Raw genomic sequence first — 67,893 nt, 5'->3', positions numbered from 1 at the left:
TGGAAACCTCACATAAAACATGTCCAATCTAACTGTCACGAAGCATTTCAGTCATGAGTAAAGTAAAGCACATTCTGGATAGAAAATCACTCTACATTCTCTTGACCGGAAACATCACTGCCTGGTATGGAAACAGCACGGCACAGGACAAGAAGGCCCTACAGAGAGTGGTGCGCTCAGCCGAGCGTACCACGGTATTGCGCTACCTCCCCTGCAGGTTCTATACAACAAGAGGTGCAAATCCAGAGCCTGCAGAATAATGAAAGACCCCCACCACCCCAATAACAGCCTGTTCCAGCTGCTGAGGTCAGGCAGACGCCTGCGAACCCAGCTACTAGGACAGAGAGGCTTAGGCTCAGCTTCTTCCCCCAGGCCATCAGAGCCTTGAACAATGAACATTGAGTGCCACAGAACACTGAACTATCCACACACAAGCACACACGAGCACACACACGACACGCACGCTGTGCACGCTCACACACTAGCAGCCACTTTAACACGAGCGGGCACACACTCACGCCGCACACACGCACACTTATGGCCAAGAGGAAAGGCCACTTTAAATTAGTATAACAACAGGAACAGTGTATTGCACTACTAAAGCTACCTAGCATGTCCTATATGCTCTGTAAATACTATGTACAGATACCGAGATGTCACACCATGTTACCTGTTACCTGTTTATTGCACAATGTTTTTTTTTTATTGGATTCTATTATATGTTGTACCACTGTTTTTTTTATTGGATTCTATTATATGTTGTACCACTGTATTGCACATCGTCGCGGGCAAGACCACCCGCATTTCATTGTATACTTGTATGCCGTGACAATTAAAACTCTTGACTTGACTACTGTTCACTAGTTTTACCATATTTAAATTACTGTGCTGAAGTCTGGGGAAACAATTATAAGTCTACACTACAACCACTTTTTATACTCCAAAAAAGGGCCATAAGGATAGTTCACATTGCAGGTTATCGTGATCACACAAACATATTATTTTTAAAGTCAAAAACATTAAAGTTAAATGATCTTGTGGAATTTAAAACGGCACAATTAATGTATAAAGCAAAAAGTCATGCACTTCCAAGAAACATTCAAGAACTGTTCTTTGATAGGGAGGGGGGTTATAATCTGAGGGGAGAACTAAATTTAAAAGTGCTAAATGTACGCACTACCATGAGAAGACACTGCATATCGATATGTGGAGTGAAACTGTGGAACAGTCTAAATGTGGTGCTAAAGCAATGTCCAAACATGAGACAATTCAAACTGATGTATAAGGAAATGATGTTCACAAGGTACAGGGATGAGGAAGGGACTTGATATTCACGGGTGTTTACATTTTATTTGATTTCTTTCATGTTTTACATATATAGTTTTTGTTTTTTTGTTTTGCATATAATATATTTTTTTTTTATGTTTTAAAATAGTACACTCATTTGAGTAGTGGAAAATGGGTAGGATTAAATAAGTGTATACTTCTTCCTACTCCTTTTCGAACATGTAGATTGAGTTATGTTTTGCTTTTGTTATTGTTTGTTTGTATTCATTGCATGTTCGAAATAAAGATTTCAAATCAAATCAAATCAAAAGAACCACAATGAAGAAATCAACAAGAAGTGAATCAAAGAAAGACGACGTTCCCACTGATATGATCACCATTGCTAGGCTAATTGAAGAGCTCAGGCAATCCTTAATGGACGGTGTACAATCCTTAACCAACCAGGCAAATGACTTGACCAAAGAATTCAGAGTGTCAGCTACCTCTATCGAAACCAAACTCGACAAGCCTCTGGGCTGCGGTTGGTGAACATGCCGGGCGTCTGACCTCTGTGGAAGCCGGCTTGAATACTTGGACTGACACGGTGGACGTGATAGATGCTAGATGTTTGGCTCTAGAAGAAAGCAATGATAAACTAAAGGCTAAGCTAACCGACGTCGAATCCCGTATCCGTCGATCCAATATTCGCATAATAGGACTGGATGAGCCCGTGAATAGCGACCAACCCAATGTCTTGTTTGCAAAGGTACTGGTTGATATTCTGGGGGAGGTGATCCTCCCTATGACACCCGAATTGGACCAGTGTTACAGAGCTAATGCCAAAGCAACAAATAGCTCCAGGCCTAGAGCAGTTATTGCTAGCTTACGTCATTATGGAATAAAATAAATAATTATCGGGAGGCACGGAAGAGGAGGGGTAAGCTGGAATACGGAGGGAAACCAGTCCAAATCTTTGAAGACTACTGTCCTGAAGTCGTGGAGCAGCGTTCCCGCTACAGAGCCGTCATGCGCCCATACAATCTAGGTCTCAAGCCGTCCCTACAATACCCTGCGAGGCTGTTCATTACCAAAGACGGCGTGAGGATACCGATTTCCTCACCTGAGGAAGCCGCAACCTTCTTGAAGACCAAGGAGGATGAGGCCACGTACTAGGCGACAGTAGCCTGTTTTTGTGCAGTTAGCACTTCGTTATGGCTTAAACGCAGAGCGGCCTCATATAATTTCTATAACTTTGTTTTTATAAATAGGTTAACTATGTGACACTGGGTATCGCCTAGATACTTTATTTAAATGTTTCGCTACATCTGATATAAGGGGGGTTTGGTCGGTTTTATTTTGTATAACCATTGCATGATTTTTTATACGTCCCCTAAGGCTGGGGAGATAAACGATAGCTCTGTTTAAATGATCTATGACTTTTATGCATGTCACTTACGCCTCACCATGACTTGGCTTAATACCTCCGTGGGTCCGTGTAGCGTTTTTTTTTGGATTTATTCTGTGTGTGTGTACATATTTTTATTGGACTTCAAAGATCCATTAACGTTTCAGATACGTTCTGCTAACCACACACACGGCATACGTCATCATCTGAGGTTCATATGCTGTTGACCTACTAGGTCGATAAAAGAATAAGACGAACTGTTGTACAGCGCCTCTTCTGACACGGCGTCTAATTACACTATGACAATGCTGGAATATTCTGTAACCTCTACTCTATGTGAATCATAGGAAACAACAGACTTCACAGCGGAACATCGCCCTCCTCCGGCCTGGTGGATGCACTGCACACGTATTATAACCCCCCCCCCCTTCTTTTGCAATAATTCCAATTCTAGGCATTTTTTTCTTCTTCTTCTTGTTTAAACTTAGCCATGTTCTTATAAGGTTTAAGTGAATTTACTCTACTTTTTTAGGCATTTTATCTCTTTTTTTATTATATTTTTTTTAAATGGAGTGTGGCAAGCAGCCACTGAGAGAATCATCTACTTATGGTAGGTTTGAGAGTTTTAGACCCTATGGTAATATGCATAGGGTTGTTATGGTTGATATGCTCGATATGGGGATACTGGTATTTTGAAGGGGGGGGGGGGAATGGGGGATTGTGTGTTTTTTAGTTTTTTATGTTTGTTTTTATGCTCACGCTCGGATCTCAACAGGACCTTAACAGTTGGATATATATCTATTATGAAGTGCTACTCCAGACGAATTACACTCAGGCATACTGCAACCTGTTTAGACAATGGCTAATTTAAATATCTTGATTTGGAATACAGGGGTCTTAATATTCATCATAAACGCACAAGCATATTAACATGGATGAAAAGACAGGTTGATGTGGCTCTTTTAAGTGAAACGCATCTTTTAATGGCTGACAATGCAAAGCTGGCGGATAAAGTCTATCAAAACATAAGCTCCTCCTCCTTTGGCACCAAGGCCCGTGGTGTAGCTATAGTAGCTAAACGGAAGTTGAATATTAAATTATTAGACATATGGTCTGATGCAGAGTTACTATTGCCAAGATAGATTACTTTAACAGGAAAATTGCTTTGGTAGCGGCTTACGCCCCTAATGTTTATGACGCTAACTTCTATGCTTCACTCACTAGAGCGATGCTAGATCTCCCTGAGTATTCATTTATAATTGGTGCGGATTTTAATGCCATCTGGGATCCCTTGATTGATAGATCTAGTCACACCACAACCTATGACCAGAGACAGGCCTCTACGGCACTACAGGCCTGGTCCAAGGACACAGGAGTAATTGATTTGTGGCGATCGCTCAAGCCAACAGCGCAAGATTTTTCCTTTTTCTCAGCAAGACACAAAACCTTTTCTAGAATAGATTATGTTTTTGCATTACCTAAACTATTTGATAGCTTTGACGTTGAATTGGGGCCCATTGCATTCAGACCACAAGTATTTACTTCTAAAGGGTTCACTCAGTAGAATGACATCCCGAGCCCCAAGATGGCGCTTTAACTCGACACTGCTGAAGAACAATGAATTCAACCTGCAATTTAAAGATAAACTCATTGAATACCTGCAGTTTAATGCGGGATCGGTACAAGACCCCAGAATTTTATGGAACTCGGTTAAGGGTTTTATCAGGAGTAACACTACTATCTTTGCCTCCAACATCCACAAGAAACGTCTCTCCAAATTGGTAGAACTGGAAGGGCTTCACTCTTCGTTGTTCACCTCTTTACAACGCAACTACTCGTGTCGACTGGAGTTTCAAATTAAAATGTTGAAAAAGGAGATTAACTCCATTTTAAGACAACAATCTGAATTTCAAATACACAGAACAAGATAACATTATTACTTTCATGGCTCTAAACCTAGTCACCTACTAGCTATGAAGATACAGGCCAGTGAACAATTTGCGGATATCCCTGCCATCAAGGACCAACAGGGGATGGTTACCACCGACCCCAAAAAAATCAACGAGACTTTTCGTACGTTTTATTCTAACCTGTACGAGTCAGAAGTGATCTTCGATCATAATAAGCTGGATGAATTCCTTGATCAAATTAACTTACCACAACTCTCAGAGGAAGACGCTAAATGGTTAGATGCACCTATTACACTAAAGTGGTAAGGCCCCTGGCTGGGACGGTATTCCGCCCGAACTGTACCTCTCATGCTGGGATGTAATTGGACCCCTATTACTTGATATGATTTTACACTCAGTCAAAGAGGGAAACCTTTCCAGAGATGTCAATATGGCACTCATATCTGTCTTACTTAAGAAAGATAAGGACCCCACAGAATGTGGCAGTTATAGACCCTTAAGCCTCCTGGGAACCAATCTCAAGCTGTACGCTAAGGTACTAGCCATCCGACTTCAAAAGCATATGACATCTCTAGTTCACCCTGATCAGACAGGCTTCATAAGAGGCCGCCTGATCACGGATAATATTAGACGGTTACTGCATGTGATAGATGCCAGCAAGGATGCCGCGCCCCCTACGGCTGTCTTATCCTTAGATGCGATGAAGGCCTTTGACAGGTTGGAATGGTCTTATTTATGGGCAGTACTTAGAAGGATGGGGTTAGGTGAAGGGTTCATTCATATGATCAAAGTACTATATACAGGTCCATCGGCCATGATTTTAACAGGTAAACTCTGCTCTCCACTCTTCCCTGTGTCGCGCTCGTCTAGACAGGGTTGTCCTCTTAGTCCCGGACTATTTGCTCTATCCCTTGAACCTTTAGCACAGTACATAAGACAATCCCAGTCCATAGCACCGATCTCAATTAAGGGCACACAGCATCACATCAGCTTATATGCAGATGATGTAATCTTGTTCATGCAAAACCCTGCCACCTCCTTACCTAATCTTCTCAAAGTAATAGATGATTTTGGCAATCTATCAGGATTTAAGATAAACTGGCCAAAATCAGCCTTCCTTCCACTCAATGTGACTGCGAAGGCTACCATCCTCCCAGCAAATATACCCATGGTAGAACACTTTAAATGTCTTGGAATTGAAATATTCCCCACTATAAGCCAAACGGTGAAGTATAATTATTCCGGATTGCAAGACAGGATCACAGATGACTTCAGCAGGTGGTCAAAATAAAAAAACTCATTACAGGCCCGAGCGTCAATAGTTAAGATGAATGTTTTGCCCAGAATTAACTTCATTAGCTCCATGTTGTCGTTACCCCCCCCCCCCCCCCCCTGCTGGTTACTGGCAAAAACTACACTCTGCTGCATATACATTTATTTGGAAAAGCAAACGCCCACGATTAAAAAGATCCACTGCACAGAGAAATAAAACCGACAGGGGTTTAGCCTTTCCAGACTTCAAATATTACTTTAAAGCGTTCTCTTTAAGACCACTGATCACCTGGTTTGATTCTCAAGCAGCGGTATCCTGGAGACCATTAGAGGAGAACATAGTGGCACCACATAGACTGCAGGATATAGTGTACACCAACATATCAATTAAGCAATGCAACTTAAGATTTGGCCCTCTTATTACACATGTGATCCGGATATGGCGTGACACACAGAAAACGTGTACTAACCACCATCTATAAATAAGAGCAGCTTTGAAGGCTCACGGAGTCCCATTAGATGTTCCACTTGAGCACCACAGGTTTCACAAATTATTTTATGACAAGGAGACGTCGAGAGGCTTCGTCTCTGACTTTTATCGCCACTTACTTACGTCCTCATATAAGGTCCTTCCCCTAGACTCGGTTTGGAGGAAGGATATCCCAAACCTGGAAGTAGATTTTGATTGGGATGCAGTCTGGGGAAATGTTCGGCTATCATCACGCAACCCAGATCACCAACAGATTAATCTTTTTTTTTTTTTTTTTTTTATCTACTTTTTCTCCCATTTTCAATTTTTCTCCCATCCCAATTTCGTATTGTCCAATTCTACCCTCCCCTGTCTCGAACGCTGTTAGGCCATGCCTCCCACAAGCCGGCTGCAATGTGGACTAAGCCTTACATCACGTGTCCCCTCCGGTACTCTAGGAAGCAGCAGTCACATCTTTTCACCTGCACAGCGCGATCTCTCAGCGTCGGGGGTCTGCGTTTGGAGGGCACGCCGCCCCCGTCGCTTCCTGATTCTGCTGCGCAGGCGCACCAACCGACCTGTAGGAGTCGCTGTACACAACGTCCGATCCCCACCCATCAGCTTCTCACCCCCTAATACTGCCAATTGTATTAGTATGAACGACCAGCCAAGCTGATAGCAATGCGGAGAGCTGGGCTCGAACCCAGCATCTCCTGCATTGGTGGTGAGCGCCTTGCCCACTGCACCACCTAGCCGCCATCCAACAGATTCATCTTAACTTTGTTCATAGGACTTACCTGACCCCTAGACGATTGTACCTAATGGGTCTCAGACCTGACTCTCGATGCTCCTTGTGTTCAAACGATGCTATTGGTACATATATGCATATGTATTGGGAATGCCCTCCTGTTAATACTTTCTGGGAAAATATCACCACTCAATTATCAGAATTTTTATCTCTGACCATATCGACATTGCCTTCTGTACTGTTGTTGAATGATGTTTCTCAGTTATCGACCTCTGTACATGTAAAGAGACTCATTTTGGCGGGTCTTACGGCTGCCAAAAAGTTGATAGCATCACGCTGGATTCAACCGGATAGAATGTGCCGGAAGGTATGGATTCTCACCTATCTCGATGTGATTTATTCTAGAGATATGTACTGCACGAATTTTAGGTGTTAATGAAGCCAGCATAGCAGTCTGGGTAGCTGTGGTGGATAAGATAAAGGAACGCATATACATTTGGAATTTTCTGATGTTAAATGAAGTAGTGGATGTATAGCCCAAGTGGGGGTCCTGTGGGGGGGGGGGGGGAGAGAGCCCATGTATTGTATTTATTATTTTTTATGTCTTTTTGTCTACTTTCATTCTGATTTAATTACTGGACTGTCATTATTGTTATTATTATTTCTGTTATTGTCCTGGGATTTATCATTGATTATTACTGTTACTGTATTGTTTGTCTTGTTTCATGTAAAAAAAGGGAAAATAAAAAACATTTGTTAAAAAAAAAATAGATACTGGAGCCGATTGTTGTATCATAAGCGAAACTGTGTACAAAACACTGGAGCCAAAAAGGGTTCTACAGAGGCCAAAGAAGGTGCTGAGTGGTCCGGGGGGTGGATTGAACTGTTTAGGGCAGTTTATAACTCAGACCAGCTACAAGGGAAAAACATACACATGCAGGCTCTATGTCATTAGAGGGCAGAGTGTGAATAACCTACTCAGCAGGCCAGTAGCTGTAGCTATGGGGTTAGTAAAGCAAGTGGGCGAGGTCAACACCAGTGAACAGGAGTTTGGCCTACTGAAAACACAGCCTGTGAAGATAGCTCTAAAGGACAATACCAAGCCCTATGCAGTATGCACAGCACGCCGGGTCCCCTTACCGCTCCTGGGTGCAGTGAAAAAGGAGTTGGAGAGGATGGAAGCCAAGGACATCATTGAAGCCTCATGGTGCCAGTCCAGAAAAAGTCTGGAAAAGCATGCATCTGTGTGGACTTAAAGAAGCTTAATAAGGCTGTCAAAAGGGTGAGATTCATCTTGCCGACATCAGAGGGGGTGATAGCTCAGCTCAGCGGCTCCACAGTCTTCTCATCACTTGACGCAGCGTCAGGGTTCTGGCAGATCCCACTGTACAAAGACAGCCAGAGGTTGACCACCTTCATCATGCCTTACGGAAGGTACTGTTTTAAACAGAATTGCTCCACCTTCCGGCAAAATCCTCCCCCCTGACCAACCTTTCCATCACAGTCGAGAATGCAGCTGTGACCGCGTCCCCGGCCGCCAAGAACCTTGGTGTTGTCCTCGACGACCACTCGAACTTCTCTGCTCACATCGCAGCGACAACCAGAACCTGCAGATTCCTCCTGAGCAACGTCAGAAGGATCCACCCCTTCCTGACAAAAGAAGCCACCCAACTCCTCGTCCAATCAACAGTCATCTCCCGCCTCGACTACTGCAACGCACTGCTCACTGGCCTCCCGGCCACTGCCACCAAGCGTCTTCAACTCGTTCAAAACGCAGCGGCCCGCCTGATCTCAAACCTACCGAAGTCGGCCCATGTCACCCCACTTCTTAGGGACCTGCACTGGCTCCCCATTGCTGCACGTATCCGCTTCAAGGCCCTCGACCTAGCATACGTGCAGCAAAGGGAACCGCTCCCGCCTACCTCTGGTCAATGGTCTCTAACTACACACCCTCAAGACCCCTACGCTCTGCATCTTCTGGCCGCCTCAGACCTACTCCTATCCAAGCTCCGGAAGGGTCATCAAAGAGAAGCCGCCTATTCTCAGTCCTTGCCCCACAATGGTGGAATGAACTACCCACCCCAGTTAGGACAGCCGAATCCTGTCCAATCTTTCTCTGTCAACTAAAGACGCACTTCTTCAACCATTATCTGAAATAATGAAAAGAAAAATAATAAAATAAAGATCTAACCCTAACTAACCTTACTGTCATGCACTTGTCCTAATAAACTAACCTACACTGTAACACGCATGAATATTGTTACTCAGCTGATAGAGTTGTACCTTTCCTGATGACTTGTTGTACAGAACTTGTAAGTCGCTTTGGATAAAAGCGTCAGCTAAATGACTAAATGTAAATGTAAATGTAAACGTCTTCCCTTTGGGATAAGCAGCGCACCTGAGATATTTCAGAGGAAGATGGTGGAGACGCTGGAAGGGCTGGATGGCGTTGCCGTCTACATGGACGACATCATCATCCATGGCAGCAACACCAGCGAACATGATGAGCGGCTGCAGAAGGTTCTGGATCGGCTGGAGTCTGCAGGCCTGAAGCTGAACAATGAGAAGTGTGTGCTGAGAAAGGAGGAGCTGCACTTCCTGGGTCAGGTGATCAACAAAGATGGTGTACGACCCGACCCAGCCAAAGTGTCTGCAGTCAGCAAACTTGAACCACCAGAAAACGTGCAGGAACTAAAGAGAGCACTCGGCATGATCAACTACCTGGGGAAATATATTCCAGACCTCGCCACAGTGGGCCAGCCACTATATGCACTGTTAAAAGCAGACTCAGTGTGGATGTGGGGTCCGGCGCAACAAGCAGCCTTTGAGCGAGTTAAAGAGCTCCTCACAACGTCACCTACCCTGGTGTACTATGATGTTAACAGGAGCACAGTGGTCTCAGCAGACGCAAGCAGTTATGGGATAGGCGGTGTCCTGCTTCAGCTCCATGGCGAGGACTGGAGACCGGTAGCATACTGCTCAAGGTGACTGAGCGACGCTGAAACCAGGTACACTCAGATAGAGAAAGAGTGCCTGGTGAGTGTGTGGGCGTGTGAGAGGTTTCAGATGTATCTCTACGGCCTGCCAGCATTCAAACTGATTACGGATCACAAACCCCTCATCCCACTGATGAACTCCAGAGATCTCGACAATGTGCCACTCCACTGCCAGTGACTCCTCATGCGGTTGATGAGGTTCAACCCAGAGGCTGAGTATGCGCCGGGGAAAACCCTGGTAGTGGCAGACACACTGTCCAGGAGCCCACAGGAAGACAAGGGTGTTAGATTTCGACCATAATCAGCCAGTATCACCTCTTCCTCTGTGTTCGTGTAGTTTCTGTGTTGTGTTTATCTCTCTCTCCGAAGTCAACTTTCTCATACTGGCTGTACATCGATGTCATCCCCCTTATATGCAATCCGTAATCATAAGAATTTGACACTGGCAACGTGATACCTTTCTTGGAAAAACTTTGTTTATTCCATAAACAAAGCCTCGTAATCAGATGTAACCCCTTCTGTATTGTCCTTGAAAAGTCCTAATTCATTCGTCTCCACCGTCTCTCCTCTCATTCTCTCATTAGTCCGATGGTTCTGGGCCTTGTCGTAGCCAACCACCATTTTCCTGTTAGCCGAAGCTAATGATGATGTGTCATATTCCCTTCCCCCACCCAGCAAGGGTGGGGAATGATGAAAGTCTCTGATCCACGTCTGCTCGCGTCAGCTTCGTATCTAGATCTAACCTTACCTGGAAGAAACTCACATCATACCTTCTTCCCCCCTAACAACAGGCCCGCCCCCTCTCCTCGTTACTATGTGACGCGCTGTCTTTGACCACAGCTATTTGACCCAGATCACTATAGCAACAGCAATGTTAATATTATCCCCCCTCTGTGGTTACACTGCTATGTGACGCCAGCACTGCTGTAGACAATGACCTTGGCTGGTTATCTTTGGGCTTGAGAGCTCAGCTGATATATATACATTATATACACATTGAAAAACATAGACATCCTTCAAGGGGTTCAGTAGAGACACAGACGTTATGTAGTAGCTGTGATGAGCAGCATTCAAGCATCTGCGCAAAAGATAGACAGCATCCGCGCGGAGACGGCAGCAGACGAGCAGCTCCAAGAAGTGATCAGGTACATACAAGAGGGGTGGCCTGAACACCTAGCACATATAAACACCTGTGTTAGGGAGTACTTTCCCGTTAGGAACGAACTGTCTATGCATGATGGGGTAGTGACCAGAGGGAGTAGAATAGTGATACCAGGAAGATTGAGGTCAGAGATACTAGAACGCATACACAACATACATACATAACAAGTGCAGAGATAGGGCCAACACTTCGGTGTGGTGGCCTGGCATAGCCACACAGATCACACACAAAGTCGAGAACTGCATGTACTGTCGTGAGCAGAGTAGAGCACAGAACAGAGAGCCTCTCCTGTCAACACCTCTCCCAGACAGGCTGTGGAAGAGAATTGGCATAGATTTATGTGAACATGAGAGAGAGAGTTACCTAGTCATAGCTGACTACTACTCTAGATACCTGGAGATACTCCACATGCCTACCACGACTAGTGCACATGTGATCTTGAAGCTGAGAGCCACGTTTTCCCGGCACGGAATACCGGAGGAGGTTGCCAGTGACAACGGACCGCAGTTCAGCAGCGATGTCTTCAGAGGCTTTGCCTGTGACATGGACTTTAAGCACACAACCTTTAGTCCCCACAACCCACAAGGAAACGGTTATGCTGAATGTGCAGATCAAACGGCAAAGGGGATTCTGAGACAAAAGGACCCCCTACTTGCTTTAATGGTTTACCGTTCTTCTCCACACAGCAGTACGGGTGTCAGTCCGGCAGAGCTCCTAATGGGCAGGAAAATCAGGACGACGCTGCCCACTCTGGCCAAGAACCTGCAACCAAGGTGGCCGAACAAACATCACATCAGAGCTTGAGATGCTGCGGAGAAGAGCAAACAGGCCTTCTACAATAACAAGCGCCATGGCGTGAGAGAGGTCACACCACTGCAGCGAGGAGACCATGTTCTCACCAGACTGGACAATCAAAAGACCTGGGCCCTCATTCATCAACGTGTTCTACGCACAGATCTGTGCTTACCCTGTGCGTACGATCATTTCTAAGCAAAGAGTGGGATTCATCAATTTCGATTTGAACTTGACTCCGTGCTTACATCTACGCACAGGTCAGACCACACTTACCTGACGCCCAGTGGTAGAATATATTATTACAACAAGGAAATGAGCTTCTGTGCATAATAACACTGGCATGTTCTGTACGAACCGTAGTTCATTATAGTTCATTGTAAAATAGCAACAGTAGTGTAATTATGGTCAAAACCCTATAAATAGCATTTGGAATAATAGATCTTTCTCTCAGAATGAATGCAGCATGGTTCATATAGCGTTATCGGAATATACGGGGTGTAGGCTACTGACTGACTGCGCTCCGCGTAGCTTGATTGATTGATTGATTGAAAAGTGTATTAACAGATTGCAGAATGGGTACAGTACAGTACAGCTCAGTACATACAATTGTTAATTGGGGATGCAGACCAACTTTCGTCTTGTTTACATCAGGGTCCCCCATTTTCAATTCATCATAAATCATAAAGCTCAACTCGTTATTATTTTGCGCACAGACCGCCGAAACACGGGAACGTTTTGATTATATTTAAAAGGCTTTACGTTAAACGAAACAAGTGGAATTTCGAAGCTGTAAGCAGAATAAGTCATATGAATATAGTGTTCTTCCCCCTTTTTACTGTATAGGAAAGAATAGAAAACGCATTGCAATGACACCATGCAATGCAATGACACCATCATATAGTGGACAGACTATATGATGGGATTCAAGTTCGCGTTTTTGTTGCTCATAGGCATGCTGTCAGAGTATGATATCTTAATCAAACATTCTAGAACATTTGTCGTCACAGATCATGTCCTAATAGAACATAGGCTATGGCATGGATCGTGATATTGTGTGGACTGTTATTATTACTGTACACCGGTACCACCCATTGTGACAACAGCCTTGTGAGTCCCGCACACAAACATGATGGAATTCAAGTTCATGTATTGAAAGGCATGCCTACATCATACATGCAGTGAGATTCATTGTTCTTGTATATGCTCTCGTATTATATTGTTTATATAGGCTACCCAATACTGACATCAAAATAGATTGTAGTATGCCTCTAGAAATCATATGCAGCAGGTAGAAAATTGACGGGAGATCCATCGCGATTTGGAATAAAATTGAGGAGAACTTTAATCCCTGGGTATTAAGCAAACAACACGGGAAAAGGCAGTCATATTCCAGCGCGGTCTTTATTAGCCGACAACAAAATAGATGCCTCTAAAAATCATATAGCCAATCGAACACAACTAATAAAGGCATTCATATTACAGCACGGTTATAATGACACACAGCCAACGCCAAACAGTGGTCAACGAACGGTCTTTATTAGTATTTTGAGCTGTCCAGGCAGAATTGCAGCAATGGTCTTAGGGAGCCGTTGATATCTGACATCACCGTTTACAAATCCGCCTTTTATTTATCCCATAATACGCGATAGTGTCTTCTTGGTTCGACAGCAGTGAATTCTCCGTGGAGTTTCTCAGGGTTCCGCTCGGGTCAGTCCATTATTTCACATCCCATGGGGGGTGTTTCCTCATTTTCATGACCATATATGGATAATCATGCACGAGCATTGACGGTAGAACAAAGTGGTATCAACACGGAGGGGCATAGAGCCTGCGTACGCACCGTGTGATGAATCCCGACTTCCCTGTGCGTACACTAGTTCTACATTCCGTGCTTACGTGTGGAAATAGAAATGTTCTACGCACACTATTGATGAATGAGGGCCCTGGTCCACACCTGCAGTAGTGGCAGGTGAGAGTGTTACACAGAGGTCTTATCTCATCGAGACGGAGCAGGGTGCTCTGTACAGGCGTAACCGTCGACATCTCCAAGCGGTGCCCATAGCGGGGCCTCCAGCGAACGACGACAAATTCCAGGAATAATACACCAGACATTCAGATGAGCCCAGAACGTGGCTCGCCTGGTCCAACAAGGAACACTGATGGACTGATTCAAACCAGGTCTGGTAGACCTGTTAAACCTGTCCAGAGACTTGACCTGTGAGGGGACAGTTCAATAATAAAAAAATTCAAAAGTGTGTTGATATTGTTAAAAAAAAGGGGGAGATGTCATAGTTATTGATGTGTTGATATTGTTAAAGAAAATGATCTAAGTTATTGATATGTGTTGATATTGTTAAAGAAAAGATATCTAAGTTATTGATATGTGTTGATATTGTTAAAAGGAAAAAAAGGGAGATGTCATAGTATTGCTAACTACAAGGGGAGTTGTCATGGATATACGTTACGACATGTTTACGACAGTTACAGTAAGTGGGAGTGGCGCGAGAGGTAGTGATTGTAGGGATTGATGAACCACCGGGGGGAGTAACTGTACACTAGAGGGGGTTGGGTTTAGACATTTACAGGGGCCAGTTTCGAATTGCAGTCTCCCGTAGGTGCTCTTTGAGAGTGGTTTTGAAAGTGGGTAGTGAATGTGATTCACATTCCTTTACAGCTGTGGGTAGGGCGTTCCACATTGATGTGGCATAATTGCGAAACGTGTTTAGTCCCTTGTGTAGTGGCCACTTGTCGCTCCCCAATGAATCGACAAGCATCACGATGCACCCACTTAGATATTTCCTATACTCAGCAATAAAAGTTGTGGATGTTGATGAAGATGAATGTCCAAGCTGCAGCCGATGTAGTTTGCAAGGTTTTATTGTCCAAAGGAAAGATGAATAATGATGAAGTTGAACAGAACAGTTGTCAATTGTTTGTTACAGATAAGCAGTTCCAACAGTGAAAGCTGGTTTGAGAGTTAATCCTCGGCAGGTGCATACCGAGGCTTTGATTACAGAGCCTCTTATAATAGAGGTTGTGTGCCCCTCTAGTGTCCAAACATAAATACACCATTACCATATAATCCATTTTCAAATATGTCGGTGTTGGCTTATACCCACCGGCCCCTAATTGTGCATTAAACTAAACACAATTACAAAATATAAATATATATAAAAGAAGCTACCAACAACCTATTTCATATTACTTTTCTAAACATAAATAAACTTGACTGGGTCCTGGCCTCCACTTGTCCCTGTGAATGGGAAGAGCAAATGTTAGGTTTCAGCAGTCAAAAATAATACTTCTTTCCATATTTCAAAAAGAGCCTTAGCTCTGATAGGCATACAGCCAATGTCTATTCAATGTCTATTTTTGCTCATGCCTTATTCTGAGGCAGGCACCAGTAAGCATAGCCCACTGATCAGTCGTTCCAACGTGCTAGTTCTTTATCAGGGTCAACAGGACTGTCCGCGGTAAGTCGGTCAGGAAGTCTCAGCCGGCTTTCCCAGATTTCCCTGCTCCGTCTTCTCTTATAGTTTTTTCTCTTGGAAACTGGCATGGTTGAAAGTGTTTGGCCCCGGTAACACCATGGGCTTCCATGGGCTTCACTTGATAAGCTTCTTCAGGTAGTTGCTTTTCCATTTCTTTGTCATCGCTGACCGGTTGGTTGTCCTCTGCAACCACTTCCGTCAGGTCTTCAACACTGTCCAAGACCTGGAAAGAATCCAACATATCCATCGGATGGTCACTCTTACTTTCTTCATCCTCATCCTCCTCCTCATCCTCATTGTCCTACTGAAATTTGAGAATAACTGGAACAATATTAGCATAAATGCTCTGTGCATTCATATAAAACTAAATGTTCTGTGCAATATAACAACATTTCCTCGTATATTCTTTCATTATTTACTTATCTTTGACACTAAGGACTCCAAAAAGGCCATGTCACATCAACCACCCAAATACATATTAGCATAGTAGGTAGGTAGGCAAGGTAGATTATTTAGTAGTAAAGTGGATGATAGTAAAAGACAGTACATAGTGTTGCAGATATAATCCCTCATCACATGGTTACGTGGAGGAAGGGTGATACTATTGCCACGGCAGAGGAGTGAATCAAGGAGTTGATTGGGACTGATAGAATACACCTGTGCACCACTTGATCACCCACATCCCACACACACAGAGACACACATAGCATAAAGCCCTAGGAGAGACAGCGAAAGGTTGAGTGGAGGTGAGGAAGGAGCAGAGATCGTGGAGAGAGTGTGATATATTGAGTTTGTGAGGTGAGAGGTAGTTGGAAAGAGAGGTGAGAGCGAGAAGGTGTTTGTGGTACTGGACCCTGGACTGGCTGAGATACCCCCCTGTGAAACTGACCCTGGACCGGAAGACAAACCTTGAGTATTGAACATTTCCTTTTTGTACGAGTGCCTGGAACGTGTTTTGACCCTGGACTGTATTTTGACTACTCTATTGCCTATCGGACCTGTTTATTGAAATTGTGCTTGTGTGGACATTGGAATTGTTTGTTTTAGTCTGTGTCGAGCCTGAACACCACAAGGCTCGTCACAATAGCTGTTTTTTTTTTCTTATTTTTCTTCTTCATTTTAGATATTGATTGAAGAAGTGTGACGTTAGTTGAAGGCGGAAAATTGGGCACGTTTTGGCTGTCCTGACTGTGGTGGGAAGTTCATTCCCCCACTGTGGAGCAAGGACAGAGAATAGCCGACTTCTCTTTGATAACCCCCCTCTGGAGCTCGGATAGGAGTGGGTCTGAGGTGGCCAGAAGATGTAGAGCGGAGGGGTCTTGAGGGTGTGTAGTTAGAGACCATTGACCGGAGGTAGGCGGGAGCCGTTCCCTTTGCTGCACGATATGCCAGGTCAAGGACCTTGAAGCAGATTCGTACGGCAATGGGAAGCCAATGCAGCTCTCTAAAAAGTGGGGTAACATGGGCTGACTTTGGTAGGTTGGAGATCAGATGTGCTGCTGCGATGGTTGACTGTGTCGTAGGCTGCTGACAGGTCCAGGAGAATCAGGACAGAGGAGAGGCCTTTTCGTTCTTGCTGAGTGAAGAGTGTCTGTGACTGCTATGAAGGCCGCCTCTGTGGAGTGACCAGTCCTGGAGCCTGACTGATTAGGGTCTGGGACAGGGGTTCTCAAACTTTTTTATACCATGACCCCATTTTATTTCGTTTTTTTTGGTGACCCCACACTTAATGTATCGCGTAATTTCAACGTGGAATTAAGGAATATCAAAATAAAAGCACATGTTGTTGAACTTGATCATGCATATTTATTAGACAATTTTATTACAGCACTATGTTATCAATACACATTTATAATAATAATAATAATTAGAACACCTAAACACACTTTATATTTATTGGTAAAGAATTTGCACTACAACCCATACCTCATTACACCTTACTGTAAATTGTACCTAAATTGTACCTCATCCCATTTCTGCTTTGCACTGTATAGTATATTGTATTGTAACTCAGTTACTTCTACTCTGCATTGTACATTGTATATATGTATATACTTGTAGCACCCTGAATATTCAACTATTATTCAGAAGTGCTGACTTGGCCTTTTATCTCCCCTTTGTGCACATGACATGTTAACCAGTTTCCCTTGATATTTTCCTGAACAATGACGCAAGTTTCTCCTTCTCTCACCGGCTGGAATATGGATTATAAACACTAAACTGAATCATATTCAATTCACCCAGTTCTTCCTGTGGGGCTAGTTGGCGGTGCCAGCAGGGGGCGGCGGTGGCAGGCGGAGCGCAGCAGGGAGGCGCCCAGGAGAAGCAAGTCAACTGAAACGGAAGTGGAGAGAAACAGCCTCTTCGACGTTGAACGTGAACCTGCATGGTCGTGTCGTTGTAGAGCCCCGTAGTGGAACACGCAGGTGAATGTATTGGACTTGAGTATATTTCGGGTTATAGTAGAAATATAAGCGTAGTAGCGTGTTGAATATCCCAACGGAATAACCCTAGTGATACAGCGAGTTATCCTAGAAGAAAGCGGTATATCAAAGTGGCTAATGTTAACGTTATCCCCTCCAGCGAGGTGGCCCCGGCAAGCGTTGCCTGAAGAGAACTGGTGGTTAGAGGCATCGTGCGTTGTTGCATGTTCGACTAGCAGGAGGGCTGTTTAGGACCCACAGAGTAGCTTCAGTTAAGGTAGCCACCAGATTACCACGCACGTCAACACAGCACCGGCAGTCAGCAGCTTGTCAGCACCGGCCGTCAGCAGCTTGTCAGCACCGGCCGTCAGCAGCCTGCGTCTCTACATTTCGTAGCTCCATTTCTGCAGACCCCTCTCTGATTGGTTGAACTCCATTTCTGCAGATCCCTCTCTGATTGGTTGAGCGAAGCCCCTCTCTGATTGGTTTAGCTCGTCACACGGTAAAAGGCGGATGTAATGTTATCATATCAAGAAAATAAAAAGAAATGTACTACCAGATTCGCGTATAACGTTATTTCGCGTGACTTCGCGGTTTATTCATAACGTTATGCACATTTCACAACACAGCACAACACTCTCTGGAGCTTAACGGAGTTTCGATTACTGGCTAGAGGAGCTTGTCGCGGCTCATGCGCATGTGCGCGCTCAACCAATCAGAGAGGGGTCTGCAGAAATGGAGTTCAACCAATCAGAGAGGGGTCTGCAGAAATGGAGCTACGAAATGTAGAGACGCAGCAGCCTAGCACGGGAGTTCGTCCCTTCCAGCAGAGGTCGCCATCACCCAGCACGCGCCTCCAGCCCGCTACTGCCCCCCTGCCTAACACAGCTTGCCAGCTCCTGGGACGAGAGCGTTCGACACCATCTTACCACCCGGACTAGTGGTGGTGCGGCGGCGAGGCCGCCATCTTGGTTGAGTACACTGGCACTTCGGTGACCAGGATCCTATCGTACCGTACACAGTGTGTCGCAGCCTACGGGCGAAGCTAATGGTTGCTAACCACAGTGCATAGGGGTACCCCACTAACATTTCATGCCGGCATTAGTTAGGACTTCTGTTTGGTAAAGTGGGCCCACCTTTTCATTTTATTTAAGTGTAATAACGTGCATGTTTATCCATATTAAATTCCCATTCAGTGCACCCTTCTATTCCTCCCCCTTGTCCTCCCTTCTCCCCCCATATTTGGGAGTACTAGAACAGTATATGTAAACCCTTAGGGAAGGTATTAGTACTGTGTCTAGCCCAGACGTGGGTAGCACTTAGTCTGTTTACAGCGAGAGCACTTGGTGCCTAGGGCGTAATCACATAAATATCAGACTGTAATTATTGTGTAACAATAACAATTGTGTAATAATAACAAACTGAATGGGAGCACGGTGTGTGTGTCTTTTACTGAGCCTAACCCTAACCCTTTTTGATGCGGGTAATATTATTATTATTTAACCCTTTCCCCTTCCAGTCATTAAGGTCTCTAGTGGTCATCGAGGGAGGGTACTGCTTGCGGGAGGAACGAATCTATTTATTCATCTATCAGTCACTAGGTGTGGGAGGGCTAACCGAGGTATTGGGGGAAGTGAGAGCAGGTTGGGGAGTACTGCTGACCGCCCTGGAAGGGCGAGGAAGACCAGAGTACCAGACCAGGTTGGTAAATCCCGGGCCCCATCCACTCCCACTGCCGGCCTCCAGTTTGACGCTCCAGGCCCAAAGACGAGGGTGCAGTCAGAAGGAGCTCTACTGTGTCCCGCTACCCAATGACTGTGCACACCCGTTCCCACGAAGCAGGGATAATCCACCCTGCTACATACTGAACACTTTTGTCCACGTACTTGACTTCTATTCTATACTTGCTATCCTTATTTTATACTTATCTATTTTTGTCTAGCACAGTCTCTGGAGCGTAACAGAAAGAAGCATTTTGTATAAAAGTATTCTGTACTTCTGTATGACAACTAATAAAGAAACTTGAAACTTGAACTTGAACTAATGCGCAACCCCACTGTCATCTACAAGTTGTTCTGTAATAGATAATCAGTGAGCTGGTTGGATACAGCACATTTTAGTCATGTGCTTGTTTTTTTGTCAATATGTGACGTCTAAGATGTCTGATTTTGTTTCATTTGTTTTCTCAATTAAAAAATAAAACTGTTGCAATTTATGGCCCATGATTGGTGGGGGTGGAGATGTCATTGATGAGCAGGAGGGGGGTGATAACAAGGTCTTATCCAGAAATAGTTTGAGTTTGTTTATTATGATGAATTGTCCTTGGTTTGAGATATTCTAACATTGTTTGATGAACAAAATAATAAAAGAGCTTGTTTTAATTAAAACGTTCTCTCTTTCACACGCACACACGCACGCACGCACACACGCACGCACACACACACACACACACACACACACACACACACACACACACACACACACACACACACACACACACACACACACACATACACAGTGTGAGTGACGGAAAGAGAGGAAGGGATAATTTGCAGTAGCCTAACACTATTGTTAAATGTTAGCGTAAACATCTGACTAACTTACCATTATTTAATGGAGGACCCTGATGTAAACAAGACAAACGTCTTTCTCTGGTCTGCATCCCCTTAACAATTGTGTGTATTGAGCCGTACTGTATTGTACCCATTCTGCAATCTTTTAAATAAAGTTTTCATTCATTCATTCATATTACCTATAAATAAATAAATAAATAAATAAATAATACAAACCTTTGAATTTGCTGCCACTGGCAAACATTTTGTGTTTAATTTACTGCAAAAAGACGCATAGAAATCCAATAAACAATTAATATACCTTTCCATTAAATTAGCCTACTGGTTTCCAACAGACTAATACTTGTTCGTTTAGAATATTATCAATATTGTGTCGTCGCGCGCCTGCCACTTGGAGCCACCTTGTCTGTAGTTACATGGACTGGACGAAGGGTGGCAGTGTTTCCTAACTTTGCGCAAAGTGTTTGCTCCTCTGTTGATCAAAATCACAAGGTCGCAAACAGAGCTGTGGCGGACAGTGCGTTTTCCTACAACGTCACACCTGGTTTATGTAATAGCTCTGGCCAATGGAGTTCTGGCTCACTCTCAACCCAAGTTCTCATCGCCTGCATGTTCACATTTTGCCGATACCTCTCTGACTGACTGACTGACTGACTGACTGACTGACTGACTGACTGACTGACTGACTGACTGACTGACTGACTGACTGACTGACTGACCTGACTGACTGACTGACTGTAGCCAACTTAATTGTTTCCTAATTTTACTAACAACATTTTGTTGCCCCACACATTTGTTCTGTTCTCCAATAATCAAACGTGAAAATTGAGACATTAAATTATTATTTTCTGTTGCGAATATATTTATTTTAATTATATATATATATATATTTTAATGATATATATAAATATATATATATATATATACTTGAAAACATTGAGCATTTTTTAACAGCCTAATTGGCTTAAGTAATTAGGCTACTGTATAACAATGAATTGAGTAGGCTATATCATTAAGAATATAAATTAATGATAACCTTGTGCAGTTAAAGGCCCGGGGATCGTGTCTTGAGAGTTCCCTTTGTAGGTTCATAATGCGGTCTCCAATGTGTACAGTAAGTGTATATAGCCTATCGATTCTCGACTCTCCTTTTCATTGTTAATTCTTCTTCCAGGCAAAAGGCTCCGGAGGTCTGGTTCTCTTCCTATTTATTTTCTTTGGACAGCTGGTAGACATAATTCTGTAAACCTGCAGATAGCAGCGAGTAGGGCTATTACTCCTAATCCCCCTCTTTATATACCAGCAGCAGCCCTAGTTGGTGGCTCATCCCACGTGGTTCCAATCCACGTATAAAAAGTTTCAGTCTATAGAGGCTCCGCACGCCGCGTCCAGACAGTTATCACACCTCTCCGCGCGAGGCACTCCGGGACAATATTATTAACCACAGATCGGGGGAATAATTATATCAAAGGTGATGCATGTTTATTCGAACGGAGAAAACAACGGGATCATGTGTGTGAAATGGACTAAATAAAAAAAAATGTCAAACTGGATTGTGCTGCAGTTTCCCCATAGCTTTTTCTCATTTTATGGAATACCTGGAATTCTGGTCATCAATGGGAGATTTCCAGTTATAGGATGATTTTTTAATTTGGCCGACTGCGGATTCGATTATTAATCATGACATATCACGTCAGGTATTGTACTCTTCCGTTGACGGGGAAATTATTCGGGGTGATGCTTTTGTGTGTGAGGCGACTACTTCAAAGCCTGCAGGCGCAGTGAGTCCCGTTCTAACAAGCGGGCGAGACGCGCTGGACTTGACTTCCAAACGTGCGCCTGACCTGGTGGATTGACAGGCGTCGAGAAAATAAAGTGATTCTTCTCATCAACAACAACAACAACAACAACAACAACAACAAACAGGAAAATAGCGTGAATGGAAATAATAAACTACACCTTAATTGAAAAGAAATGCATCAAGTGTAAAAGAGCCGCGTCTCATTGCGCGTCGTGGACATGCCTCTATAACGGAGGGTTTACCAACTTCTAGTTTTTTTTTTAAGGAGTCGTCGCTTTAGTGTGACAGTGATTGCCGAACAACTGAGAGAGAGAGAGAGAGTGAGGGGGGGGGAAGTTATTTGACACCTCTTCTTTAAAACTAAATCGCGGAAAAGAGAAAATGAGTAGCTGTTCTCTCCAAGTGGTATCACTCTTGGCTTGCGTCCTGCTCTCCGTCAGCTGTGCCGCGGCTGACGCGCCCGGCACCGGGACCGACGCGCGGCACACGCCGTCTCAGGATAGTACCACCACCACTTGTGCGTCTTGTGGCATCGGCCAGCCGGGGGAGGACTCAAGCCGAATGGACGTGGACTTTCTGGAGGCGGTCAAGAGGCACATCCTCAGCAGGCTCCAGATGAGGGAGAGACCCAACATCACCCATCCCGTCCCGAAGGCGGCGATGGTGACCGCGCTGCGGAAGCTCCACGCCGGCAAAGTGCGCGAAGACGGGAGAGTGGAGATCCCCAACCTGGACGGACACGCCACGGTCACCAACGAGGTGCCGGAGGAGACCTCGGAGATCATCAGTTTCGCAGAGACAGGTGTGTTGTTGTTGTTGTTGTTGTTGTTGTTGTTGTTGTTGTTGTTGTTGTTGTTGTTGTTGTTGTTGTTGTTGTCGTGACTGTGTTTATCTGTACTGTGTGCGCGAGGAGAATAATGATGACACGGTAATCGGCTACCGATCTGCTACACCTTGATTGATTTGAGGACATAGCGGGACGTTCTTCAAGATATGGCGACGATGAGAGCAGCTGAAATTAGATTCCATTCCCTCAGATATAGTGTCATATCCATTCCACTGAATCATAATACGATGTGAAAACATTTAATAAAATAAAAACAAATAAATAAATCTGAGAGATAAATAAGAATCTGTGACCTTCAATAATTTCACCCAAGCAATTATTTGCTACATAAAAAGGGGGACCGTGCTATTTTGCCTGATGTGGCTGCATTGTGGGGTTCAGGTAATAATAGGTGACTTGCCGCGCAGAGAGGAAGGTCCTTCCCACGGAGGCTCACGTTGAGTGTGTGTGTATGAGTGTGCGTGTGTGTGGTGTGTGTGTGTGCGTGTGTGTGAGTGTGTGTGTGACTTTACTTTGTGTGTTGAAAGAGAGCAAGACCAAGGATAAAATAACGCGAAAGAAGAAGAATAAATTGACCCATATCTAGGCCTACCCTAGGATATGATCGAACGACCGTGTAGCCGTGTGTAGATGCGTCGCACGCTGTTCCACAAAAACCTCTTTGCGTTTTGACGAAGCCTGGTGCTTTCTGGGCGGTGTTTCTCTCTGAGTGGGATGTGTCGCAGACCTCGCACCTCCGCGCCTCTGTGTTGCCAGTTGGCCGTATTATGGAGGCTAGTGTCTGCCAGCGGGATGTGGCGCGAGGACAAGCTCCCAGAACAATTTACTTAAAGGGCCTGAAAGGAGGACTGGAAATGATCAATGATGCCACCTGCTTCGGCCCACGTGCGTCTCTATGTGTTCTTCTATGTATGTTCGCTGTGTGTTCCTTGTGTGTTTAACGTGTGTTCTCTATGTGTTCTATGTGTCTTCTCTGTGTGTTCTCTTTCTGTACAGTATGTTCTCTGTTTTCTCTGTGTTCTATCTGTTCTCTGTGTTTTACGTGTGTTATGTGTCTTATATGTGTGTATGTGTGTTTTATGTGTGTGTTGTATGTTCTATGACTATGTGTGTGTGTTTTATGTGTGCAGTTCTATGTATGTTCTCTGTGTGTTCTCTGTATGTTCTATGTGTGTTCTCTGTGTGTTCTATGTATGTTCTATGTGTGTTCTCTGTGTGTTCGCCTGTCGTCTCAAAAAAAGAAAAAGAAAAAAGAAACAGCGATGCTCTGCTTCACACACATCAACAATTTAGAAAATTGCCCTCTAAAATCACCACCCTGCACAGGAGCGTAATTATGGGGGGGGGGGACACAGGGGAGATGTCCCCTGCATGGTTTCAGAAGGCAGTTATTGTCCCCTGCACTTTTTTACCGTCCAAAACAATGTTACGCGATAATAAATGGAGATGCGACGCGGCACTAGGACCACACGGAAAACGGCTGCTTGTTCCCTCTCTGAGCTCGGTCTCTGATGACCTGAGCTATATTGTTATGCAAAGACAAGTAGCCAGGTGAGTACTTGGCGAGGGACGAGCCATTGGCTTGTGACAAAATCATCGAATTTGCGCGTCATTTGTGACCTGCCGCGTTGTAGTTGAACGCCAGACAGAGGTGGCTGCTCTTTGTCTCAGAATAAACAACCAAGCCGCCATGTACCCAACTGGCTACCTGTCTTTGCATAACAATAGCTCAGACCAATATATCGTCGCAGCCAATGGATCAAGCAAATAAATTTGGCTAATCTGATCAGGGTCTTCAAATATGATGTCTGGGGGCGCATACAGACAGTGAAATGAGGGTGCTGACCATGCCTGCTTTGTAGATAATAAATAGCGCGATATCGCTCTCTCTCTCACACACAATGCAGTATGCACGTTCCGAGACTCACGCAGCGTTATGACTTGTCATAAGTGAATTGTATAGAAACAACTCACCAAAATGTACTATTGCACAACTGATTAAAAAAAATATCCCCCGCGACCTTCCAAATATATGTAGCACCGGCCGCAACTGCCACCCTCCCTCCTTACCATACATTGGCTTTTACTGAAACTACGCCACTGTGACCACGCCCCCAAATGTGTCCCCTCCACCATTGAAAACAAAATTACGCCCTTGACCCTGCATGACCTGTTTTGGAACTCAGCCCTGTTATTGTGTGTGTGTGTGTGTGTGTGTGTGTGTGTGTGTGTGTGTGTGTGTGTGTGTGTGTGTGTGTGTGTGTGTGTGTGTGTGTGTGTGTGTGTGTGTGTGTGTGTGTGTGTGTGTGTGTGTGTGTGTGTGTGTGTGTGTGTGTGTGTGTGTGTGTGTGTGTGTGTGTGTGTGTGTGTGTGTGTGTGTGTGTGTGTGTGTGTGTGTGTGCGTGTGTGTGTGTGTGTATGTAGTAGGGGTGGACGGTATAAACGGTATACGGTATAAACGGTATGAATTTGCTCTACGGTATGGATTTTGACTATACCGTGTAACCGGTATGGCAGCTCTAAAATAGCAATGACGTCATGTAACCACAGCGGACTATTTCACTCGCATTTGCCCCTAAAAATAGATAGAATTAGTCATAGATAATACTAGATATGTGCGAACTGGAAAAAGTTATTTAGGAGGCTTCGCGCAGTGGGCGTGCCAGCCCCTACCGCACGCATGTAAACACGGGTCTAGACCGTCTAGTAGTCTAGTCATGGGACGGGACACAGGAGCTGTCGGGAGGACGGCGGCGTCTCCCTGGCCTGAGCTAACGTTAGCTTAGCTACCGTTACAAAATGACCCAGTCAACTATTCACTTTTAGTTTAATACATGATGAGGCATTGTCTAACCGAACGGTATCTAGTCGGCCAGCTACCGATAGCTCCTGACATCAACAAACGCTCCACAAAGTCTAGTAGAGACGTGTATGCTACCTGTTAGCTCACGTTAGCGCAAATTAGTTCACCGTTCAAAACGAAATGTCCCATTGAACTAAATAATTCACTGAGGCGTTGTATTAACGTTATATATCCGGCTAGCAGTAGCTACAGATAGCTCCTGATATCAATGTCTTATAACACTGATTCGATGCGTATTCGAGCTGAGGGCTTGTGAATGTGATTTAACGTTATAGTTATACCATTACTAGGGCCCAGCTGCAGCGCCGGAGAATCCTGGCCGTAGCTCGAGGCTACTCGAGTATAGGTCCAGCTGCAGCTCTGGAGAATCCTGGCCGTAGCTGGAGGCTACTAGAGTACACACAGACAGTGGAGCTTGTTGCGTGGTGGCGATGTCTCGCAGATAATACAAGTACAAGTCTAATTATATAATATATATATTTTATAAAAAAAAAAAAAAAAAGTATATAAAATAATAAAAATACATTTTTTTTTATCAAAAACGATGATACCGTGATATATACCGTTACCGTCTATGCTTCAAATTATACCGTGATATAAATTTTAGACCATACCGTCCACCCCTAGTATGTAGGCTACTTCTATCTTTCAAAATGCCAAATATCCCCCCAATGATAATATAAAGATGAGCAAAATCCTTTAAAGTGAGGACATTTTTAGAGGCTGGTTAGCTTTAGGGTGTTAGACTTAGAATCAGGTTAAGGTAAGGGTTAGTCATGCAGTAATAAGGGTTATTGTGAGGTTAAGGGGCAGGGGAATGAACGTTCTCAATGGAATGTAGTCAGTAGTCCTCACAAGTATCGTCATATAAGAATGTGTGTGTGTGTGTGTGTTCATGCCTGTGCATATAGGACATGTCGCGGGCCTGAATCAGTAGCCTCAGCGTAAGGTCAGCTATTGTCCCAGACTCTATGCACGCTGAATGTAGATTGAAACGGTGAACCTAATGGCCCTGCACCCTTATTAGGATTCTGAGTGAGTGGGAGCGTCCCCGAGGTCTATATGTAAAAAGGGGAGGAGGGGAGGGGTCTTGGCTGGTGTGTGACTTGACTTCTTGGTAGTTTGTTGAACCAAGTGTGTATGAATGACTTCGGTTTACGAGAGTGTTCCTCTCTTTCTCTCTCTCCATCTTCTGCCCCTCCCCTTCTCTTTATGTGTTTCCCGTTGTCCCCGTAAAAGGTTTACTTCTGAGGACATGGTGCCTGTAATGTGTTGTTTCGGGTAGATAGAGGACCACATCTGGATGAGACTGAAACAGTTCTAGAAATAATATTTGCATGATTGGACCTTTTTTCTTGTACTTTCGTCACTTGTCTGTGAGCTCATCTCATGAAACCACCCGTCTCCTCACTCAGTCTCGGCTTATAGTGGCTGACAATATGGGACATTGGATATCATATATTTATCTACAGCTGCTTGGATATATCTCTGTATATCCTAGTTTACTTAACTGTATATGTACTTACCTGTATATATCATATCTACTGTATATCTGTATTTATTAGGGATGTCCGATATTATCGGCCGACCAATATTATCGGCCGATATCGGCAGTAAAATGTGATATCGGAAAATATCGGTATCGGTTTAAAAAAAAAAAAAACAATAACAATATTTGTTATATATATATCCAGTAAAATGATTAGTTACCTGAAATTATTCCTTTTTGGGGGGGGGGGGGGGGGGGGGGGGGGGAAACCCTGCATATATCGGTATCGGTTGATATCGGTTGATATCGGTATCGGAAATTAAGAGTTGGACAATATCGGAATATCGGTATCGGTAAAAAAGCCAATATCGAGCATCCCTAGTATTTATCCCATACCACTCTTACTAGTTATACCACTGGCCAGTATGGCTACTACCATAGTATATTTATACCTGTATCACTGTACATAATTATACTGTAATACACCAGTTTAGCATATATTACTCAGTACCTTGTTATATATATAAAATCAAATCAAATGTATTTGTAAGGCCCACACATTAATGTCCCCATGGGCTGGACACATCTTCTTTAAACAAGTCAAGAAGAAACATCACAATAAATCAAGAACAAAACAAAAACACCATGAAATCCAAAATAAAATGTAAAATAAATAAATGCAACACTCCCAGACATATATCACATTTAATCTCTGGTACATTGTATATTGTGAATGCACTTTACTGTTACATTTGCACTCTGGTTACATGACAACTTAATTTCGTTGTACTGTACTTGTGCTGCATGATGACAATACATTTGAATATAATCTAAAAAGGTACATAACTGTTATGATAAAGTATCTTCTATGATTCTCGGCCATTCTATACCCCTGCTTCCCCTGAGCAGTCACCTACTACATCAAAGCCACACGTGGAACAAACCATTCATTTTCATTCATAAACGAGGGCGGCCTCCCGGTGTGGGACAACTCTCTGCCCTTCAGGGTTCATGAGGTTCAGCACTGATGTTCCGAGCTTACGGTAATCGTGTTCACCTGCCAGGCGTCGGCCAAGCCTCTCTGCGAGGTTACAGTTTGGTGGTGTCAGTAGACACCATATCAACAGCACAGCAGTAATACGAGGAAATATTAATACTGTCATATTCTAGCGTTAGGGCTCTTCATATGTTTTTAGAGGAGCTCAGGCCATGGTGACAGTTCAGTCCTCCATATATCTGTTTATTGAATTGATGTAGTAGTTGATGAGTATAGTTTAACAAAAAAACACTAACATAACATAAAATAGGCAAAATAAGAAAAACAAAATGCTGCAAAACAACAATAAAAATTTATAAAATAAAAGGGGAGCTGTAATCCACACATACTGTAGCATCAGTAATTTAGATTATATAACACGGAAATAAAATAAGATCAGACAATGGTACAATGTAAAAGCTTAGCACAAATGAATGGAAGCGGATACGGACCAGCTAGTCTAGCTGTTGGCCTAAAACACCTCTCCCGGAGTTCTAAGCTAGGCTAGTGGTCCGTACCCGCTTTCATTTATTTGTGCTAAGCTAGGCTAGCTTGCAGCCGGAAATTTCTACCGAACGCACAGAGAGGAAATAGGAGATTGGTATCTATCTTATTGTCTGACTCTGGAGAAGACACTAGTAAGCGCATTTCCCATAATGTGTTCCTTTAAGATTGTCCAACAAACATTCAGAGTCGGAGTCCAAAATAACATCATGGTACAATCAATATGAGCTGAGGTCACATTCTCTAACAAGTATTTTCTGGATGTAAAATGGACCGTCTTCCAGAAAGATTGAAACTGATCACGTTGTCAGAAGATGTGCAGGACTAGGGCTGGGTGTAGCCACTGATTTCCCGAGTCGATTCGATTCCGATTCACAAGGTCCCGGTTTGATTTGATTTCCGATTCGATTCAATACCGATTCGGTCTGGGATGTTTCAGTTACAATAGCAATTTCGCTTGGATATGAAAGAGATTCTCAGAGAACTAATGCTGCAAATTGTACAAGGAACCCTCTAACCTGGTGCATTATTAAAAATATAAATGTTTACATTAAGAATTGACCACCAATATATATATATACACATTTTCTTTTAAAGATTGATCTGGGATTGTATAAGTCGATATTGGATTATTCAAATGAAGATTGATTAGAAATCATGGAAATCTTATATATTTTTTAACCCAGTCCTATGCATGATACTGCTTATTTCTTTATAGCATTTAAAACAGTCCATAGAGACAAAGTGAGGCATAATATGTTCTATGGAATCATCTGAAATGATGCTCTTGAATATTTGTGGAGGTACATTTAAGGACAGATCTTGTTGCAAATAATTGCCTAGTCCTCCTCACTGAATCAATAACCCCCTCCCAAATCAGCCTCAGTGAGGCATAAGAGGAACCCTAGTCTTCTCCTGGTTGTCGGGGTAGACTCATAAACAGCTTCTTCTTTTCCCCCCCTTTTTAATCCAAGATTCACAACTTTCCTTCTTTCTTCTGTCCGAGTTGAAAATACTTGAAGAAATCCTTGTTAGAGAGAATAAATTCTTCTTCCGTTCAAACGATAAAAAAATATCCTCAGTATAACCAAGAAGGCCAGTGTTTTTTTTAACTGTGTAGGGAGGTCTGGGTTATGCACATGGGCATACTGTAGGCTGACATATTGACTGGAATCTTCAAATATCTCCACATGTTTCCAAACCAAGAGTGTGATACGAGGAATCTAATGGTCAGAAAGTCCCTGCATTTTCTCCATATTGTGAATAAACAGCAGTGAAATCAACATTATTGGGTTATACAATAGGACCTCGATCACAAACCAAAGTGAGTCCTGTCTGATCAAACACCAACTTATAATTAGCTTTATGTGCAGACCAATAGTAAAGCTGCAGGCTTGGAGGATATGCCCCTCAATATCTTTAGGTTTGACCAATTTAGAGAATTTCACCCTGTTTTGTTTTAGCTTCAAATATACTTTGATATGGCGGCATTGATCTTTTATTTTTTTAATTTATCTTTTTGTAAGTAACAGGTAAGATGAAATAAATCGAGGGAGAATATTCATGCAAATTACGTTGATCCTACCAAATAAGGTATTTGGCAGTGTTTCCCCCGATTAACCAAATCCTGCTTTCTTTTTGTGCATGGTGCATAATTAGAGGAAATCAAGTCTTTTACATTAGGAATAATATCTGAAGCTTGACCTGGCCGTTTTAAGAGAGCAGCTTGAGTCCAGATTGATTTCATTGGGAACATTTAAGGTTAGAGCTATTGACTCTCATCTAATATCCTGACCCTTTGCCAAGTTCTGATTCTGATAGTTTTATGACTCAGAACATGTTGCAAATCAGACAAGTAACAAATCACTTCCTGTTTACCATGTGTTTTCTGAAATTTGATTGGATCTGGAGATCATATGGTTTGGCCTATCAACTATCTAAATGACACATTTAAAGATGTCAGTCCTCATGATTCCTGAACACGTTTGGTGAGAATCAGGTGAACAGGCTAGAAGAAAGAAAGAAAGAAAGAAAGAAGAAAGAAAGAAAGAAAGAAAGAAAGAAAGAAAGAAAGAAAGAAAGAAAGAAAGAAAGAAAGAAAGAAAGAAAGAAAGAATAATTAATAATTGTAATATAATTAATAATAAATAATAATTGGTTAGACTAGAAGTCTTTATTTGTCATGCAGTTTAACACACACACACGAGATGGGCGACACACAGGAATACACACACACATGCACTGAGTCGCCGATGAAATGTCTCTCTGCACTTTTCCCATCCTGTTGTCCTTCCCCCCATGGGCAGCCGGGAGCAGGTAGGGCGTCAACGTGAGCCGCGCCCGGGGACCAATCCAAGTGCTCCTGTCCGTCTTCGTCAAGGACGCCACAGCGTTAGCTATCTGTTGTGCATGTTTTTCCATTGGTTTTATCTTATTGGGGGGAAACCCTTGCGAGCACGGGGAGAACATGCAAACTCCACACAGAAAGGCCTGGGAGATACCCCACCTGAGTACCTGGCATCATGGAAACCTGGTCCCCAAGCTGGAATCGAACCCTGGACCTTCTTGCTGTGAGGCGACAGTGTTAACCACTACACCACCGTGCCGCTCGAAAGAAAGAAAGAAAGAAAGAAAGAAAGAAAGAAAAGAAAGAAAGAAAGAAAGAAAGAAAGAAAGAAAGAAAGAAAGAAAGAAAGAAAGAAAGAAAGAAAGAAAGAAAGAAAGAAAGAGAAAGATTTATAGGTAATAAAGAATGGCAGAATTCCAATATGGTGGACTTCATATGTCCTTTTGTTATTTGAATTTTATTAAATATTTTATTTATCCAGGGTGTGCCGCCCATGGATGCACGACGAGGACTCAGAGTTCTTTAATTACAGATGGCTGTTTATTGATGCATATTCTTGAAACAGGCTAGCTGGAGCTAGATAGCATCAGGTTCATCACCACCGTAGAACTACAATGCAGGAAATAATAACAATCAATACTCATACAATTCAGTCAATAGAATTACAAAAACAAAACGAAAAGTGTGAATAAGCTCTACTAACCACGTTGGCCTGCTTGCAGCTCAATGGGAGGGGTTATCTTCAAAAACTCTAGTATTTTAGTCTTTTAGCTTTGATAAAGTGCATAAATCTGCTGCACTGTCTTCTCCTACATGTCTGGGCATGTTTTGCCAGATCTGATCAAACTACGGCAAGTCAGAGCGTGAGACAGGACGTGATACGTCACATGAGATAAAATGAAATATAAAAATAAACATGCGCCCTCTATAGGCGACAGCTGCATTTACACTCCCACCAATCACATAACATGTGATTTTCAACATAACCATTTAAAACATCAGGAACCCTTTAAACATTGGGCACCCTTTAAACAAACCAAATACACAAAAACAAAAAAAACGTTTCAATGATTGAGCCTTTACTCTGCTTCCAGTAATAGTACCGTTTTGTGTATGGCTCTCTCTAAATAATGTGGCTGAGATATGCGTGCGCCTTTGTTGTCTAGTGTTGTGTCACTGACTAACAGCTTAACTCTTCTGACCCTATTGTCAGCAGCAGGGAAGACTTCTACTACCTTCGCTAACTTCCACTGATTTCTTGCCAAGTTCTCATCTTGCAGCAGGACAATGTCATTAACTTTGGCATTTCTTCTGTCCTTGGTCCATTTTCTTCTTTGTTGCAGATTAAGCAGGTACTCCTTTCTCCACCTAGTCCAGAACTCATTTGACAGGAACTGAACTCTCCTCCATCTTTTCTGAAGATAGAGGTCTTCTTTCACAAACTCTCCTGGAGGGGGCATGATGACTGAAGACTTCATCGTCAGTATATGGTTCGGAGTCAGGGGTTCTGGGCCTGATGGATCGTTGAGATGTACAGTGGATAACGGTCTACTATTCACAATAGCCATCATCTCATACAAGTACGTTTTCAGTGACGAGCTGTCTAGTCGGCTTGCAGATTGGTCGAGGATAGACATGAGGACACTCCTTACGGTACAGATCTGTCTCTCCCAGACACCGCCCATGTGACTGGCTGCAGGAGGATTCATGACGAAGCTGCATCCCACGTCTTTCATGCGTTCTTCAGTTAGTCCTCTCATCAACTCTTGGAACTCGTTGCGCGCACCTACGAAGTTGGTGCCTTGATCGCTTTGTAGTTGCCTTACGTTGCCTCTCACTGCGATAAAGCAGCGCAACGCGTTCAGAAAGGCGTCAGTAGTAAGGTCGTCTAGTGCCTCGATGTGAATGGCTCTTGAGCACATGCAGGTAAATATGAGCCCATATTTCTTCAGCTCCTTCCTTCCTTCTTTGACATAAAATGGTCCGAAACAGTCCATGCCACTGTACGTAAATGGAGGCGTACTCTCCATCCTCTCTAGCGGCAGGTCGTCCATTTTTTGTTCCTGATTCGATTTTCTGTACTTCCTGCACTTGACGCATTTGAAGATGAGAGATGACACTTCGCTACTACATCCGAGAATCCAGATTCCATTGGCGCGTACTTCATTGATTGTCATTCCGCGACCCTGATGACACACCTTCTCGTGGTAGTGCTTGACTAGAAGACGAGAGACGTGATGTCCTTTTGGAAGAATGGCTGGGTGTCTGACATGTGGATGGAGTGCGGCTTGGGTCAATCTTCCTCCCACCCTCAGGGTACCAAGGCTGTCCACGAAGGGGCTTAATGTGTGCAGGTAGGTTGACTTGTTCTCAGGAACCTCTTTCTCTCGGCTTAGAGCCTTTATCTCTTCACTGAACGCTTCTCTTTGAACTACTTGGATTACGAATTGTTCAGCTTCTTGTCTTTCTTCAAGAGTGGTGCCTTCAACCAATCTTGTCTTTAGACCGCTTGCTTCTTTTGCACCACGCTTGAGTCTTGCTATGGCCTTTACTGCCCTTCTCCAATCTGAGAACTTCTCCAGGCGATCTGACAGCGATCTCTCCTCCGTAGCTCTGGTCGTAAGAACCTGTGCTCTTTTGAGTTCTGGATCTTCACTGTCGATGTCTTCAGCCTTAGTCTCTTCTTCCTTTGGGAGTTCTCTTTGCCATAAGAAACTGGGCCCAGTGAACCAGTTTGACTCCACAAGCCCTTTGGCAGGGAGCCCGCGAGACGCGTGGTCAGCTGGGTTATCTTCAGAGGCAACATATCGCCACTGTCTTGCTTCTGTACTTGCTTTGATCCGCTGGATCCGATTAGCTACAAATACATGGAACCGCCTTGCATCGTTATTAATGTACCCAAGGACGACCTTTGAGTCAGTCCAAAAATACTCCCGTACGTCTTCCAGTTCCATCTCTTGTTTGAGCAGATCGCTTGTCCTTGTGGCTACTACTGCGGCCGAAAGTTCCAATCTTGGGATTGTTGTTACTTTAATTGGTGCGACTCTCGCCTTTCCCATAACAAGAGTGCAGTGGACTTCTTCAGTCTTGGAAACAGTTCTGAGATAAGAACATTCTCCGTAGCCAGATGAACTAGCATCATACTGCTGAACTTCTTTGGCTATTGATGGCGCATAGCACCGTGGTATTTCCACCGAAGACAGATTGTGGAGGTCTTGTAGCCAGGCTTCCCAATGTGGCTTGAGCTCATCAGGAGCTGGCTCGTCCCAACCTATCTTGTCTTGGCACATCCTTTGTAGGATCATCCTTCCTGTTAGGATGAAAGGTGCGAGGAATCCAAGGGGGTCGAAGATCGAGGCTACAGTAGACAGCACTCCTCTTCTGGTGAAAGGATTCATCTTGAGTGCAACTCGAAACTGGAACTTGTCTGAACTGATGCACCATTGGACCCCGAGAGCTCGTTCCATCTTGTGTTCTCCGAGTGCCATGTCCAGGTCGGTTACTCCTTCAGCACACTCTTCCTTTGGGATTGTTTCGATCACCTTCTTGTTGTTACTTATGAACTTGTGTAAGCGGAGCTTTCCGGTTCTGCAGAGCTCTCTTGCTTCTTGGACAAGCTGGATCGCTTCGGTTTCACTGTCCACACTTGTCAGTCCATCATCGACGTAAAAGTTCTGTTGAATGAACTTCACTGTTGATTCACTAAACTTTGTTCTTCCTTCTGCTGCCAGGTGCTTGAGTCCGAAGTTGGCGCATCCTGGTGAAGATGCAGCACCAAACAAGTGGACCTTCATGCGATACACCGATGGTGGATCTTTCATCTTGCTTTTGTCACACCACAGGAATCGGAGGTAGTCTTGGTCTTGTGGTGCGACATGAAACTGGTGAAACATACGCTCCACATCACACATGATGGCCACCTGTCCCTTTCTGAAATGACACAAGACCCCAACGAGTGTATTTGTGAGGTCTGGTCCAGTCAGCAGGTGCTCGTTTAGCGACGTGTTGCGAAACTTGGCAGAGCAATCGAATACCACTCGAATCATCCCGGGCTTTTGGGGGTGGTAAACCCCATGGTGAGGGATATACCATGCTATTTGACTTTCCATTTCAGTCTCTGTGACCCTTTCAGCGTCGCCTCTTGCAATTATGTCCTCCATGAAAGTCACATAATCCTTGCAGTATTTCTCATCCCTTTTTAGGCGCTTCTCCAGGCATTTCAGTCGATGTTCTGCACATGCTCTGTTGTTTGGCAGACTTGGCCTTTCTTCCTTGAAAGGCAACGGCATCTCGTAGTGTCCGTCCGGCTTCTGCTTGATGCTTCCCTTCAGTTTTGCGAGGAACTGGAGGTCTTCTTGTGATATTGAAACTTCTTCACTTGTCCTTTCAGCGAAGTCTGACTCGAACACCATGATTATGTCTGATGGAGAGATAATTTCTTTCACTTGAGTTCGGTAGGCGAATTGGACTTCAGACTTGAGCTCTGAGTGAGCCATGGTGGTAGGTGTGACTTGTTTTGTGATGATGCGATGAGTGACACCTATTTCATCTTCGTAGTCAGTGGCAGCGCTGTTGTAGCCAATGATGATCCAACCCAGTGCAGACTTTAGCGCGAAAGGCTGATCTTCGCTGCCATGGACAACATCTCTGGGAGCTAGGGCTTGGGAACAGTTATAGCCGATTAATAACCCTACCTCACAGTCGAGTACTGGGGACATCTCATCTGCAAGATGCTCCAAGTGTGGCCAGGACTTTGCTGTTTCTCTTGTTGGTATATGAGATCTGTTTGCTGGTATGTATTCCCTAGTGTAGCTTACTGGGAGCTTGATCTTGATTTCAGACTGGATACCTCGCACTTGTAGACCTGTCACCTTTGCACTGGACACAACCTTTGTTCTTGATGTGATGGTAGATATCTTGAGCTTTACTGGATCTTGTGTGATGTTCAGTTTGTCAGCTACATCTTTCAGAATGAAAGTAGTGTCGCTCTGAGTGTCGAGCAGAGCATACACTAGTACTTCTTTGTCTGGTTCAGTCGGTGTGGAGATATAGACTGGAACGATTGGTGAGGTGTGGGTGCCACTCTTGTCTTGTACGATTCTAAGAGCGGTAGCTTCATCTGCCTCTTGTGTCGTCTCTGGTTTGGACCCCTTGTCTTTGTCTTTTCCTTTTGGCTGGTCTTCCTTCTCACAGGTTTGATGTAAGGATGTTGGGTGAGGTCTTTCACATTGCATTTGCTTCTAGATTTGCAGACCTTGGCTTGATGGCCAGTTTCAAGGCAGCCAAAACAGAGTCTCTCCTGGTGTACAAACGTGACTCTCTTCCATAGGTTTTTCGATGAACCTGTAACACTTATGGAGAGTGTGGTTTGCCTTCTTGCAGAACAGACACTTGTTGTCTGTCTTTTCACTCGAGCTTGTAGTGAAGGTTTTGGCACCAATGTTGCGGTTTCGATATTCCTTAGAATTGTCTTGCTCGCTTGGCTTTGTTTTCTCTTCTTTGGGGTTCATAGCTTGCCATGAAGTGATAGGGTGACAGGCAATACGAGCCTCTTTTCTGAGAAATGACACGAAGACCTTGAAGTCAGGGAACGCCTTGGTTTCGTCCTGGATTGTTACGACTGTGCGGTTCCACCGTGAGCTGCACCAGTCAGGTAGTTTTGCCGCTATCCTTTGGTTCTCGACGCAGTCATTGAGAACTTGTAGTCCTTGTACATAAGGCATAGCTGATTCAATGCTGCTGAGAAAGTCTGCAAATTCACGCAGATCTTGATTATCCTTGGGGCCAATTTTGCGCCATGCGTGGATCTTGTCCCTATATGCTTGACCGATTAGGAAGGGATCGCCAAATCTGTCTTCCAGCACATTCCAGGCGGCAAGGTAAGCGGATTCTGTTCCGACCAGGAAATGCCCTTCAATAGCCTTCTTGACAGCACCGCCGACGTACTTGCGTAAGAAAAACAGCTTTTCTGGAACCGGCAGATTCTTCCTATCAATTCGAGTGGAGAACGAAAGCTTCCAATCATTATACTTTAGCGGATCTCCCATGTAGACCGCAGGCTCTGGGATTGGAATGCGATTAGCTGTTATGGCTTTGGCTAAGGTTCTCACAAGATCATTAGAAATGTTGTGAGATGTGACTGTTTGTGGCACAGACACTGGGGTAAAGATAGGTGCAGGTGAGGTCGAGTTATTAGTAACTGTGGCCTGGTAGGGCTGTGAGACTTGAGCTTGACTTGCCGGATTTGGGTTGGGTTGATACACTGGAGGCGCATGAGGACGCAGTTCTTCTTGTGGGGGGAGAGCTAGCGAATGTGCTGAAGGATAGTGTAGAAGAGGTACCCACAGATGATCTTCTTCATCGTCATTATGAACGCTTTCAGTGTAAACCTTTAGCTTTGCCTTAGCTGCGTTGAGTTTCTTGAGTTCCTCTAACCGTTCCACTTCTCTCTTTTTCACTTCTAGCTTTGTTTTCCTAGCAGCACTTTCCGTGATGAATAGAACTCTTTTCTTGGCGTTCTCTGCGTTTTTCTTGGCGTTCTCTGCGTCGTTCTTGGCGTTCTCTGCATCGTTTTCAGCCGACAGCCTTTCATCTTCCTGCTCCAGTCTTCGGATTTCTCCTTCTTGCTCATTCTGTTCTTTCATAATTTTTAGTACCTCTGTAGTTGCGGCTGCTTCCGCTGCAGCTTGTCTTGCAAGTTCAAGTTTCTTTAATAGTTGTCATACAGAAGTACAGAATACTTTGCGTCGTGTGACACGTGTGAAGACTGTGTAGACCGTCTGGTCCTTGAGAAGGAGACTTGGGAAATTGTAGGTTCGAACACCGATTCAGCATCAGGCCAGGTTGAGATTTTGGAACCACCGTCGTTGAGGAACCGCTGAGCCTTTTTATTAGCAGTCCTGGTGAGCGATTGGCATGCATCATTCCTTCTACGGGTTTCTGAGTCTGGATGATCGGGATGTAAAGTGTCTCTCATTTTTAGATAAATACCATCAATCTCAATTTGGGCTGAATTTATTCTGGCCATGATCTCCATTAGGTCAGAGTCGTCCTTATACTTGATGGATCTTTTCAGTCTATTTATGTTGTGTTTCCACCTCTCATATGCCCTTTTAAAGTTCACTTTTAGATCCTTCACCTTATCGTCTACAAGAGCCTGTCCCTTTTCAGAACGTGTCCGAGTGCGTTCACTTTTCCTAGGCTGTGTAGAATCTGCCTTAGCTAGAGGAGGCAAGTCTGATGAGGTAAATACGACTGGCTCGCTGGAAGCGTCTAGCTGGTCTGACTCAATCTGAGATTCATTTGAGGTTGTGGTAGATACGTCGCCATCGTCTAGCTTGTCTGTCTCAACCTGTGCTTCAGTTACGGTAGTGGTAGATACAACTGGCTCACTATAGTCTAGCTTGTCTGTCTCAACCTGTGCTTCAGTTACGGTAGTGGTAGATACAACTGGCTCACTATAGTCTAGTTTGTCTGCCTCAACCTGTGCTTCAGTTACGGTAGTGGCAGATACGACTGGCTCACTATAGTCTAGTTTGTCTGCCTCAATCTGTGTTTCAGTTTGCTCTATTTCACCCCTTTGTGACATGTTTACTGTATAGTAATAATGTAGTAATAAAGTTGAAAATAAATCTACCTTTTCTTCAGTGTGTAAATATGACTTGTTGTCACTGTGTGGAAAATAAATCAATTATGTATTCATTAAATATTTATGAACCATATCTTGGAATAAGAAATATGATCTGTAAATAGAGGGGTAGGCTAATATGAATTCAGTCTATGAAATGTGTAAGCCTAATCATATAAATTGTCAACAAAGGTCTTAAGTATTCAAAATAGAATGCTTAATTTAGTTGAAGATTGTAGGCTAATTCAAAACACATTTCTTCAATGTGAAATACAAATTACGAAAAATAAAAATAAACCATAGGCCTACGTTTATATGATAGTAGCCTACTATACTGGGATATAACTAATAAAGTGTAGGCTAATATGAAATTCAAAAACGAAATGAAAAAGAAGCCTAGTAGGCTATTATGAAAAAACAAGTATCAAGTTCGAATATACCCTTTAAGATTGGCCTTTTCTGAATTAACCTTATAAAGCTAGACTTCATGAATGAAATCAAACTATTCTTAAATGGCCAAAAGTATTAAACTGTAAACAACCTTATACAGTCTCAAGAATGTGCGCACTTGCAATGCAATTGTAGCCTACAACAATACTTGGATGAGAAGTCAATACCTGAGACGTGTAGTCAGTCAACTTGGTGAATGGCATTTGCCTATATGCAGTCCAATGTAGGGAAACGTCTGCTGCTTCTTTAAGAAGGATGCCGTGAAATCTTACTGTTACGTGGAAAGTTCGGTAGCAGAGTCCTGTACCCGCGCCGATCTCGAGCCGTCTTCTTCAACGAGCTCGCTTGATTAGCCGTGTGCACACTGCTGCAGCTCCTTCCCAGCACAAAAGTTCACCAGACACGACGATACATCTTCAACTGCAGACAATCCTCTACCCGACGTCCTCATAGCCAACGCGATTCACTTCTCATTTGGAGTCTTCAACTTCACAGTCCAGTGATGCACGACGAGGACTCCGAATTCTTTAATTACAGATGGCTGTTTATTGATGCATATTCTTGAAACAGGCTAGCTGGAGCTAGTTAGCATCATAGCATCAGGTTCATCACCACCGTAGAACTACAATGCAGGAAATAATAACAATCAATACTCATACAATTCAGTCAATAGAATTACAAAAACAAAACGAAAAGTGTGAATAAGCTCTACTAACCACTTTGGCCTGCTTGCAGCTCAATGGGAGGGGTTATCTTCAAAAACTCTAGTATTTGAGTCTTTTAGCTTTGACAAATAAAGTGCATAAATCTGCTGCACTGTCTTCTCCTACATGTCTGGGCACGTTCTGCCAGATCTGATCAAACTACGGCAAGTCAGAGCGTGAGACAGGACGTGATACGTCACATGAGATAAAATGAAATATAAAAATAAACATGCGCCCTCTATAGGCGACAGCTGCATTTACACAGGGTAATCACATTGACATTTCCATCTCTTTTTGAAGTGGCGAAGAAGGCATCATACAGATAATTATCACATGTAAAACAACCTTAAAAACAAACACAAAATCCTATTTGGATCCCTCAGACCTCCGGCTCTGGTCCCACTCCAAGGCAGGTTTGATAGTTCCATGATGAACAATAAAAGAAAGCACAGCAGGTTGGTAGTCAGAGAAGGAGACTGTCAGCCTTGCCGGGTGAATCAAGCCAAAATCCTATCGCTGCGTCATGTAGCTTCCCTTTGTCTCACCAACTCTGCCGAATAATTGGGGGGAAATACAAAGTCTCTTCTCTTTCATCTGGTAGCATCTTCTCTTTGGTCTGGTAGCATCTTCTCTTTCATCTGGTAGCATCTTCTCATTCATCTGGTAGCATCTTCTCTGTCGTCTGGTAGCATCTTCTCTTTGGTCTGGTAGCATCTTCTCTTTGGTCTGTTAGCATCTTCTCTTTCATCTGGTAGCATCTTCTCTTTCATCTGGTAGCATCTTCTCTTTCGTCTGGTAGCATCTTCTCTTTAATCTGGTAGCATCTTCTCTTTCGTCTGGTAGCATCTTCTCTTTTGTCTGGTAGCATCTTCTCTTTTGTCTGGTAGCATATTCTCTTTCATCTGGTAGCATATTCTGTTTTGTCTGGTAGCATCTTCTTTTTCGTCTGGTAGCATCTTCTCTTTCGTCTGGTAGCATCTTCTCTTTCGTCTGGTAGCATCTTCTCTTTTGTCTGGTAGCATCTTCTCTTTGGTCTGGTAGCGTCTTCTCTTTCGTCTGGTAGCATCTTCTCTTTCATCTGGTAGCATCTTCTCATTCATCTGGTAGCATCTTCTCTGTCGTCTGGTAGCATCTTCTCTTTGGTCTGGTAGCATCTTCTCTTTGGTCTGTTAGCATCTTCTCTTTCATCTGGTAGCATCTTCTCTTTCATCTGGTAGCATCTTCTCTTTCGTCTGGTAGCATCTTCTCTTTAATCTGGTAGCATCTTCTCTTTCGTCTGGTAGCATCTTCTCTTTTGTCTGGTAGCATCTTCTCTTTTGTCTGGTAGCATATTCTCTTTCATCTGGTAGCATATTCTGTTTTGTCTGGTAGCATCTTCTTTTTCGTCTGGTAGCATCTTCTCTTTCGTCTGGTAGCATCTTCTCTTTCGTCTGGTAGCATCTTCTCTTTTGTCTGGTAGCATCTTCTCTTTGGTCTGGTAGCGTCTTCTCTTTCGTCTGGTAGCATCTTCTCTTTGGTCTGTTAGCATCTTCTCTTTCATCTGGTAGCATCTTCTCTTTCGTCTGGTAGCATCTTCTCTTTCGTCTGGTAGCATCTTCTCTTTCGTCTGGTAGCATATTCTCTTTGGTCTGGTAGTGTCTTCTCTTTGGTCTGGTAGCATCTTCTCTTTTGTCTGGTAGCGTCTTCTATTTCGTCTGGTAGCATCTTCTCTTTCATCTGGTAGCATCTTTCTTCTCTTTCATCTGGTAGCATCTTCTCTTTCGTCTGGTAGCATCTTCTCTTTGGTCTGGTAGCATCTTCTCTTTCATCTGGTAGCATCTTCTCTTTGGTCTGGTAGCATCTTCTCTTTCGTCTGTTAGCATCTTCTCTTTCGTCTGGTAGCATCTTCTCTTTCGTCTGGTAGCATATTCTCTTTTGTCTGGTAGTAGCGGAGTCGGGCCAGCATTGGTCTGGGAAGCTTATTGGGCTGTGGTTTCGGTGCCAAGGTGTGACTGGCTCGATCGAGCACTGGTGGGCCGTTGAAGGCATCTAAATGGTAAATGGTGCATTTATATAGCGCTTTTATCCAAAGCGGTTTACAATTTTGTTCCTCACATTCACCCATTCACTCAAACATTCACACACTGATGGCAGAGGCAGCCATGCAAGGTGCCAACCTGCTCATTGGGAGCAATTAGGGGTCATACTCCAGCGTCTCCGTGGAATTGTCCGCCATGCTAGCTTGATTCGCTTAAGTTTTCCTTGACCGTTGGCTCGGACCGATGTGCTCGCTCCTGACGTCACACACGTCAAAAGATTATTGTTTACTGCTGCAGTAGTGATTTCTTTAGTGGAAGATTGTCAAACATAGGTATAGATTTCTCGGTTCTCAGCAGAGAACTTTATGTAAACATGTCTTCAATGTGCCACGTAAAAAACGGAAGCTTTTAATATAATCTTTTTTATTTGCAAGTGTTTGTCTTTCACAGGATATATAGAGTCTATGATTTCAGTAATCAGTAGTACTGCACCAGTCCTGTCTTGCAAAGAGCATTTTTCACAAGTTCAGTAAGGAGATGACATGTTCAAGTTATGGTTCATCATTTCATGTGACTGTCTGACTGTACGTTTCGTCAGTTTCAGGTACTCTGGTTTCCAACCAAATTTGATCAGTGCCACGAATTAAATGATATTCCCCGAACAGGAAGGCGGCTGTCCACGGCAGCGTACTACAGGAAGCTGGCAGCAAGGTGACATCCGAGCAATGGCCACTGTCATGTAAATGTTTTTTCTTGCTTCATCATTTCTTCCAGCGCACCAGGCTTAACTACGTTTTTTTTCCATCACAGGGCTCATTGTGGAGGCAGTTTAGGCTCCGTAGAGCTCTCGTAAAGCTCTCGTAGAGCTCTCGTTTTCAGGCAGCATTCACAGCAAAGCCTTTGAACCTTTGTTGTGCTGCCCTCTTAAGCCCTCCGCCCCCCCACCCCCCATATCTAGGTTGACTCAGGGCCAAGTGGGACCAGCGCCCAACGTGGCCCCTGTCACAGCTGGCAGGATCCGTGCACCACCCTGACCGAGAGAGAGAGAGAGAGAGAGAGAGAGAGAGAGAGAGAGAGAGAGAGAGAGAGAGAGAGAGAGAGAGAGAGAGAGAGAGAGAGAGAGAGAGAGAGAGAGAGAGAGAGAGAGAGAGAGAGAGAGAGAGAGAGAGAGAGAGAGAGAGAGAGAGAGAGAGAGAGAGAGAGAGAGAGAGAGCAAGAGAGGTGGCCGGGGCCCCGTCTCACTTTAAAGCTGTTCCCAAGTTCACCCCCCCCCCACCCCCCTCCACTCCGCCGTTCCAATCCTTTTTACGACCGCCTGCTCTCAGAACGTCACCCGGATGAGAAAGAGATGACAGCCATGTCTGATCGTGACCTCCCCACACCATAGTAACTGTCCAGCTCAATTTAGAACCGCTCGTTTGAAATGCCACGATTCTCCACCACTATTCTTAAAATGTTCCCGACCCTGTGCCCACCCACCCACACACACACACAAAGTTGGTATCTGAATTTGGGCATTCGCCACCAAGGGGTATTGAGTAAGTGAATTAAACAGTGTTTGTTAAAACAGTGCAGGTTTTCTGTTTTCTCGGTTAAGGACTAATCATTTCCTTTGATGTCTCTCGGTTCCTCAGATGAGCTTGTGACGTCCAAGTCCAGCCTGTTCTTCTTGATCTCCAACGAGGGAAGCCAGCACCTCTACGTGATGCAGGCCACCCTCTGGCTGTACTTCAAGCTGCTGCCCGTCCCACTGGAGGTGCGCCCGCGGCGGAAGGTGACGGTGAAGGTGTACTACCAGGAGCCCGGCCTGGGCAGCAAGTGGAACCTGGTGGAGAAGCGGGTGGAGCTGAAGCGCAGCGGCTGGCACACCTTCCCGCTGACCAACGCCATCAGGATGGTGTTCGAGAAGGGCGACCGGCGGCAGAACCTGGACGTGCGCTGCGAGGGCTGCGAGGCAGACGGTGTCCTCCCGGCGCTGCTCGGCTACAGCGACGAGTCACACCGGCCCTTCCTCGTGGTGCAGGCGCGGCAGGCCGACAACAAGCACCGTATACGCAAACGCGGGCTGGAGTGCGACGGCAGCGGGAGCCTCTGCTGCCGCCAGCAGTTCTACATAGACTTCCGCCTCATCGGCTGGAACGACTGGATCATCGCGCCATCGGGCTACTTCGGGAACTACTGCGAGGGGAACTGCCCGGCGTACATGGCCGGCGTGCCGGGCTCGGCCTCCTCTTTCCACACGGCGGTGGTCAACCAGTATCGCATGCGGGGCATGAGCCCGGGCTCCATGAACTCCTGCTGCATCCCCACCAAGCTCAGCACCATGTCCATGCTCTACTTCGACGACGAGTACAACATCGTCAAGAGGGACGTTCCCAACATGATCGTGGAGGAGTGCGGCTGCGCTTGAGAGCACGCTGTAACTTAACGGTGGACTAAGAAGGAACTTCTGTACGCGGATTCACAATATTACCACGACAACAACGACGACAACAAAAATAGATACAAAGTGATATTTATGGACTACTATAAAAACATAGGCACATGCACACACAACCTCATCCACACATATCCACACACGCATGTATGCCTGCACAAACACCTGTATATATATTTATGTTGGTTGATATCCTATTTTGTTAATATTTCTATGGCGGAAGAGAGTCCTTCGCGTTTTCTGCCGACGTACGACTCAGTCCCCCTCTGTAAAGACAAGCTCTCACAACTCTCACTCTGAAAGGGACGTGAAGCGGTCTCACTTCTGAAATGAAACTAGACAAGTTTTCTGCTCAAGGGAAGGGGGGGGGGGGTGTAGCAAGCCTGACATGAATGATGCAAGAGGCGTACCGGGGAGGAGAGGAATTCAGCTTTGCTTCTTTCAAGGAACTGTGTCCGTACACACACACACACACACACACACACACACGCACACGCACACGCACACACACACACACACACACACACACTAGGGGAACGCACTGAAAACGTTGCGCCCAGTCAAACTCTCACAACGTCAGCACTTCGACAGCAAGGCCACGGCCGTGTTGGCAATGTGTCCCATTTACAGCACGCGCTTCTACAAGACAGACTGTTCTCCACCGCGAGACGCGGCTGCAAGACAACAGATGTACATATTGTCCACAGACGGCTTCACGATTAAGCATTAAGCACCAGAGACAGAGACATTCCAACACGTATTATCCACACTGATGCCCAGATGTTGACAGGTAAAGGTACACTTAACCGGTATAAATTACATGTCACACCCGAAATTACAGTAGGGATGCACCGAGACCAATGCTGGTATCAGATATAGGTCCGATACCAGGCTAAAATAGAATAGTGGTATCTGAGAATTTCCCCCGATACTGAAATACGATACCAGGAAACATGTCTAATGTGCCCGAAATTTAAGCAAAGTGACTTTGACTTGATTTGCCACATTTTTGACACGTCAACTACAAATGTAATATAGATGTATTATATATCAAATCTACTTTTTTCTCCCATTTTCTATTTTTCTCCCATCCCAATTTTCATATCGTCCAATTCTACCCTCCCCTGTCTCGAACGCTGTTAGGCCATGCCTCCCACAAGCCGGCTGCAATGTGGACGAAGCCTTACATCACGTGTCCCTTCCGATACTCGAGGAAGCAGCCGGCGCATCTTTTCACTTGCACAGCGCAATCTCTCAGGGGCGGGGGTCTGCGTGGGAGGGACACGCCGCCCTGTCGCTTCCTGATATCTGCTGCGCAGGCGCACCAACCGACCTGTAGGAGTCGCTGTCCACAACGTCCGATCCCCACCCATCAGCTTTCCCACCCCTAACACTGCCAATTGTGTTAGTATGAACGACCAGCCAAGCTGATAGCAATGCGGAGAGCTTGGCTCGAACCCAGCGTCTCCTGCATTGGTGGCGAGCGCCTTGCCCACTACACCACCTAGCCGCCCAATGACGGTCATAATCTATACTGTTTATTACAAGTAATGGATCGGATCAGTAATCGGTACCCGAATTTCAAGGAACCTTCCTTTTAGCGAGGATTTCGCAAATGGCCTAAACATACATTTAGTCTACCTTTACCTGTTGTGAACACACTGTAAAACTAAATGTGCTTCCCTTTCTCACGTCACAGCTAGCTACTTAAAGCGGAAAATTTGAGCTTCTTCGAATTGTTCTGGAAAAAAAAAGAAAAAAAAGGAAAAAAGGAAAAGAAAAAAAAGAAATTAATTGTTTCACGTCTCTCATTCCAGTCCAGAAAAATTTAAAAGTTGCCATATTGCTCTGTGTTAGTGATGGTACAGTTTAGTCCCTTCCCAAAATGCACATTTTGATAGCACTTGCAGATTGAAATGCCTTTTTTTAAATGAGCCCATTGTGGCGCACAGTTGCTCACAGTCCTTTGGAACGAAACGAGAAAAAGAAAAGAATTAAGTGCCGCATGAGCTATGCAATGTATAGTATTTACTATTTTACCCATATATCAGACAAGCTGAACATCTAGTTCTAGTGATAAACTATCACCAATACTTGAAATGTAATCTTTCGCTGATTCTTCCAAGCGACTGGTTGTTTAGAATATTTGCACTGAAGAGCTACGTGATTAGTGACAAGAACAAAAGAGAAAAGAAGAAGAGAAAAAAATAAAGAAACTGCCATTAAAAAAAAAAAAATTATTTTTATAGAAGCTAAATTGAGTTCTGTTCAAATGTATTATTGTGGAACCAAAGAGGCCAAGAGGTTTAGCTATTGTAAGATGGCAATGCCGTCATTATTATTTTGTAAAATAATTTGTTTCGACAGTTAAAGGTAGAATCTGTAATGCTGTCAAACAGTGACCTCTAGGCAAAATAGCCCCACTTGGTATTACAATTTGTTTACAATGTTTTAGTTTTGGTCTGATGTGTGGGTTGGAGGTGAGTGGGGATAGGGGGAGGGTTTTTTGCTACTGCTGGCCACACCTCAGGCTGGAGAGAGGTCTGGAGAAATCCACAGTATAATAAGTTACTAAACTCCATCCCTCAGACCAAAACAAAAATGTTTAGACAAAGTACAACACCAAACGGGAATCTTGCCTGGAGGTGTCTGTGTGACGTCAGTACGGGCTCTACCTTTAAAAGAGGCCTAAATGCTGTATCAGGGTACAATATCAGACCATATTCAAGTTTAATCTCTTTTCTATTGTGTACCTAGACGTGGAATATCTCGTATTCTTTTCATCAAATTACGTAAAACGCTCGTAGGTTTCTTTCTTTTTCTTTTTTTTTTCTTTTTTAGCTCTTGTTCCAGAGGAATCATTATGACATCATCCTGATCCCTGTACAGCTGATGTAACATATGAATATGCTTTTGAAATATTTTGTTCTTTGTAATTGTTGGGGGGGTGGGGGGGGGGGGTGGAGAATAAATTTCTTATTACCAATTGTACATAACGGTGCAGCCGGTCAGACTCTTTTGTCCTCGAGATCACCGAAGCATTAAACACGACAGAGTAGAACATTTAAAATGAGACAGCGGAAATATTTAATCACCTTTCCCTCTACTTCACTTCACAATCTTTTCAAACTCTTTATAATATGCCTTTGCTTTAAATAATTCAATAGAAGCTGTTCATCTTTGCGCCTATGTGACTCAGATCTGATTATTTCGTAAGAGTGTGAACAGCACACAGATCACATGGAATCTGATCTTTTCAATTCTGATTTGGGCCACTTTCACACGTGGTGCTAAATCAGATGCAGGTCTTTCTTTGCAACAAGACTTCAGTCTGAACTGTCGTGTCAGAATTCATGCAACTGTAGATTCATCAAAATTCTGTGGCGGGGAGTCACTTAGTGAATACAAACATGGAAGACACCTGTGATGGAGGTGGTCAGTGGAGGGACAGTGAGGTGTTTACTAAGTATTTGGGCTGATACTTCTGTACAAGCATAATTTGAGTGAACGTATCATAACCAGCCTGTGTTTGAAAGCATATTGAAAGAGGAAATGTCTCTCTTTCACCTTCTACTCCTCACCACCATCATCATCTGCTCACAGATTAGCTGGCCTCCACTGCACAGCGACTTCTAAATTAAACCAGAAACTGTGACTTCAGTTTCCTCCATGTTTGTTAATTTGCACATACGGGTCAGTTCAGGAGTCTGATATTAGCCACATAATCATTTTTTTTATAAAATAAAATAATAATAACTTAAAAAGCCAAACACAAGAAATCTGATCCGAGCAATATATGAGAATTGAGCACTAAGGCTTGCAGTGTGAACGTAGCCATGAACCACTCTATGGGGCATTCTGTGTGCCCACTCAGGCATATAAAGCCCCTAAACAGTCCTAATTAGACCTGAGTGAATCCCGCCGGGACTCCAGGGGTCAAGTGTTTGGCCCCTAGGGGTCACGCACCCCTCGTGATTGGGATAGAGACGCAATCATCTCCAGGCGGGACGCGGGCATTAGCTGATAGCATCGGATTAGGTTACCTACTAGGGGAGCCCCGTGTTTGTTTAGCCAGAGCGTCAGCCCTGTGCTTGAAAACATAATTTAAAGACCCAATCTGTGATTTTGTTTACATTTAAATGTAGGATACATGATTGATTGATACTTTTATTCCCGTGTCATGCACGCAAAGTGCCCAACCCTCATGGGTTTATAAGACACCAAAGATACTGTGTTATTACATTACACATTACATTTTATTATCTAAATACGGATTACATAAATACAGATTACAGCTCGGTCTTAAATAAAGTGTTATACCTTCTCTCCCAAGCTTGTCAAATAAAATCTGCTACAAAAATGTTTTTCATATTCATCCCGCTTGTTAACAGAACTCAGTTTAGGGCGACAATAATGTGGTCAAGAGGCATGGTTTCTATCTTGTGCCTGAACTGGCGTGGCTTCTTTTATTCACATGTCAGCAGCAGTAGTAGTACAACTCTTCTCTCTCTGAGAGACATTGGGGGAGAGAACGAAAGGGGTGGGCACCTTTCCTTTTATAGTTGCCATAAGGTAGAATACCTGGGTGGCTCCGCCTAGAGCGCCCTCCAGTGGGGACAGATATATATGCAACTAGGCAATCACTGGTGGAGACAATTGTCTACGCAGGTAAACAGTTACTAGTGTAAACAGTCATATGTACAGTTAGACAGTTACTAACAATCCTATACAGAGTCTCTGATCTAAATTTTTTTTAGCATACTGGCTGACTTCTTGGAAAAACATTTTAACAAAGGAAATAATATATATAAACTCAAAAGCATCCATAGGGTATGACATTCAATACCTTCACATTAAACATGACCTTTACAAATCATGTCAGTTTTCATTTGAAAACAGGCTCCCTCATCTATTACTCTGTTGTCCGTTGGACAGTAAACCGGTGTCATTCTTTCTTATCTGATGGCATACCTGATGAGATGATATTATTTATAATGACATGTTTACATCTATATTGACACCTTAGGTTCCTAGTAATCACAATGGTCCCCTGGTTGTCCTTATAAACAACAGTCTCCATACACAATGTTCATCATTTTAAACGGTTTAGACAGAACGCCCATTCTTCAAAAACACCATATTTGGTATAGAGGATATATTTCAATTGCCTACTGCATCTTGAACAATGCATTCATAATCGTATCTTCATCACTTCGAGCAGTTGCTCTAGATAAACACATTTTTCTTTTTTTTTTAATTTTTTTTATTATTGCAAAACAAAACTTATTAAAAGTCAGTACTCAACACACAATGTATAATGAAACTTTCAGTAAAGGTGGTTAAAATATATGCAAGTACAGAAACAGGATAAAACAAAAATAGTCAATAATAACATTTTAACCGTATACCGTGTATATCCAGCGAAGTTACAATTATATAAATGTTAGTATATAATATACCCCGAATACCTATTTTCTAAAACCCTACACACATATGCTCCAGCTCAAATCCCCCCCTCCCGGACCCCCTCTTGGATAGTACCTCTATTATCCCTCACTCCTAACCAGACATCACCATTATAGGCTAGCTTTTATTCTCTCCACCACTTCTAACCACATTAACATTTTGGATTCATTGAGCCCTAGAATTCTTGCTGTTGATATTTCTTGATATATCACATCAAGATATGTAAGAAACCACACTTTCCGGCACATTTTTTCCGGTTGAAACCAACGTGATGCAATCAGTTTTTTAGCTACTGTGATACCCGATAAAACCAATCTTTTTAGTTGTGGGTTCACTGCAAACTCAAAAACATCATTCAATAGCAATACCGCGGGGTGTACAGGTATATTCCAAAATACGAGTATTGATAATTGTTGGGACACATCTTCCCAGAATGCCTTAACTGGTGGGCAGTCCCAATACATGTGCATAAATGTTCCTTCGTCCCCATTTGTACATTGGGAGCATTTGGAGTTTTGTATAAGCCCCATTTTGCACAGCCTTATAGGAGTCAAGTATGTCCTGTGAATATAGTTCAGATTGATTTGTTGATGATCCGGGTTCCTTGATGTAAGTCGGACATTTGCCCAGGCTCCTTGCCAATCAAAGTCATTTTCCAGGTCTGGTATATCCCTCCTCCAGACATTGTCTAGTTGAAGGGTTTCGTACGAGGACGTTAGTAATTGTGAATAAAAACCTGATACAAAACCTCCCAATGTATTTCTGTCATAGAAAAATTTGTGGTATCTGTGGTGTTCAATTGGTATGTGTAATGGAACACCGTGAGATCTCATACGAAGTTTTAACTGTATGTAAAAAAGCCATGTGGACTCGGTGAGGTTAAACTTTATGCATATTTCGACATAACTACAGAGGCCCTTGTTATTAAAAATATCCCCTAATGAGTGTATGCCTCTTTCTTCCCATACAGGGAATCTTATAGGTCGTTTTCCCATTAAGAGAGCATTGTTATTGAATATGGGAGTGTGATTATGCCATACTTGATTGTTAGGAAATTTCCTTTGAGTTTCCCGCCATGTCCTGATTGCATGGGTTATTATTGGGCCAAATTCTCGCTCACAATGCTTGATTGAAAGTTTAGTGTATGCTATGTCTTTCAATCTCTGTGGGGCTACTATGTTTTCTTCTAATTCTCTCCAAGATACCAAAGCCTCGGGGTCAAACCATATCTTCTTCAATGGTCTTAATGTGAAGGCATTAAAATATTGTAAAAAATCTGGGACTGCCATGCCACCGTCTGCTTTACTTCTCTGTGCGGTGGATCTTTTTATGCGAGGTGGTTTGTTATTCCAAATAAATTTGTATGTGGAGGTTTGTAATCTTTTCCAGTAGCCCTCTGGAGGAGGTAACGGAAGCATTGAGCTGAAGAAATTGATTCTTGGTAATACATCCATCTTAACTATTGATACCCTTGCCTGTACTGAGTTTTTAAGTTTTGCCCACCTGTCTAGGTCGTCCTTGATTTTGTTCTGTATTTTTGTGTAATTGTGCTTCACCGTTTGTCTTATGGTGGGGAATATTTCCACTCCCAAGCATCTGAAATGTTTTACCATCGGTATCGCACCTGGGAGGGTTATATCTTTTTTTGCAGGGGTGTTAAGTGGAAGGAAAGCCGACTTCGGCCAATTTATCTTAAATCCCGATAGATCACCAAAGTTCTCAATCAACTTGAGCAGATGAGGCAATGTGGTGTTGGGGTTTTGCATGAACAATATTACGTCGTCCGCATATAAACTAATTTTTTGTTGTGTGCCCTTGATTACGATTGGTTCTATGGATTGGGATTGTCTTATATATTGTGCTAAAGGCTCTAATGATAAATTGAATAGTCCGGGACTAAGAGGGCAACCCTGTCTGGCAGAGCGTGATACCGGAAAGATTTTGGAGATGATTGTGCCTGTTGTAATCATGGCCGATGGGTCCTTGTATAGTACTTTAATCATATCAATGAAACCTTTTCCTAACCCCATCCTTTCCAATACTGCCCATAGAAACGACCATTCCAACCTGTCAAATGCTTTCATAGCATCCAGGGATAGTATCGCCTTAGGTGTGATGTCCTCTTTGTCTGTATCTAGTACGTGCAGTATTCGCCTTATGTTATCATTGATCAGGCGACCTTTTATGAAGCCTGTTTGGTCCGTATGAACTAAAGACGTCATATGCTTTTGCAATCTGATGGCTAATATCTTAGAGTACAGTTTGACATCGGTTCCGAGGAGGCTTAAAGGACGGTAACTACCGCATTCAGTGGGGTCTTTGTCTTTTTTGTGAAGAACTGAAATGAGTGCGGTATTTTGGTGTTCGATGAAGCTTCCCTCTTTGACTGAGTATAAGATCATATTTAGTAATAAGGGTCCAAATATGTCCCAGCAAGAAATGTACATTTCTGATGGGATACCGTCAATTCCCGGAGCTTTGCCGTTTTTCATTCCGGATATGGCCTTCTTGAGTTCTTCTAATGTGATCGGTACTTCTAACTGTTTAGCGTCTTCATCTGTAAGTTTAGGGAGAGTAATTTGATTAAGATATGTGTCTAATTTGTCTTGATCAAAGGTCGTTTCTGAGTTATATAAATCGGAGTAGAATTCTTTGAATGTATCGTTTATTATTTTGGGTTCTGTTACTAGAGCTTGTTGTTTCCTAATGGCAGTTATATCTGCAAATTTTGCATTAATTCTTAGTCGCATGGCTAATAGGTGACTAGGTTTAGAACCTTGGAAGTACTGCTGTTGTCTAGTGCTGCGTATTTGCAATTCCGATTTTTGTCTGTACATTGCTTTGATCTCGGTCTTTAGAATGTTAACTTGGTTATCTAGTCTAGTAGAGTTGTTGTATTTTAAAGAATTAAAAAGCGTTGAGTAAAGCGTTTCCTTTTCAGACAGTTTTGTGTTTTGATTTTTGCGCAATATGGAGGTAAATCTATCCGAGAAATCCTTGATCATACTCTTTACCGACATCCATAATATTCTGGGATCTTGCACCGAGTTAGCATTAACTTGTAGGAATACTGTGAGAGCTTCTTTAATTTGTGTAATGAATTCCTTGTTGTTAAGCAGCATCGAATTAAAACGCCATCTTGGGGCCCGGGTAGATAATGTACCAAATGTTGCTTTCAGGATTAAGTAGCAGTGATCTGATAGCGCATTGGGTGTCATTTCCACTTCGTATTTATCAAATATTCTCGGGGATGCAAAGACGTAATCAATTCTGGATAGTGTGTTGTGTCTCGCCGAACGACAGGAGTACTTGCGGGTCATGGGGTTAAGTGAACGCCATAAATCAGTTACTCCTGTTGATTTCGACCAATCTTTTAATGCTTTAGATGAATTCTTTTGTTCGCTGGAGAAGGAAAGGTAAGTTTTGTCCATCCTTGGGTTCCAAATGGCATTAAAATCCGCACCTATTATGTATGAGTACTCGGGATGGTTTAACATTTCTCCTGTTAGTGAAGTGAAGAAACCCACTTCGTACAAATTCGGGGCATATACCGCTGCCAATGCAATTTTCCTGTTATTGTGTATAATCCTAGCTATAGTTATGCGCCCCTCAGCATCCGACCATACCCCTTTCAATTCGATATTTAATTTGCGTCTGACGACTATGGCTACCCCTCTAGTTCTCGTAGCAAAAGAAGAGTGACCAATATTATGGTATATGTTATCCGCTAACGTATTTATGTCTCCCTCTAAAATGTGCGTTTCGCTTAATAGTGCCACGTCCACAAGATCTTCCGGTTAAGCTGCAATATGTAGCGCACGCAATTGGTTATAGCTCCGCTCCCGTTATCGTTAATTTCGTTTAAAAACCTTATTTGGACAATACCAAAAGAGACTAGACCACATCGTATGTATTGATAAGACCTTCTACTAACTATATCAAAAGACAACATGGTTAGGGATAGGGAAAAGACGGGAAAGAAACAAGAAACGGCAAAGCTAACGGCGCAGATTGAAACTCGGTCAAAGACAATGACAGGCGACGCTGTGGCAGATCCGTTGGTGAGCCCCGGCGCGGGGAATATAGAGGAGAATACACAGGGACCAAGGACAACTGGCCCCGAGATGGAGACAACAGATGACAACATAGCAGGAACATCAGAAAAAAGTACCGTGAAGGAAAAAGCAGGCGATTTTGAGAAGATAATAGCACAATCATCCATCGGATCCCTCACTGCTCCAACAACATCAACTGACACAAGCAGTTCAGTTGCACAGCCCGACTTCAACTCTCTGACTACCCTGATAAAAGAACAGATGATCGCTTTCAAAGCACACGTAGAAGAACAGTTGGTCGCACACGCTGAACACATCGATACTAAATTCGAAGAGGTTATGAGAGCAGTCACTTTGCTGTCCGTGCGAATCACGACAGTGGAGATTTCGGTGACAGAAAACACAAAAGCAGTCAAGGCGAACGAAGGTATCATGACAGTGATGGGAGAAGAGATGGAAAAAGTTAAAGATGAATACCGGAGGGAAATAAAATTGCTTAAAAACGAAGTGATGGAGAGGCAACTAGAAACCCATCGTTACCACAGGCGGAATAACATCCGCATTGTGGGGCTTGATGAATCAGTGAACTGCGATGACATCAACTTTCCAAACGAGTTATCAACGATTTTGAATAACTCCGATCCAAACAAAGTGCCAGAAGTGGAACAAGTTTACAGAATTGGTTCCCAGGGGCAAAATATCAACGGGCCGAGAGTCATCATTGTCACTCTACGGAAAACTACAACAAGGGATGAAATCATCAAATATGCTCGCAACCAACGTGGGATGCTGAAGTATGGTGATAAACCAATATTTATCTACGAAGATTTGAGCAGAGAGGCCATCATCCGACGTCAACCATACAAAGTTGTGATGCAAAAGCTGTACACAGCCGGCCACAAGCCAAGGCTAGCATATCCGGCGCTGTTATCATTCTTGGACAATAACGGCCGCAGGTCAGGTCCATTTACACCCTTTTATGCTGAGGATTTCCTGATTCAAAATGCAGCAAATAACCCAAAGCATGACGGAAATGCCGGAATCAGTTAAGCCTCTCTCTAAATATATACCAGTGTAGGAATGACTTTATTGTGTTCATCAATGAGGTCATTCCACCAGTGTTGGAATAACATTGCTGTGTTCATCAAAGTAGCAAACGATATGCAAGTCGTCTATAACAATGTTTACTGTGTATAATACGATTCATAATACATTATAATTTCAGTCTCTGGTCTCTGAGGGGACAAATAAATATCAATACAAAAAGATCTATCTGGAATATTCTGGGTTTATCGCTCAAATGCCCTGGGTCTCTTAGATCATTCTGGAATGTAAAATAGTCTAGGCACTAGTATATTCTACAACCTTCTAGAATATAAGGCACCATGACAACGAAGTAAAATAGTCTAGGCACTAGTATATTCTACAACCTTCTAGAATATAAGGCACCATGACAACGAAGCATACAACTCTAACAATAACATTCGGTGTGCATACACATAGCATATATAAATTAAATGAAGTGCAATCAGCCCTTAATAATACTTTAAAATTATCCACACATAAACGTATGGGCACAGCAAGGTTATTCTAACAATTTAAGTAATCACTCCATTAAAGGCACATTGAAGCGCTAAAAGGCGCTGCTTTTCTATCTTATCTAATCAGTTAAATCGGTTCTAGTGGCTTCTCCACGTTGTTAATTATTTATCTCTTATTCCTTATCTATATCTTTCCATTGATTTTTATTTTATTAAATTTTTTCTTCTCATCACCCTATATTTTTTAAATATAATTTAACTTACATTGTTCTTTTCCAATGTTCTTCACATTAAGGTGTCAATATTACTATATATTTTTTAAATATATTGTAACTTACATTATTCTTTTCCAATGTTCTTCACATTAAGTGTCAATACTGATCTACAATCTTTTCCTTTTTTTCCCCTCACACGTTGGTGGAGGGTTCAAAGGAATATGTCGATAAAGGTTTATTCTCTTTTTATTTTATTTTTTATTTTTATCTTTAGGTTATTTATCACAATACTTCATTACAGTAAGGGAAGGTGCAAGACCAAAAGCGACATTCTATTGCAATAGAATGGAAATGTTAGATCCTATGGCAATGAGCATAGGAAAATTAGGATTACAATGCTCAGGTTGGGCAATCCGGTGGACCATGGGAGAAAGTCAATCGCGGAGGATGTGTTCTTGGAACACAGGCATGTTCGACTTTCTGGGAGAGGGGAAAATAGGGGATTTTTATTTGTATATATATATGTTTTTAAGCTCAGCTCTCAACGGGACCTCATTAATTGGATGTGCATCTATTGTAGCTTCATACTCCAGAAACATTACCAAAAACTACACGAAAACATGCATAGACTATGGCTAGTTTGAATATAATGGTATGGAACACCGGTGGGATAAACAAACAACACAAGCGCAAAAGCGTGCTTACACTGATGAAAAAAGATAAACACATTTTTCATTGTCATAGCTAGAGATATATACTCAGCTTCACAGTACTGATAGTATCCCTGTAGGCTCTAAGCCCTTAAGCCTTTGCTGTCTTTTCTGAAAACACCGCTGTCCGTCTGTAGCACCTCTGGGATAACGGAAAACATATTTTTGATGTAGTTCAATGATTCTCTGTGGGATCAACAAAAATACTATGACATTCTTACTCACTACAGAACATAGGTCAGGGCGAGTACAGGTTGTCCAACAGAATGAAGTCACCCACAGTTTATCTATACATTTCTTACTTCAGTCAAAACATCTCAGGACCTTCTCCCACATATCTCTTCTGGGATATTTTTACACAGTTGACAGACTGTTTCGAAGTCCATACCTATAAAATGGTTTAACCTGCCTAGGTCTTTCTTTTGTGGTCTGGAGCGATGATCAAATCTTCCACTTCTGTATTTTAAACATAGATCACCTCTTTAACATTGTAAACCACCCACCTTTGTACATGGGATTAAACATGGGATCCATTTCAGCATTCAATACATTTTCTATTAACCATATTTTGTATTTACCGTGGTCTCCAATACCTTCCTGGATTGAATACCCCCATTTCCTTCCCACTGACTGCCTGCCCTCTAGTAACTTGGTTGAATACATCCATTTCCATCCCACTGTATGCATGCCCTCTTCGGGGGACATTGTGGCCTCTTTAAAGGTTGGGTTTACCCCACTGACTACCCTGTAGTAGTGCTCAACGGGGATAGGTGTATTGTCCTCCTCATCACTCCCTTCCCTGGCATAGCCTGTCAGACGTTCTGGGGGTCTGTGTTCCCTTGGGGGATACCTCCCACTGCTTGAGGCACTTGACGTCACCCTCGGGTGCTCCTCGTCATCGCCCTCTGGGGGTTGCTGGCTGTCTGTCTGCACAACTGTACTAAGTACACTGGGGTGGTGTTTCTATTTCTACACACCTTGCTCTGGAGTCCAGCTCTGGCTCCTCTGTCTGTGTCTCGCTCTCACAGGTTGCCTTCGTGACAAACTTGACTAGCATGTGTTTCTGCACTATCCCTTTACCGGGGTGATAAACTAGGAGAGCAGGACTTCCTCTGTCGTGTCCTACGAAAAATCCTTTTACATCCTTGGACTTGGGTTTTCCCTTGTCCTGCAGGTACACATAACACACTGATCCAAATCGGTGCATTCTGGCTAGATTACACTTCTTTCCTGTCAGCGCTGTATACGGAGTGGTGCCCGAGTGCTTATTAAAGCACCTGTTTCTGGCTTCTTGTACCGCATAATGCCACAGGCTCTTTGGTAAGTTACGATCTGCTAGCTTACATCTAGCCATTTCGGAAAGGGTGTGCCATTTCCTCTCTGCCCCCCCGCTCTGGTGCGTGGGATATGGACGTGACGTCTCGTGTCTTATCTTATACCTTCCCAACAGTGATTGGAACTCTCTGTTTGTGAACTCGGTTCCGTGGTCTGACCTCAAACATCTTACTGTACCATAAGGGGCTACGTCTGCCAGGAATTTTTCTGTGGCCTGGAGTGTGTCACTCTTTTCTTTGATAAAGTAAACAAACACTGCCCCTGTACACACGTCTGTAAAAGACTGTACATATCTAAAACCTCCTATGGACTCGTTGCTTACTGGGCCGGCTAGGTCCATGTCAACTAGTGCAAGTGGTACCCCTACTCTGTCTGTGGGATTTCTGTATCTCGGTTGGGTAAACTTCCCTGTTTTGCACATTGCAAATTTTTTGTCAGGTCTACGCTTCTCCCCCTCAATGTGCATACCCTCTGACACTACTTGCAGTTTCAGTAAATCCTCGTAATTACAATGACCCATAATCTTGTGCCATGTCTGAATATCGTGACTGGCCGTCCCGCTACACACATCATCATTATCGTTACACTGGTCGTAGTCATTACACTCCGTTTTCAGATAAAATACTCTCTGGTACATCTTTATGTCAAACCTGGTACCGTCAGATTCTACAAGAACATTTTTACCTTTATCGAAGAATACCTTGGTGCCGCTTGCAGTAGCAGCTATTACAGAGAATAGTCCTTGTGGGAACGATGGTACATATAGAGCGTTCTTTAGCGTCACCGTACGCCGGCGCCCCCTGCTGTCCGTGAGGCATACCTGTGCGTCTCCCCTCTCTTGTGCCAATCCGTAGATGCGTCTACCGTCCGCCAGCTCCATGCAGTGCCTCTCAGAGTGGAAAGTGTCGTCAAAGTTCTTGAACCGACTCCTGTCGTTGATGACATGGGACGACGCGCCCGTGTCCACGATCAGTCCCCTTCTCTGGGCTCGCTGCAGCTGGGCCGGTCTGGCGATGCCCGCTGTCCGCGCTCCAAAAGTGCAGTCCTCTTGTCCCGTTATCCTCCGGGCGTCGTCTCGACTCGCCTCACGTCGATCGTCGCCGCCATCGATTTTCCGGGCGGCGTCTCAATTCATCTCCCGTCGATAGTCGCCTCCATCGATTCTCCGGGCGTCATCTCGATTCATCTCACGTCGATAGTCGCCGCCGTCGTGTCCGCTGTCGTCATCCTGTCCACAGCCGTTATCTTGTCCGTAGTCGCCATTCCGTCCGTGGCTTTCGTCTCGCCTGTAGTCGCCATTTTGTCCGTGGCTTTCGTCTCGCCTGTAGTCGCCATTTTGTCCATGGCCTCTGTCTCGTTCCTGGCCGTCGTCTCGTCCGTAGCCGCCATCTTGTCCATGCGCGTATTGCGCGCTCTGTTTGTGTTTCTTCATGCACACTCTGTCTGTGTGCCCCGTGGATTTGCAGAAGCTACACCATACAGTCTTTGTGCATTCGCTTCTCCGATGGCCTTTATCTCCGCATCGCCAACACGCCAGGTCCGTCATGGTCCTGGTTCTCTCTCTTGGCGTCACTCGAGCCTTTAGCACCCTCTCCCCCTCCTCCGCGGGGGCTGGGTAGGTGTCTTCTGAGGCCTCGAAGTTCCTTAACTTAGCCTTGAACTGTCCCAACCTAATGTTGAACCGTGTGTTTTCAGATTCAGATTCAGATTCAGACAACTTTATTGATCCCGTGTGGGGCAATTCACATGTGTTATCAGGAGTGTGAACGGTTTGTACAGCTCCGGTAGTCCTCTCATTATCATCGCCATCATTAGCCCATCGCTCTGTGCTTCTCCGGCATTCCTCAATGGCGTCGTGATTTGCTCCGCTCTGTTGACGTATTCGGTAGGGGTGGGAATCACCAGTTTCATCATGATACGATACGATATCGATTCTTTGGACAACGATACGATATTTGCCGATATCACAAAGTCTCTCACGATACAATACGATTATATTAGATTCAGGTGCCTGCAATCGATATGATATGAGATGATATCATATGCCCATTTAACACAATCAGTAACATTTAGATCAACTAAAAAAAGGTAATGAAAATATCATTTGACATTTGTATTTTTGAGCTCTTCCAGACATTTAAAGGAAAATCAATCTATTGTTTTTAATACAAATAGACCTCCTGTTCACTGTAAAGTGCCACGTTTTGATATATTGAGCTTTAAACTTTAAGCTAAATTTTTTGGAACTCAAAACTCACAACCTAAAACCCCTCCCTACCTCCCTCTCCCAAACCGTTCCTACAACAATTTGTTGATGTTGCATGATCATGTATAGGCCTACATTTATTATGTATTATATTGTTTATGTTTAAATAACATTTAAACATCAAACTCCTCTGACCTCATCTGGTCTTTCCAAAGACGCGCGCACACACACACACACACACACACACAGAAAGGGAGAATGCTATGCTGTAACGTCTACACACACGGAGCTACTGCTGTTGTTCTTGGGCGGATATGAGACTCGCCACAGGATTTTCAAAATAAGAGTATTGTTGTGAAGGGCCAGATTAAACCGAATATATATATTTATTTATATATATATATTTAATTGTATTTGTATATTCTCTAATATTCCCTGATATCCCTTGTATATTCCTTGTACAATATGCATTGAATATCCATTCTAGCCTACTGAACATCCCATAATAGTCTCCATTCTACTATTGGTCGAGACCTTGGTGCCAGGCTGCCATACCCCTCAGACCCAGTTCAAACGTACCGCTCCACATGTACGAACAAGTCCTAGTTCCGCGTAGGAATCTGACTACCGCACCACTAATGGGACTATTTGTTCATAGTGCGTATATATACTGCGCTACTAAAGTAGGACTTTCTTTTCAGTCCAGTTTCTTACCCTCCAATAGAGTCACAGACGTAAAGCCTCCCCGCGACGCCACGTGTGGGAGTAAGGCCAAGTTCGCCTACCATCGGTATTGAGACATCGTGTATATTAATATTTGAATAGTCATATTTGGCACTATATCGTCGAGTTGGACGTAGTCTATTAAGCTAATAATAGTCTGTTAATATATAGTGCTTCGTGCGGTGAGAATACTACCGTAGTCAGTACCCCATCGTTTCGGGCAGAGAACTGACTGCTTATCCAGGGTGGTTGACCCCACGTGAAGCTGCACCCGAGGAGCCCCAGAGCCGACGAGCGAGTGGACCTGTATACCGGATTATTCTACCGACGACAGCCCGCCTTCCCAGGCACGGATTATGCTTTGTATACTTTGATTATTCCATGGATAAAGACCCCCGACACTGCCGTGTGTTGGAACCCCCCCCCCCCCCTGGAGAGGACGCAAGGTGAGGAGACGCTCTGCAAGACGAGGTCGCTTCACGTCTCTCCTCCGTGGACCGGAGAACGCCGGCCCACAAAGAGTCCACCTGCTTTCATCTGTGGTCCAAGGATCGCCGGCGCATTGAACGGCACTACAGTGGGTTCACCTGGGATACCCTTGGCCGGATGAGGCAGCCGGATTCTACCCCCCCCCCCCTCCTCCTACTCCTGTCGGCTTACAAGCGACCGGATTAACCCCCCCTAGCGTATCCAGTATATAATCATTAAAGTATCATTGCTGTTATTCCTTAAACTATTCCAGGTCGTATATGTACCACCTGCGCCTTCAGAGATTGGACATTCTCTATTGATATACCGACGAATACTCTTGCCATAAAAGTGCATACCAATTCCATTCATAAATGTGATTGATTTGATTAAGTGCTTGCTCTACACACCATCGCTGTGTAGAAATAAAGACCTATTTCTAATTCGTACATTTGTGTTGGATCCGTTTCATCTACGTGACAGTGTTCATCATAATATATTTATGCCGTGTACTGGGTGGCCGAATATTAAGTACAAAGGTAGTGGTAGTAAGTATCATATCTAGTAATACAGTCAGGGAATTGTACCCCTCAGTTACAATTGGTCCTTCGAGCCGGATGGTAATTAGTGTAATATTAATATAGTGTTATTAATATTGAAATGGCCTATGATGAACACTCCACGAAACGATCCTCCTAACCAACGCCCGCAGCGCGAACGACGGCTCCCTCAGTACTTAGAGGCTTACGCTGTCAGTCAACAGTCAACAACCTAGTCTTCTACTAACAGTAAACGCGGTAAAACTAGAAAGTAAAAGTATGTCTAACCCCAACGCCCAGACTACCCCGACCATAGAGGCCCCTACGGGCTCTAATGTAACTGACCAAGTTCACGGTGGGGACCAGTGGGAACCAGACATGACTTCACACCCCGCCAGTACTGAAGAAGTAGTCCCCGATGAGTCCCGGGAGGAATACAACGCTACCGAGAGAGAACTCGGCACGGAAGAAGACGGGGAGAGCACCGTGGAGATAGAGCTCCAAGGCTCCGCAAGGAGTACCCCGAGGGAAGGCTCCCCTATACAACCGCCTTCTCCCAGCGAGGCAGAGAGGACCCTACAGCAGGCCTTCCTCATCAGCCTGAACGCCGCTGCTGAACGCGACCGACTGCAGATCCAGCAGCGGAGCGAAGAAGAGCATATACGTCTAGAACTAAGACGCATTCAGAGAGAAGAGAATGTGGCCCGAGACCGAGCAGACAGCCAGCGAGCAGCTGCTGGTGCTCTACGGGACGCAGAGCGCGACAGACAGCAAGCGCAACTAATAGAACAGCTGATCAGACGGACAACACCCTCTCCCTCCGCCAGAGGCTCCAGGAACTCGTCTAGACACACCTCCAGGGCGGCATCCCCTAGCCGAGTAAACAACCCTGAACTTGACCAACAGACGAGGTCTATACCCCCCACAGACCACCTCCCCCCACCGGTCCAAGCGAGACCTAGCAACCGGGAAGGAGCAGCATATCCTGTGGAGAGGCTAAACCAGAGACTACAAGCACTGGATGACCTAACTGAAGACGAAGAGGAAGAGGAGGAGAACCACGCCCGACGACAGCACAGTACTCTACCGGACCAGGAGGTCCGGTACAGCCCAGGCTATACTCCCGCGGAGCTGCGCTACAGACCCCCGACTCTATACACGGGTGAGCACGACGCACGACCCGCACCGAGGAACAGCACCTGGACAAGCGGGCCATGGTACACTGCCGGTACCAGCCCATACCAAGGAGCGGGAGGAGACTCGCCTAGGAGGCCTCTCCCCCAACGCTCGCCGATGTATCCACAGTCAGCGTCATACATTGGCCCGCCTATGGTACCCGACTTCACCCAAGAGAACCGGGCCCAATATACGGAACTCCGCATGTGTCTGGAGACCATGTTGGTGGATGTATTGGATGAACGCCATAAATACGCCATCCTACTGAAGCACTTAAAGGTACCCCGCGCACATAATATAGCGCTCGCCTACGCGACTTCCACCACCCCATACACAGCAGTGCTGGTAGCATTGGACCAGAGGTATGGGCGCATATGGGATTACGTGATCCAGGAGATCCGACACATCGACCGCTTACCCCCAGCAATAGACAATCGAGCACTGGACGACCTGTCCATCAGAGTGCAGTCCCTGGTAGGGATGTTGGGAGCGCAGAGAGAGAAGGGGAGGCATGAACTTTACGCCAACTCAAATGTGGAAAGGATCTTGGAGAAGCTGCCGCCCGCTCGACAGGAGCGTTTTAGGCGACAGAGGGACCACCGAGACCCGAATGGCCCCGAACCGAACCTCCTCGATCTAGCAGACTTCCTGGCGAGAGAAGTCAGCAGCCTACGGCTAGATACATTCGGACGGAGCACCCCTGGCTCCAGAGAAGGAACCAGACGACTAAATGATGGAAGAAGATCGGTGACTGTGATGCACCAATCGGAGTCAGTACCGAGCAGCAGGAGCCACAGTACCCCCTCCAGAACGGAGAAGTGGAAGATAGTGTGCCCCTACTGTGAGAAAGAACACTGGCTAGCGCAATGTGACTCCTTCCCCAAGCTGAACGCGGAGGAAGCAAGTCAATGGATAAAGTCCAACAAGCGCTGTTTTCGCTGTGCGCGCTCACACATGGCAGCCGAATGCCGCTTAAAGAAAAGGTGCACCAAGTGCGATGGAGCCCATCTGGACATACTTCACGACAGTAACAGACGGCGCCCTTCACCCGCACCATCCAGCAGCAAAGCGAGCGTCATGTACATCGATCCCGCCAGCAGCAGTGGAGCCCGAGTACTCCTAAAAGTAGTGCGTGTGACACTAAGCTACCAGAATAAAGTCCTGGACACTCACGCCGTCCTCGATGACGGGTCAGAGAAGACCCTGCTGCTCGCCTCCGCTGCGGCCCAGCTAGGGCTGCGGGGAAGCGAAACCCAAATGACAATTCGGACAATAAGACGAGATTTGAAGACGATAAAGGGCGAGAATGTCTCATTCTCTATCGCAGCAAGCGGCCAGCCTGAGCGACGGTACCAGATTACAGACGCTTTCACCAGCCAAGAAATAGGACTGTCGCGGTACACATACCCCGTCGCCAAGCTGATGGAGAAATATGCACATCTGCGCAAGTTACCGATCCCGCTCATAGACAATGCTATGCCGACCCTGTTGATAGGCTCCGACCATGCAGACCTCATTGTCCCGATAGACCGGGTTCATACCGGACCCCGAGGCTGTCCTGCAGCAGTCGAGACCCGTTTGGGATGGACTCTCCAAGGCCCGCTCGCCAAATCTCTCAACCGAAGTACAGCCACTAGATGTCTCCACTCCCGAGTCACGGAGGGAGAAACCGCACTCCTGCAACACGTAGAGCGGCCATGGACCTTGGAACAAATGCCCTTTAAGAACGGAAAGAAAGACATTCGCTCTAAAGATGACATTTACGTCATTCACCTCCTCGAGACAGGGACCAAGAGAGTCCCGGTCAACGGCGTGTTGAGATACGCCACGCCACTCCTGCGGCGAGAAGGAATGCCTACTTTCCACGCCAAGACAGACGCCACAGAACGGTACCTGCTGAACACGGAGCGGCGCTTAGCCAAGAACCCCGCCCAAGAGAGTGTATACCGCGCTGAGATTGAGAAGCTCATCACAGCGGGACACGTCACAAAGATGGACATTAAAGAGGCTGACCAGACCACTGAATCGTGGTACGTGCCTCACCACAAGGTCCATCACAACGGTAAAGACCGCATAGTATTTAACTGCAGCTACCAGATCGGATCCCAAAATCTGAATAAAGAGTTACTGCCCGGTCCCACACTCGGCCCCTCCCTACTCGGCGTTCTACTCCGCTTCCGCCAGGAAAAGGTGGCCATCAGCGGGGACATTAAAGGAATGTTCCTGCAGGTGAGACTAGTAGAGGCGGACAAGCCCCTGTTACGGTTCCTATGGAGAGAGAAGCCAGGAGATGAGCACCCAGCCATCTACCAATGGGAAGTCCTCCCCTTCGGAACGACGTGCAGCCCCTGCTGTGCTACATTTGCACTACAGAAACATGTAGCAGAGGACCCAGCAGCGGACGAAGAGGTCCGACACAGCGTAAAGAACAGCTTCTACGTAGACAACTGTCTACAAAGCCTTTCAACCCAGGAAGAAGCCGAGGCTCTCCTGATTAAACTCCGCGCCTCATTGATCAAAGGCGGCTTTGATCTCAGGCAGTGGGCCAGCAGCGATCCGCAAGTACTGCGCAGCCTCTCCTCCGAGGACAAGGCAGCCAGCAGCGAGACCTGGATGGCTACAATCCCGGGAGAAGCCCAGGAGATGACCCTGGGATTGGTGTGGCGATTCAAAACAGATTCGCTTCACTACAGACACAAGCCCCTGACTACGGAGCAGGGAAGGCCGGCGGCGGCGCCGACCACCAGACGGAGTGTGTACACAACACTCGCCCGACAATATGACCCGCTAGGATGTATTCTACCGTACACCACCAGGGCAAAAATGATTGTACGAGCATTGTGGGACAAGGACCAGGGCTGGGACGACCCCATTCCCGCACACCTTGCATCCACCTGGAGAGAGTGGGAGATGGAGCTCCACTCACTCCCAGGCGTTAATATGCGCCGAAGCTACTTCCCACCCACGGTGAGGCCAGAGACATGTAAAATGGACTTACACGTCTTCAGTGACGCCTCAGAGGTCGCATACGGATCAGTAGCCTACTTGCGGGCCCAAGAGAAGGGGGGAGAGATCTACACAGCATTTGTCCTCGCCCGCTCGAGAATAGCCCCACGCAAGCAACAATCTATCCCACGTCTAGAGCTCTGCGCAGCCCTAGCCGGAGCGCACCTAGCCACGCTCATCCAACGTGAGCTCACCATACCGGTGTCTAGAACAATCCTGTGGTCAGATTCCACGACGGTACTCGCCTGGATCAAATCGGACTCATGCAAGTACAAAGTCTTCGTGGGAGTCAGAGTCACCGAGATTCAAGACTTAACCGAAGAGTTAACCGGAGAAACAGAGTGGCGCTACGTTGATACAAAACAGAACCCAGCTGACGTCATCACCCGGGGGATGCCCCTGGATGACCTCACCCGTCGCAATGTCTACAGTGACGGCCCCGCATTCCTAAGACTCCCGGAAGGACAGTGGCCCATGCCTATCCCGAGGGAAGCAAGTCCAGAGGAGGTGGAAAATAAGAAGTCTGTGTTCTGTGGATTGAGCACCGTAGCCTCCACCGACCCTAACATAGACGATTGCACGTCCATAGAGAGTGCACAACTGTTACGACCCCTGTGTGTCTAAGGGTAAAGGGCTGTAACATAACAGTTGGTTGACAGAAAAGATGGACCACGTTTGTAAACAACAATGATATTTATTGGTAAATGCAAAGGAAGCACATGTAGCTCAGGGGTGAGCCCAGGCCAAAACAACAAACAAACACCACTATACTCCAAATAAACCCAATCTAATCTATGGTAAAAGAAATTACATTACCTAAACTACTCTTACCTAACCAAAACAGGAGAAAACAATATCCAAAGGAAATGGCAGCTCACCCCATCTGTGCTTCCTGAGAAAGGAGGAGAAAAACACATTAATGATACATACAACAAAATGGAAACATAACAAAACAATCTATAGGTAACAATGCTCTCTCTGCGGCCATACAATCACAAAGGCACTTTCACTATTACAAAGGCCTATAAACAAAAAGGGATATTATCAAAGTACAATGCCACAAAATAACACTAGGCCTAGCCTCATGCCAGAGAGAGAGAAAGACTGAAGGGAGAAAGCCATGTTTTAACAGGTGTGGGGTGATCCATGATTGGGGGGTGTGGATTGAGTGTTGGAGTCTGGAAAGCCAACCACCAATCACTGCTGTGTTGCAATAATGGAAGGATTGGCCTGGCAGGGACCAATGGGGAAGGGAACAATGGCTGGAGGGAGGAAACAAAATGGAGAACACACACACATGGAGACATGGAGACACACACTGGGGAATATATACATTGGGATGTAACACCCCCATACATAAGACAAAAAACATGCCTACATAAACTACCAACTAAACATGTTTTTTTTTTTTCTTCTTTAACAACGAGATAACATCCCCGAGATAACATGCACTCCAAAACAAAGAGCTATGAAAAAACTAGCAGCAACATAAAACGAGTCCACAGCAACATAGACCGAGTAGACAGAAAAAATAGATCAAGTCGACAGCAATATACAGTAGAACGAGTCGACAGCAAAATAGAACAAGTCGACAGCAACAGAGATTTCAACTACGAGACAGAGCATCCGCCAACACATTATCAGACCCCTTCTTATGCTTTATGCTGAGGTTATAATTTTGCACTATGAGCGCCCAACGCATGAGGCGCTGATTGTGGTTGTACATCCGCGACAGAAAAACCAATGGGTTGTGGTCGGTGTATACTGCCACTGGTAATACGCTCGAACCGACATACACCTCAAAATGTTGCAACGCATAC

At 44.5% G+C, this 67,893-nt stretch overlaps 1 protein-coding gene across 1 annotated transcript; it reads left to right on the top strand.

The window, feature by feature from the left end:
* The first annotated feature begins 22,642 nt into the window (after positions 1-22,642).
* Positions 22,643-44,911, top strand: LOC311234842 (inhibin beta B chain). The gene is made up of 2 exons (XM_084322084.1): positions 22,643-23,113; positions 43,831-44,911. The coding sequence occupies exons 1-2, from the start codon at positions 22,693-22,695 to the stop codon at positions 44,604-44,606; spliced, it is 1,197 nt and encodes a 398-aa protein (XP_084178210.1). The 5' UTR covers positions 22,643-22,692; the 3' UTR covers positions 44,607-44,911.
* The last annotated feature ends 22,982 nt before the right edge of the window (positions 44,912-67,893 follow it).

This window comes from Notolepis coatsorum (assembly GCF_963971535.1).
Source record: "Notolepis coatsorum genome assembly, chromosome: 1".
Taxonomy (NCBI): domain Eukaryota; kingdom Metazoa; phylum Chordata; class Actinopteri; order Aulopiformes; family Paralepididae; genus Notolepis; species Notolepis coatsorum.
Note: the sequence above shows the minus strand (reverse complement) of the source record. Positions and strands in the feature narration are given on the sequence as shown.

Coding starts and splice junctions, on each gene's coding strand:
- LOC311234842 (XM_084322084.1), top strand. CDS start 22,693: ATGAGTAGCTGTTCTCTCCAAGTGGTATCACTCTTGGCTTGCGTCCTG. Junction 23,114..43,830: donor CATCAGTTTCGCAGAGACAG/GTGTGTTGTTGT, acceptor TCGGTTCCTCAG/ATGAGCTTGTGACGTCCAAG.